General features: G+C 34.8%; 4 protein-coding genes across 7 annotated transcripts; 2 read left to right on the top strand and 2 right to left on the bottom strand.

The window, feature by feature from the left end:
* Positions 1-3,855: 3,855 nt before the first annotated feature.
* LOC142611069 (ribonuclease II, chloroplastic/mitochondrial) lies at positions 3,856-14,100 on the bottom strand. The gene is made up of 15 exons (XM_075783096.1): positions 13,780-14,100; positions 13,282-13,441; positions 13,014-13,127; positions 12,839-12,916; positions 12,637-12,768; positions 11,392-11,613; positions 10,927-11,109; positions 10,126-10,188; positions 9,940-10,046; positions 9,718-9,867; positions 7,903-8,062; positions 6,758-7,153; positions 6,441-6,665; positions 4,437-4,600; positions 3,856-4,334 (listed from the first exon to the last, which is right to left on the bottom strand). Exons 1-14 carry the CDS (start codon positions 14,052-14,054, stop codon positions 4,481-4,483), a joined length of 2,385 nt encoding a protein of 794 aa, XP_075639211.1. The 5' UTR covers positions 14,055-14,100; the 3' UTR covers positions 3,856-4,334; positions 4,437-4,480.
* Positions 14,101-16,897: 2,797 nt separating this feature from the next.
* LOC142610637 (RHOMBOID-like protein 1) lies at positions 16,898-21,366 on the bottom strand. 2 transcript variants are annotated; one of them, XM_075782503.1, is made up of 6 exons: positions 20,806-21,366; positions 20,527-20,690; positions 19,537-19,700; positions 19,204-19,451; positions 18,741-18,867; positions 16,898-17,218 (listed from the first exon to the last, which is right to left on the bottom strand). In XM_075782503.1, exons 1-6 carry the CDS (start codon positions 21,141-21,143, stop codon positions 17,096-17,098), a joined length of 1,164 nt encoding a protein of 387 aa, XP_075638618.1. In that variant the 5' UTR covers positions 21,144-21,366; the 3' UTR covers positions 16,898-17,095. The 2 variants fall into 2 exon arrangements, with proteins under 2 accessions (XP_075638618.1, XP_075638620.1); XM_075782505.1 differs by lacking the exon at positions 18,741-18,867 and having other exon boundaries at positions 20,806-21,284.
* Positions 21,367-38,804: 17,438 nt separating this feature from the next.
* LOC142610454 (oxysterol-binding protein-related protein 3A-like) lies at positions 38,805-45,289 on the top strand. The gene is made up of 10 exons (XM_075782263.1): positions 38,805-39,131; positions 39,603-39,696; positions 40,320-40,436; positions 40,529-40,601; positions 40,701-40,819; positions 41,048-41,169; positions 42,166-42,342; positions 42,844-42,988; positions 44,193-44,371; positions 44,836-45,289. Exons 1-10 carry the CDS (start codon positions 39,034-39,036, stop codon positions 45,080-45,082), a joined length of 1,371 nt encoding a protein of 456 aa, XP_075638378.1. The 5' UTR covers positions 38,805-39,033; the 3' UTR covers positions 45,083-45,289.
* A 5,548-nt stretch (positions 45,290-50,837) lies between these two features.
* On the top strand, positions 50,838-58,641 carry LOC142611355 (telomere repeat-binding protein 2-like). Of its 3 annotated transcripts, none has more exons than XM_075783465.1 (11): positions 50,838-50,944; positions 51,666-51,756; positions 52,618-52,774; positions 52,891-53,728; positions 54,004-54,144; positions 54,313-54,375; positions 54,457-54,536; positions 56,815-57,053; positions 57,247-57,558; positions 57,633-57,696; positions 58,095-58,641. In XM_075783465.1, exons 3-11 carry the CDS (start codon positions 52,694-52,696, stop codon positions 58,257-58,259), a joined length of 1,983 nt encoding a protein of 660 aa, XP_075639580.1. In that variant the 5' UTR covers positions 50,838-50,944; positions 51,666-51,756; positions 52,618-52,693; the 3' UTR covers positions 58,260-58,641. The 3 variants fall into 3 exon arrangements, with proteins under 3 accessions (XP_075639580.1, XP_075639578.1, XP_075639579.1); XM_075783463.1 differs by having other exon boundaries at positions 52,618-52,798; XM_075783464.1 differs by lacking the exon at positions 50,838-50,944 and adding an exon at positions 51,366-51,504 and having other exon boundaries at positions 52,618-52,798.
* The last annotated feature ends 13,448 nt before the right edge of the window (positions 58,642-72,089 follow it).

The raw sequence follows: 72,089 nt of genomic DNA, 5'->3' as shown, positions 1-72,089 counted from the left end.
TCTCATGAATTATTTGTCCCTATTGATTATTGGAATATCAACTTCCCTAGTCGAATTTTAAGCATATAGCAATTTGGCTCATTACAACAAGATGAGCCAACTTTGGATCGCTATCCCAAGCTACTTGATAATCAAATTGATCTATGGATTCTTATGCAGAGAGATAACTTGACTATTGCTTAAGCAAACTCGTCTTTTCCCTATTCCAATAAAGGGAGATTCCATTCTTCTACTCAGCCATCGTCCATAAACATAATGGCTAATGACTTCAGTCATGTTGTCTTCTCAATTCTCTTAAGTCTGATCTCTATTACATTGACTCGTATTTTTATGGATTTTCATATTTTGCCTCCTTGTCCTGTATCTACTTCACTCACTTTTTTATTTCCTTTGGGTTTGCCTCCAGGTCTTGGAAGATTTTTCTTGCGATCAGCTTCATTGTCTTGAAGGATTCCCTCATACTTTGGTGTAAGATTAGTTTCATATCTATATAAAATAAAATAATTTGATTTTTTTTTCTTTTCTTTCCAATATTTTATGGGCATCTAAGCGGAAATAGTGAGAAGCGAAAATCAACTTGTCCAAAAAGGAGTGTGAAGATTTTTCCCTCGAAATTTCAATCACCCATAGCAGTTTAATGAAGTTAAAATAAAGTACTACTTATTTACGGAATTTTTTGTTTTTGAAATATGAACAAACGTGATGACTGATGAGGACATGCAAAGAGTACTTTATAACCAAGTAGATCCGCAAAGTACATTTTCTTATTCTCCCACTTATACTCTTAATGATATTACATGAATTCACATTCTTATGGAAAAATCATTAATTTCTATTTGAAAATATTCCTAATGGATTTGAGGAACCTATAGAACCCAAGAGCCCATGAAAAACACATTGAATAAACCATGTTTTTGGCCATTCCTCATTTCACCAAAAGATCTCAATTGTTTCTTATTTTTGTGTCTCTTAAATTATCAAATCCGGAAGTTGTCATTTCTCTAAAAGAAACTGTTGAATATGCCTCAAATTCCTAATAAATTTTGGTTTGAGTTTTTTTGACATAGAAGGAAAGGTATAAAGGATTTCCTTGGTGTGGATGACAAGAATTCTCCTTATCATAGAAAGAAAAATATTACTTATTGAAGAAATAATGAGTGTTCCTTGTCCATCAAGGAATAAAATTAAAACTTTATAAATATGTATTGTAGCAAAAGGTTTGAAGGGCTTTTGCCCAAAGTTCCTCCTAGGTGAGGAGAGGTGAAAGACTCTTAGAAGAACATGAATGAGTTTCTTTGAAGAGTAGTTAGTAGATTATTTGGGTTGAAAGATTACCCCATGATTGTGTGTTGAGAGTTGTTTGTTTTGCGAGTGTGAGAGAGTTATAGGGTGTATTCGGGCTTTGGGTTTGTGAGTGTTGTTTGTGTGATGAGTGTTGATTAATGTTGTTGTAATCCATATCGTTAATAGTGGATATTTTAGTTGGCATGGACATAGGTATGGAGTTGGTTGAATCACATTAACATTGTTGTCTTGTGTGGATGTTTTATTTTCTTGTTTGTGTGAATGCGCTTTAGCTAGCCCCAAATCATAATAATTAGTGATAGAACAAACCAAACTAGATCAACCAGACTAACTTGTTTGGTGCAAAACCAAAATCATTGAATTTCTCAAAAACCCATTGCCCCTTGCAAATTTTACTGCCCAACACCTGGAAAAGGGGAGGGGGGGGGGGGGGGTTGGAATGCTCAACATTGAGCATTCAACAGCAAAACGAAACTAATTTTGTTTGCACAAAAATAGTTTACACCTTCCTCACTTGGAGAAATCCAAACACCCATTTCCTCTAATTCAACAGGTACTAAGGCGATTGTCTCTGGATCAGTAGCACTCTCCAAGTGCCATTTCTCCCACTCTCACGAGTCTCAACAATCTCCTGCCATCTTCTTTATTCACTTAATTTCTCATTAAAAGCAATTTTCTGTATATAATCTTTCTTGTATTGTCTTCCTCTTGTACATCACTAATCTGATAAGGGACCGATGACCCACATGTAGCTGCTACCAATAGCACTTGGGCGTTAATGAATATATTCATTTGCTAGATAAATTTGTTTATCCTAGAACAATAGCCTAACAAATTTCTTCACCTCTATTTATAGCCTAAATTACTTGAATACGAGAAAACTCTTTTTCTTATTAATTTATTATTTTCATCACTCGGTTATATTAAATTTTTGCTTAAGAGAAGAAAACACAATGGTAGCTGTCAACGAATAACCCATTGGTATGAGTATCATCTCCAAACAAACCTGTGTCTATTTACAAACTTATCAAAATACGACATGTCATGATGACAAAAAACGAAGGAGATTCCTCTCTGCACTCTCAAAAGGTAGCTAACCACTCTTATTTGAGGACCAACTAACACAAACTACCTTTCATGATTCCTAATAGGAGCCTGAAGCAGAAGCAGAAGCAGTTAGCCTGACAAAATGGGGACAGAATTACTGAACTTGGTGGCCACCCCGTGTTACTGCACTAATTGCTAAGTTAAAATTGCAAGCACACTCGCATGCATTATGCATGATGAACACAAACCCAAACCCAAGACAACATCTATTACACCTTTTGATGCAACCGCTAAATCATGTGAAGCCCAAATTTATTGTATTTACTAAATTTTTTTTTTCCCCTCGTGATAAGATCTAATTAGTCTTGTGAATATTCTGGAAATACTGAATGTGGGCCTGCAATTTCCCAATGTAAAATCTATTATACAATTTGCAGCACAGAATTCCGAGAGACTATGCAGCTGAGTTCAACTGTATCAACAGCTTTATCTGTTGCCATATGGAAATGAAGCCACCAACAATATAATATATCAAACGCTATCAGCTGCTCAGGCTTAGTTGCATTATGGTGACGAATGGTGATGTGCTACGTTATACATGAAATGTAAAGCCCATGTTCAAAAAAGTTTGGAATTCCTGTAAATCTGCAAGACACCGTTTAGTACAGAACTGAATTCCACGTATCACATGGCTTTACCTTGTATAGTATGACACATAAAAACAATAAAGCTCGTCATGCATCATAATAAGTGCCCCTACTCTCCTTGAATTGGCAGCTTTTTTTTTAATCTTCTGTGTATCTTAACTTCCATGGACCACGGCCAATTCCCAGTACCAAAGCAGCTAAGGTGTTATACATACTGACAGCCAGATAAGAGTTCCACCTTGGAAACAAACTACTGGTTCTTTTTCTTATTAATTATTTTAGCTTTATTGGATTAATAATTATGGACCAAGGACCACGAATATGGCCACTCACAATTATCTTTGTTATGGCTCTGTTGTTTGAATATGAATGTGGCCTATCGCCATGCACGCCGTCAGCTTGAGATCTCAAAACTTGCTTTTGAGATCTTCACCATTTGGATAGCTACAAATTGATGGGAATAAAAATTAAGATCTCCAATGCCAAGGAAAAAAGTAGATTGCGTTGCAACTGAAGACGAATGAGTCGATCCGATTGAGGCTACAAGAATTTGACGAACTAGCGCATTACAATGCATTAATCATTGAGGCCACAAGAAACATGACTAGATATCACGGTTCCTTTGGTTCCTACTTCTACAATTATATTCGCTTATATTGTATCATTTGTTTTGTATGGATTTCTCTGAACAGTTTTCACCATATTCCACAACTTCCACTGAAGGTCCAGCAAAACTTCGCTCGAAGTGACTGACAATTTCACATGATACAACATTTTTAACTTCTCCTAGTAAACTTATTCATTTGGCTAACTAGTACAAATCTGTTCATCTACAATGTAATTTGTATGCAATTCGTGACTTAAAAGATCTTTGCTTTCACTGCTGTTTGGTTAAAAGGGATTAGTGTGTGACTGGAAACTATACCAAATGTTACAAAATTACTTGCACAAAAATAGATCTGCTATAAAGGTATACATGACTTTAGTTTGTCATGCCTCCTCATAGGAACAACTTTGAAGAACAAAATGAACATACAGAAATGCTGGCCATGAAAAATGAATGACCAACCAATCTTACACACGTATTGACCAAAATCTCCAGAGCTCAAAATGACATTAGTCAATTTGAATTGGAGCAACGCTTTGAAGCTATTCCTGCAGAAAACAATTTGAAGCAGTGTATGTTTGTCATGCAATGCAACATGGGCAGTCACTTCTGCAGGTGGTGAATTTCATAAACATTCATCTTGAAAAGTGATGTTTGTATCTGTTTTGCATCATGAGATTCTGATCACTTTCAAAGATTGCAGAAGCTATGATGCCTTGATGATCATTCTGTCAAAACAAAGAATCTGAAGCAAGTTAATTCTCAATCTCCCAAAATCACAAGAAAGGCCAACTTTAGTATACAAACCACAGCAATATCAGAGAAAATACTTTTATGATGATAAGATCCAGTCTAAAGAATCTCTTTCTGGCCCTCAAATAACCTCCTTAAGAGAAATAAAATCATCACGTGGATGAGCTTCATCCACCCGAACTTCTACTTCATCTCCAATCTGTGCTCCAACAGACACCCATGCAGAAGCTTGAAATCCCACCTGAAAAATTTAAGCATCGACTAAGCACTTCAATCAATATAGTCACAAGGAAAGCAATCAGCAATCTGCAGTGATGGAAACCACAAGGGTTTTAGAATTTCAAATCAAAGAATATATTATTGAAAATATTATTTTTTTATTTATAAAAATAGGTGGAGGTGGGAAGGGATAAACAACAAATTATGATAGATACGCCAGAGACAAAAGCCATAAACCTCATGAATGCTACATATAGTATAATGGCCTATCCTTGTTGCATATTCTGCTTCTTTTTGGCTTACTACAAATGAAATTTTTACCTTATCTTCCCAATTTCTACCATTACATTTAAAGCTCACACCAAGGGCAGGGGCAACTGGTACATTGATAAAATGCATTATATAAGCATTTGATACTAGCGGCTTGAGATGCCATTACATTGAGAAAAAAAATGGGAATATACTTCTAAAATATGGATGGCTCATAGAGAGGAAATGTGGAACAGCAGGAGTGAAATTGAGAAGGAGAGGAAAATAGAGTTATGACGGCAATTGGAACATCAAGATTCCCGAGATATTTGCAACCAAACATGAACATGAGAATGCTCAAGAATCCTCTCAGGATTCCCAAGAAACCTAAAAGAGTACCCACAGGATTCCCCAAACATGCGAAAACTTAAGAATCCAGTGAAAATTTCTGGGAATCCTAAATGATTACCTCGAACTAAACATGCTAGTAAAGATAATTGTTGCTCTCTACAGAAATTATGTGCATGCATATAGAGCATCAAAGATGAGCACAATCAGCTGATAGGGCTGATAGGGATAGGGACAAACCAATTGGAGATCAGGTAATTGAAGGTTGCATGTTGACATGTGAAGGAAACAAAAATTTTATGAAACCAGTGAGGAGCAAGTAAAAAAAAAAAAAACTCCTACAAGTGTTAAAATTAATATCTCTCATCATTAAGTGACAAAATTTGTTTGGAAGCTACCATAACAGATTTCTATTGTTCACACTTCACATCATCACCAAATATCTTTCTCAGCTTCAACTTGTAAACTTCAGTCCTATTTCTCTAGCATGCCCATAGGAGGGCATTTATATTGTTTATATATGCCACCTTCAGATCAACTTAGCACATCTTTATTCTATCAATGGCCAAAGTGTTACCATGGCCGATACTCTTACAGTTCAATCTCTCCAACTAGGGGTGTGCAACAAACCGCCAACCCACCAAAACCAATCTAATCCAACCCAACCCGCCAAGTTGGGTTGGTTTTTAAGGGTTGGTAGGTTGGGTTGGGTTATGAAATTTTTTTAACAGTAAGTCGGGTTGGGTCCAGGTTATAAGATTTACAAATCTGCCTAACCCATTCCAACCTACCTATATTTAATATATATTTAAATTTTAAAAAATATATTTAAAAAATATATTTAAAAAATATATTTAAAAAATGTTATACAATTTTTTATTTACTTTTTTGCCCCTCTTCCTCATATAGTTTGTGTTTGTTTGGTGTTATGCTCATGATTATTTTGTTATAAATTTGTTCTTATTTGTAGTGGTGTTGTTCTAATTTTCAATTTAATAATAATGATAGTAATTAAAAAAAAATATCCAATCCATGGGTTCAAACCTGACCCAACCTGATCTGTGTGGTTTAGGTTGGACCCCTGTAATGAGTTGGGTTGGGTTGGATTTTTTAACTCACCATGGTGGGTTGGGTCAAAAAAACTCCTCAACCCATCCAATGCACACCCCTATCTCCAACAAGTCCTGGACAGTTTGCAGTACTTGACATAATTTGTGAGACAGATTGCTGCATTATAAAATTACAAATAGCTAATTACAGCATACCTCAACTAACAATAAGGCTGCAATCCGATCTTTAATGAACTTAAGGATCAATGCATGATATTTTCTTTCCTTTGGTTGACTCCTTAGGTATTCTAAGATCCAATACCGAAGACTGCTGCTGAACAGCCTCTTTGCTAATCTAGAATGCATGTTTAAAGTTGATGCCAACCCTTCTAGCTGGCCAGCTGAGAAAGGAGGAGATTCGCCTCTAAGATATGCTTTGACCTACATCACATAAAAATGTTAAAATCAAACAGGAATGTCAGTGTACATGTAAAGGGAATTCATATGCAACAACAGGAATGAAAGAAATGAACCTGATAATGAGCTAGAAGATCCATATATCTACGAATAGGAGATGTAAACTGAACATAACCAGGGAGTCCCAAAATCCCATGGCATATAGGCTTCCTGAAATCAATTTCAGCAGCACGCATTAATCTAACAATAGCAGAACTCCTAACGGGTCCTTCTGGAAGATGTTGAAATAAAGACACATCAATATTTGACTGGGGCTGTCCTCTGTAGGGTAAAGGAATGTTGTTGTGAGAACCATATGTGGCTATAACTTCCCCACAGAGTAGCATCATCTCAGTGACCAGTCGCATTGCAGGGTCTGCTTGGTTTTCAACATAAAGATTAATAACAGGCTCTGGATCCTCTGGGTTAGCCACCTTGATGCGTGCTTCTAACGTGGCTGTGTCAACTGCACCCTGAAAATGCTTAAAATGTCTTTAAAAAAATTAAATCCTTACTCCAAAAGTGGAGAGGGTTCCAGTACACAGGAAGAGTATCAAAACTACTCCTAAAGAATAACAATCTGAAATTCCCTATATCTCCATTAATTCCCTATAGCATAAGCTTTTGAACCTTACAAATTTACACGTCATTATTCTAATATATATATTTTTAATAAAATTTAAATTCTATTCTATATTTAAACCATCCATTAAAATCTTAGCACATCACATTTTCTTTAAATGACAGCATATATAGTTTCATATACAAACACAAATATAATAAATGTCCAATGCTAGAATATATAATTCTACGTAAAAACACAATCATAAAAAAATATCTATTAATGACTATCATAATTATTGAATTTCATATTTATATAATAAATAATAATTAAACAAAATCATATTATTTTAAACTTTTATGTGCATAGCACAGGTAATCGACTAGTTTATAATGATTTTAAACTTCAGGGTTTAATTTAAAACTTTTGGAAATATAGGGTTTAATTTGAAACCACCCTTAAAATATAGTGTTTATAATGTAATATACCCTTTTCTTTTGATCATTCATGAACATCTTTGGATTCTACATTAATTTAATTCATACCAACCAGAACATGCCTCCTCAAGGTCTATGGACATGGATATTTGGAACCACCAATAGATTTATTAGGACTTCAAAGAACTCTAGATTCTTTAGAGTTGATTATTCTTAGTATAACCTGTTGTTGCCGCCATTGTAACCGTAAAGTCGCTGCCTCAGATAGAATTTTCAGTTCAATCTCCTCTTCCAGGTTCAAATGAAGTAGTTCAGATGCACTCTCGTATGTCAGCATATAGGTGGGTTTGATGACTGAGTTGTCCACTGAGAATTCTGCAATGCTACAAAAGCATCTAGGGCATCAAATAGACGTCACATAAAACAACAATGAAAAAGAAAAATAAATAAATAAAGAAGCATGTAAATCCTGTGTATATGTACAGTTTCAAAAGTGTAAGTGACGCAGGACATGTCAATCTTTTTGTGCCTCCCACATCAGTAAGATACATTGATGGTCATGATAATAAGAAAATTGTGTTGGCCAAACATACTCTAAATTTGTTTAACTGCACCACATATCAGGCTAACAACCTAAAAACTCTTAACATCATATTCAGACATCCCAATAGCACTTAACTTTAGTGTTCCAAAGAGCAATTTAAACACAGGTTTCATCAAAGAAATGTAGTGACAAGGTGATCTTCTGAATTCCTAAATTGCCTTAATTTTAAACAATTGCCAGTAACTATGGAATAAATAACATCACAAACATAATTAACTCTTCTTAACTCATGGGTGTTGCCTTTGAAGAAGTACTAGGGCAGGGTGAGACAGTTTCTGTCAATATCTGGATATTGAGGTGGGGGACGCACACAAGTAAGGTTTGGGCATAATACATGGGGTGGGTGTCATTCTTTAAAATAGTTGTACCCTGACCTTTACGCTTGCTCAATTGGTAAGAATGCTTCAGTCCATTCTGTCATGGATAGCGAATTAGACGGGGAAGGGAAAATCTGGAATATGAGGTTTCATAGAGATTTCCATGATTGGGGATTAGAGTCAGTTAAGTCTCTTCCCTAGATCTTATATACTCCAATATCCCTAGGAAAAGAGGCGTGATAAATTGAGATAGAGATTGGAAGGAAGTGGAGTCTTAATGCTCGCTCCTATTATTAGGCTATCCAATGTACACCAACTACTTTCTATTGGAAGAGTGCTTGGAGTATTAAGGCCCCTAAAAGGGTCTCATTATTTGTTTGGACAGAAACCTGGGGGAAGATCATTATTTGTGATAATATGATCAAGAGATGTTTCTCCTTAGTCGGCTAGAGTTGCATGTATCAGTGTAGTGGGGAGAAGGTAGATCATCTGTAGATCCATTGTGATGTTGCTTATGTATTTAGATCTTTTGGGATATAATGGGTCTTATCAAGGAGGGTAGCTAATCTCTTGTACGGGAGGAGGAATTGGCACACAAAACACTCATATGATATTTGGAACTTTGTCTTGTTATGTTTGATATGGCTACTATGGAAGATGCAAAATAGCCATATTTTTTAAGAAACAAAAAGATCTAAGCCTGAGTTGGAATCATTGCTGATTCAAACTCTGTTTGATTGGTCTTGTGTGTGGGGTTTTACAAATAGCTACTCCCTTCTAGATTTCACAGAATCACTTAATTTTTTATAATCCTTCTATAAATCTTTAAAGGCTACAGTATGCTCATCATCATGAGCAGAAGTATTCTACAAATAGGAATCATTAATTATCAAAAAATAAAAAACTCAATCCAGATACTATGTCAAACATATGGCTTGTTCAAGTTCCAGAACACATCCCCCTTAAAAACTCAGCATAGCATATTTCTGCATGGGATTTTATGGCCTACAGATACACACAAGAGGATCCATATCTTCAAAAGTTCAATTAACATACTAATATATCATCTGATTACAATGATTTCTAAAGAAAACAAGCCAATAAACTAACAGTTTACCTGCCATCAGAACGCAGCACAACAGATGCCGTAACAGCATTGCAGCTCTCTCCTTGTTTCAAACTCATTCCTTCCATAGCAAGGTTCTCCGGAAACATAGGATAAGTGGCAGTTGGCAAGAATATAGAAGTTCCTCTTCTCATTGCCTCCCTACAAATCTATTATCAAATACAAGTATAGCACAATAATAACTAATATCTCTAATAATATCTCAAAACCTACCTGTCTACCATGCTCCCAGGTTGTACAAATCTAGCTGCATCTGCAACATGTATCCAAACTTTAATCCGGCCATCTTGCAACCTGGTTGCACTCAAGGCATCATCAAGCTACATAAAACTGTTTGGTTAGCATTTAGACACTGTATTTTGACGCTACTTAACAGAAAGCAGTCAAAATGTGAATTACCTCGTCAGCCTCATCAACATCAATGGCGTAAACCTTCAAATGAGTGAGATCTTTTCTGTAAATCTAAAGACAGGGAACATCAAATAAGCATAGCAACAAGAGACCCTGAAGGACTAATAAAAGAATTCATGTTTCACCCAATCCTTGAGCTTTTTCCCATAAGGTTTAGTTTGGAAAAAGCAAGCAGAAAAGTCTCTTCACTGCATAGAAGGATTGATTAACTACAGTCATAACAATTTGGGGAGTATGAAAATGGATTCTGAAAGTTTTTTCTCATGGTTTTCCTAGAATGATTGTACTACAGGTAGACATTCCAAAAATGATTTTAAACCCTAAAGTTTAATGGGGGTCAAATTAAACCTTGAACTTTTAAACCTGTTTCAATTCAAACCCTGAGCCCTGCACTCAGCGATAGAGAGAGACAAGAGGTTTTGAATTGAAACAAATTGAAAAGTTTAGGGTTTAAGTTGTAACTTATGAAACTATAAGGTCTAATTTGAAACTCCCTAAACTATAGGGTTTAATCTGTAACATGTGAAACTATAAGTTTTCTTCTGAAACCCTTCCTAATTTATTATTATTTTTGGATAAGTAAACATTAAATTTATTGAAAAAGCTCAAATCAAGTACACGGGAATCCAAGAAAAGAGAGCTACAGAAAATAAAACAATTAGCTAAAGAAACCTCCCCCCCCTCCCCCTCTAAATTATAAGGTTTATAATGAAAGTTTCTCTAATATTTAATGATCTAACCCCTGCATAAATATTTTAAAATTATTCCCAGTCCAGTATGCAGGCCTACCTCATCTGGATCAGATGACTCAGACAGAAGACTTTCAGCGGCTGTTATTATCTCATCTGAATGATCAGTAGGAATATTTAACTTTAAGAGCTCAAGATTGACATGTACGGGAAAATAACCGATATCTATGAGGAGATTTACAGCTGATGATGCGGTTTTCACCAGTCCCATTGCCTTAAGGATCTGAAATGAAAAAAAAAAAAAAAACAAGTTGGACCAAAAAAAATTAACAAATTGGGTATGCAGTGGATATACATGGGTCACAAACATTTTATATATATTTTAAGCAAAAAAAGGATAAAAATAATCAACACTTAAGAAACACCATCAAAAGATCATTGCTTCCAACTAAAACCTTCTAGATCAACAGAAAACTCATCTTGATCAGCCATATATTTTAGGATAGAAGAAATGTAAATTTACATGTCAAACTAAAACAAACTCTAGCAAACTTAGAAAAGTTACCATCCCGGCTGTCTTCTTTTGGTCATCATTTTTGCAGGCATCAATGGCATAAGATTCAAGAGATTCAATTTTGTGTCTAATTTTCTCTTCAGCCAACCAAGAAGATTTGGGGGGTTTAGCTTTTGAAGGCATATTCTTAGCAGATTTCAGTAATTGTACAAACTCCTGAAGTTCTTGCTCAGCCGCCTCCTTTGCAAGCTTCCAGCGTAAAAGTTCTTGTACCTAGTTTTTCAAACAAATGTGGTTCCATTTTATTAGAACTATTGAATTAAAAGGAGGCAACCAAGCATTGTATAATGTATTACTCTGATACATGTCAAAATATCATTACAGAATTTATAAAACAAAAGATATTACACAGAGTGAAGCATCACTAATTAAATATAGACTTGGTTTCGGTACAATGTATGGTAGTAAAGACCACGATGAAAAGCAGAAGACAGAGAGAAGAACATCAGCTAAACAGGATAAGGGAGAAATATTTTCAACTTGAAAGTTGGCAAGTGTTAAGTGTTGTAGTGTAGGCTGGCTAATTCCATGACAAAATTGTTTGTATTTTTGGGTTCCAAATTTCATCGTTTCTATGTAATTTTGTGGTTTGAAATGGTACAAGTGCAAAGAGAAAGTTGGCTTAAGTGTTTTTCATCCCTACGAACTATCAGTGAGTTCGTACCCAGCTCACCTCCTATTCATTCTACAAACTCTTCAGTCACACACTATTGTAACCAATTTATTTCACTTTTGCAAGATGACATCGACCACGACAACAATTACCAAAAAATATGTAGAGCATGACCACCATCAATATGCACGAGATACAGCCCTGTTACGCACTCACAATTAAGATCCTTGATTGGTGGCTTTTCAAAACTGGCCTGATGGTTTATCAATCATCCCTCCTTACACCTATTGAAAAATTAACACTTATGAATTGTGATAACCTCCAGTGAAGTTTCTTGCTTTGATCTATTCCATTCTTCAAAGCAATTAAAATTACCAAACCAAAATACAGCAAGTCCTAAACACTCTTAAAACATCGAACAGAAAGATCATTCAAAATAAAGGGTAGTTGTTAATGTCACACACAAACTACACTGATTTTCAAAAATACCTGTGCATTAGCAAATATATTAAATAAAATTTCCAAACTATGGCCATGAGAATTATTCTGACAGTTCAGCCAAATAATCCAATTAAGAAAGTCCACAGATAGAGAACACCGTCAAAACCAAATATAATGTGTACCTGCACAGTAGGTCGAGGCCCATATATAGAACGTGAACCTTTTGTCTCCAGCACGCTGAAATATGTTTCATCTTTTGATAACAAAAGGTGGGCACAATAGCTTTCAAGGGGCTCTGCACTACCAAAAATCATCTGCAGTATAATCAATGGTCATTGTAGAGCAATGGTTTAGAAATTGGATCCCTATACAAAAATTTAATACCTCTGCTAATTCTTCAGCTGTCACTGACTTATTGTTTTCAAGAAGTTCAACCCAAGCGAACTCCAGAAGTGCTGGATCCTGCATCAAATTAGTAAATACTGACTTTTATCTTTTACAAAAACCACCAAATAGAAAATGACAAATTTGATAGAATTATCCACAAGCAATAACCAACCAAGTTATCCTGTGCTTTCTGAATAAAATCTGAAATCCCAGTATGATCAAAATTCTCAATGCCCGGAACAATATATGTAATTTGTTGAGGTTTAATGGAGGATGTGACACCATTCTGCCAATGGGAAAACCCCCACCAAAAAAAAAAAAAATTGTTAGACTAATAAAAAGCTTACTTATTCTGATGCATTTGATTGATTGAATAAACAATGAGTTACAACACCTAGCAACCTATTCAACATGCCGCATTTAGTTGTTTCTACAAGAACCTGATCGGACACCATCCAGTTCTTTTTGCCGTCCGGTTTCTGAGCAACTGCCAACAAGACCCTATCAGAATCCTTCTTGAACTCCAACAGCAACCCTTTCTCTAGCACCCGGTTCGCAAGCTTATCTTCAAGAAGCTCTCCACTGCTTGTTAATCCCATTCTGGATAATCATATGTAACGCAACACAATCAAAATCCAAATTAGTTTCTAATTGTTTTCTAATTTTTCTACTCGGAGCTTCACCTCAGTCACATAAGACAACTCATCACCACTATTGTTGAATGTTTCAGTGCGTAACCTAGTAACTAAATAATTATAAATAGCAAAGATAAAATTCCTTCTATATGATTTTCAAGTAAATGCTCTGAAAATAAAGCAATTAGAAACATTTTCCTCTTAATTTCCTACAATTTCTCAGAAACCAAACAGTTCGTAATCAAAATTCCATATAAAACGTAATTACAATTAAGCAAGAGGATTTAGTTATAAAAAACCTACTTGGAGGCAGCGTAAACTCTCTTCCTTTTGCGCATGAATTCGAGCTCTTCCATGACGCTATCGACGAGACTGTGAACCGAACAGCTCCGAACACCGCCATGGCCGAAAAGCTTCCGCTCGGACCGGAATGCATGGAACCGAAACCCTAACTTGGAGTATCGGCGAAACTGTAAGTTCCTGTAATGGTAGAATCGGCACCGAACCGCCGCGGAGAAAGGAGGAGGCGAAGCGGAGCGAAAGATGGAGCAGCTGTTAACGGCTCTGACTGCCATCATTGAGTAATGGAAGCTAAGCTTTTAGTCCTTTTGGTTCATAGAAGATTGAGAACGCGAGCAAAGAAGTTTTCTGTTCTTACAGTTTGAGAGAGAAATGAGAGGAAGTGTTTTTCGCTGCTTGTTGACGATAAAGCTGTTATAGTGTTGGAGATTTTTGTAGATGAGGTTCCAGTGGGCTTTGATTATGGGCTTCAGTACTGCATTATACTGCATTATTTAATTGGGCCCTGCACTATGTGTATAAATGTTGAACGATTTAGATTCAAAGTAAAAAAAATTAGGCTATGTTTGGTGTACTCATTTCCATCACTCAATTTCCAAATTTTGTGGGCCTAGCCTCAAGTTTACTTGTTTGGTTTAGTCTTTGTTCCCAGTTCTTATAACTTTTTACTAAAAAAAAACTGAGTTAAACACATTTTGTGAGTTTTAAGGTTGTAATAACTAAGTTACAATGACAGTTTAGTTAAAAAACAAAATCAAACTGTTAGGACCCACTCTCATGACTCTATCAAGTCAAACCATATTTAACAACTTTTTGTGAGTTGCGAAAACTCATTTAAGTCTCATTATTCTACACACGCACTAATCACCTTAGAAGACTTTTGCCTTGCTCATCCCACACATAAAATCAAAAATCTCATCCCTATCTCTAGGTCTAGCATTCAAAGAAGGGCTCCTCCCTTAGATTTCTCAACTTCATCTAAAGGACTCCTCCCTTCAATCTCTCAACGAATTTCTCTGATCTCTTTGTCCTCCCTATCAAGCTCTCTTTGATCTCTTGATCCCTCGTCTCTCTCTGCTACAATGTTTAGTCTGCTCATAAATCATAAAAGTTTAAAAAGTTTTAAAGAATTTGATCCAAGGGTTAAAGAGAAAACACTAATTTTTTGACCATGAATCTTAGACCTTAGATGGTATCATATTGCACCGAATCTCAATCGGTATAAATTAAAAAGAATTTTGGTTTCTTTTTTATTTTTAATCTAGGACTCCTAATGGCTAAACTCTTTCGAATTTATAGGCGTATTATGAAAAGGTGCTTCAAGATATTAAGATTCTCTCCATTTGAAATCGATTAGTTTCATAATTTAAATTCAATATTATAAATTTAAAAGTGTATTCAATGTCACGTCATTGTAAATTTAAAATGACATGGCACTCTATACACATCAAATTTAGAAAATAATTCAAATCTAGAAAATAAAATTTTAATAGTGAAATGAAATCTTTTTCATTTTAAGTGAAATAGAAAAGTCAATGTTCCATTTCATGTATGAACAGTAACCAGTTGGTCCAGTGACACCTCTCCTTGCGTCTCAAACTACAATAAATGGGGAGGCATTTACTTAGAAAAAGAGGAGGATCATTCTTCACGATTAGGTAGCCTAATGAAAAAGAAAAAAAAATGTTTCTAGAAGAAGAAGAAAAGAGTAGTGTGGACAAAGGGCTACTGTTTAGACAAAAAAAAAAAAAGGTAAGGAGCGAACCTACTTCACAACTTTTTACTTTTTTAATCAATAAAGTCTTTCCGAGTTAGGCCTTTCAATTCATACTACTCTCCAAACGGGAATGCTCTCCGATTTTTCAATTTAGCCTTTGGATTAAATAACAAATATATATATATATATATATATATATATATATATATAAAGGAGTTCGCCAACAAACATCGCATGGCATATCAAAAGGTGGGAAATTCCTATTTTGTTACACACTCAAGGTCTTGCTTGCCAGTTGCCATGAAGCTTAGTCAAACATTTGATTCTCCCAAAAAAAGAGAAAAAAGAAAACATATGGAACTTACTTCTTCGTGCGTACCTGTTATTTACTAAGGCCGTAAATAAGTCGAGTTTTGTTAAGCAGTGTATGTTCAAGCTTGGCTCGTCAAGAAAAATTGAAAGCTCAAACTTGGCTTGAGCTTGTGACAAGCCTAAAAATAGTATTTAAACTTGAGCTCATGAGAAAACCAAAAACTTAAACTTGGCTTGGCTTAACTTGATTAATTAGTCAAGCCACTCAAGCTTAATATCAAGCTCAAACTCGAACTCAAGTCTAGTTTTTGAACTTGAGATCTAAAAAAATTACATTATTAAATGTTTAAATCTCTAAAATTAAGAAAAAAGAAAAAGAAAATAGTATACTCATTTTATTATGCATCTAATTTTGCTTATGATTAGCTATTATTCAAATTAATAATTTACATAATTAAATTTATTCATTTATCATTCCTTATCTACAGTTTCAGCAATTGTTCAAAATACAATTTTTACTTTCACGCTAGATGGTGAAGGACTAGAAAAATACTTGTTTGTAACTATTATGAATGAAAAAAAATACTAACATGTTTCATAACTTTATTTTAGATAATTGATAGAGAAGGATTATATATGACCTACTTAATTATTTATTTATTTTTAAATGTAACTATAGTCTAAAGTCGTTTTTGATCAATTTAAAGGGAAAGAAAAAATCAAGGTAATATAGGTAGTGTTCTCATGTTAGGCATGTCATTATTAGGATATGTGTAATGAATATATTTAACTAACACATATAAACTTATAAATGAGTTTATATTTAAATTGTTGTCTATCAAGTCTAATAGCTCACGAGTTTGTTCATGAACAGATTTTTTTGCTTTGGCTAGGCTTGTTTATTAAACGAGTTTAAAACTAAGGCTTAAGTTTGGCATATTTATAAACAAATAAACATGAACAAGCTTTTTATCCAACCAAGCCCGAGTTGTTCATGATCGGTTTGGTTCATTTACCGCCACCAACCTTTTTTCTTTAATTTTTTTTTTTAACATTGTCCAAATGGGAGCAAATTCAATCTCTAATCTTCACTTACCAAAAATTAAATTAAATTAAATTAAAACAATAACTCAACTATAATATTCTTTTATCCATAGTAATGGCAATGTACAGAACAATTTAATAGAAGGAGATAAACACACGTAACAACTGAGAGGTATTAACAGAATATCAATTCAAAATGCCTGCAATAAGAAGTTTATACATCTGAGTGCTCTTGACAACTTTAAATCAACTGCAAAGCTGAAGGCATAGCCCTTGGATCTGTGAATCGGTTGCGTTTGGCAATATATATGTACCGGATTTACCATTGGTTGAGCAAGTGATGCTGTACTGGTTGCCTGTCTGGGTTGTCTGCATATAATAAGATATTACAGTAACATCATGCACAGTAGATGATATAAATAGACGCAATCAAACTAACAGAGAAACTGTTGGAAGAAATCAACACACGCAAAAACAATAAAAGTCAATCAACACATGACGCAAAATTTAATGTGGTCCAACACTAACAAAAAAAAAAAAAAATCAATGACGAGGATTACAAGACACTCACAAATTCTTACATAAACTAATCTAAAGTAAATTCCCAATATACCCAAAGCTTTAAGTGCCCTAACACTAACACACTACATAGAAGGCAAACTAGAAAAAGTTTGGTCTTCAAAACTATCTTATTAGACAAATTTTTTCTTTAAACTCTTTCTTCTAACCATCCAAATCCCCAATACACCCACAAACCACCATTGCTCTCACACAAACACAAGACAAACTAGGCAAAGTTTAGCCTTCTGACTATCTTACTAGCTGAAACATTTGACTTCTAACTATGCAAATCCCCAAAACACCCACAGGCCATAGGTACTCCCATACTAACACACAAGACAAACTAAACAAAGATTATCCTCTAACTATCTTAATAGACAAAACATTGTCTTCAAACTCTCACACGCATCAAAGCTATACTCCAAAGTCCAAACCCATTTTAGTGCTACATACATATAAGATTTCAATATCTATTCCTTGGTGGACAAGGAATACGTTTCTTGACGGAAAATGAAGACAACATTACTCTCTTTTTATGACGAATGAACCTTTTTTTATAATGAATGAACTTTTTTTTTTCTCACCAAGAAACTCATATTAGTAACCAAGACAGGCAGGGAAACCTCCAAACCCTTCCCCTATTAGAGTGGACTTAACAGAGACTCTTCTTATTCTTAGTCCTAAGTTCTGTACATGGCAAAATATGCATTGGCTTAAACCATGTTGCACAAAATTTAAGAAATAGAGATTATTTTGAACTTGTGTTTCAGCAATTCCTATTTTTTATTTTTCTCTAATTTTTCACTAGGAAGCATAGTTAAATCAAGTTTGGATAAATCAAATGGTTGTATAAAATACACTTCCACTAGTGTGAAATCAAACCCAAAAGGTAGTAACCATTTTCCACCTCTGCCACACTATGGGTAAGTACAATGCAAGCTTTATTTTATTATATATATAAAATAAGTATGTTCAATGCAAGCATCTTAAAGAACTACCACATTGTTCACCATCAGACAGGACCACCTCAAGCTAAAACCCCACTTAGTTTGAAGCCATCAAAACATTTACAATAGTGCCTATATATTATCCTCCAATTTTAACTCGTTTAAAGACAAGAAATACTAAAGTTCTTATTTAATAATAATAATAACACTTCAACACCCAAGAAACTCAATTAGGTAACCAAGAAAAATTGGAATTTGACAACAAAGTGTTCTAAAAAAGAATATGGTTGGTACATGTCATGTACATTTCCCATTTTTCCATCCCAGTTTAAATATTTAGACATATACACAAAGAAAAACAAAATCGGTGTTAGCATAGTTACCGAGCAGTATACAGGCTGCGTGTTGCAGCTCCATTTTGAAGTGGGGACACAAGACAAATAATGACACCAAGAACAATGATCATTTGCATCAACTCCCCGGAGGAGCAAAACCATGCCAACAGTAAACCTGTCAAAAATAGTAACTAAGAATAGACTCTAAAGTTATACAGAATTTAAATTTCCCATGGCATGAAGATCAAAAGTCACCAGAAATAATTCATAATGGTAAGAAGAAGACCCACAAGTATTTTTACAGAAGTATCATCAGCAGAGCTTTCAGCATTTTTCTACTTTTCAACAGAACTATTATCTGTTTCTACTTTTATATCTATACCCTCCCTCAAACCCCCCCCCCCTTCTGGTGTGGGGGTTTGTTTCCTTGTATTCTTCTCATATATTTTTCCATGTGCAATTTAGTAAAACAAGAACTGCTGAAAAAGGAGAAATTGACTTCAGGGCTTACCCAACAATTAAAAGGACTAGAGAAATAACCCACAATATGCACTGGTACATCTTGAATTTAGGTTTATTTGAAGCAGTAGGAGCATATCTTTGGCTAACCCATCCAAATTGCGGGCGTATCAGAAACACAAACCCAAGAAGAAAACCAGAAAAAAATCCTCCAATATGAGCAAAATTGTCCACGTGTGGGAGGATTCCCACTGCCAAGTTTACCACAACGATGATCACGAGGGTCAATAATGCTGCAAACTGGAAATTTGCACAAAATTACTAACAAGAATGTCACAATTACTCCAGAAGTCCATAACTGAAATAAAAGAATTTTGATAAATACCTTATTAGCATACAATGTCCAATTAGTTATGAGTTCAGAAAGCATTCCTCCTAATAAGCCAAAAACTGCACCAGAAGCACCAACAGATATATTTGTCTGGATGAAAAGTGCAGATAAAATGCTCCCCCCCAATCCAGAGATTGCATATAGCAACCCAATTCGTACTGTAATATAATCATACAAGCGTTAGGCAAGTAATGTGAGCTAAACTCTCTGAATATAAACCTGCAATAACACATAATTGGCACATGGCTTATGCAATGCATGCGAAATTATGAAGCTTAATTATGATTTGAAGATCAATCAGAACTGAGAAAGACTGTAACCCTTGATTATTCACCAACCAAGTTAGAACTGATGAAAAATTTATAGACATTACCAGCCTTGAGCTACACACATCAATCAGATGACCAACAATCAAAGATGTGATCACATAATACCCGAACCTATACTTCACTAGTTATATTTATATTTGTTATTCTTCTTAGTTTTTGAAGGAAATCGACTTTATTTTTCTAACAAAAACAATAATCAAGAGAGAGAGAGAGAAAAAAAAAATCCAATCCATGTTTCTTGTGCATTATAGTTTGTTAATATGCTGCTGCAAGGATTTATGGTTGTGATAGATTATATAGTTGCTTATTCAGTGAATCTCAGTGATTTGGATACACTTTTCAATCAATTATGAACCTTTGGAGCTGGTTGACTGGAAATTACACTAGACATATTTAGGCCCTCTCTCAAATTGATGAAGTCAAATGTCTTTTTCTGTGTTTGATTATCTGGAAGCAAACCTAAAGGCTTCAATTTAGAGAGTAATTAGCAACAAGGTAAATGTTCAGCTTATAAGCACCAAGAGTATTGAACTGAATCCAAAAAGTGATGCTGATGTTTCAGATCATTTAGCACATATTCAGAATAATGAGGACTGAATTATTCTATAATACACAAACAAATAGAAATGAAAATTTGATTTTTAAAGATACATACCAAAGCCAAATTCACGCTCAAGCCGAATTCCAATAACTAAAAGACTCAACATGTTTGCCAAAATATGGAAAAGCCCAGCATGTAACCAATTGCAAGTGATGAGGCGCCACCCCTGGTGGCCGTGTACCACTTTACCCACATCCAAAGCCCCCATCTTTTCTAGCCTAAACCCACAAACAAGCAAAAGTTACTTAGTAATTATACAATAACTTAGCAGCAAAAAAAGTGCTAGAAGTCACAGTCAGATTGGTTGTGCAAAGAAACAAGAAAAGAGCTTACGTAGCAGAGGAAGGACCAAGAAGAGGGTTCTCCTTGAATGGTTGGAAGGAGAGGCGACCCAAGAAGGTAGCAATGCAAGAGACAGAGTTCTTGGGGCAGTTGTTGACGTACATGGTGATGAAGAACATGATTGTATTGGCAATCACAAAAGCAGGGATCATCCAAGGCACCCATTTCTTGAAATGCTTGACTTCTTGGTAAACAACAGGGCTTGCTGTTGCTGATGCTGATGATGGAGGAAGTGGAGGTGGGTCTATCTCAACTGGGTGTATCATCCTTCTGCTGTGACGCTTGGAATTGATCCTTATGTGGACCTCTGATGGCTGAACACCCGCCATTGAAGAACAATGAAGCTAGGAAGTGTTTTTTATTACTGTTTTAGAGGATCAGCTATAAAAGAAGGAGGCTTAGAATGAAATTGATGAAATGGTGAATGTGGGAAAGGGACTGATTAGAAAAGGTAAATGGATTAGAACTTAGAGACAGAGTAAAGGTCAGAGAAATGTGGCTGTTTATTTAGTCAGCCACCAACTTTCAGATGGGAAGCTACTCTACCTTACCGACAGATTCCGCTGCTCATTTTTTTTATAAAGTAAGAGAGCCCGGAACTTGTTCCACATGGCTGATTATGATTGTTGTACTGTGCATAAACATATAAGCTGGTTTCAGTTGGACTCATCCGTTAAATGTTTCGAAGTTCGTACAAGAAACTTTGAGTTTAACTTAATCTCAATACTAAAAATTAATTGACGTCTGATAGTGTAAATTCATAGAGCTAGTCAATATTATAGATTAATAAATATTTTTTTATGATGTAGCAGAACTTCATTAGTTGTACATTACAGAATATATAATGCAATAATTCACCCACTAACACCAATTACGGGATAATTTACAGACTTTTCACCTCTAACGTGACGGTTAAGTAGTTTATCCTCGAACTCACAAGGCATTATAGATTCAAATATAATTGTGATTATAAAATATAAAATGTTGTCAATAATTAACCCAATTGAGAATGATGTTATATTATTCATAATTTCTTAACAATTAAATATGAAACTTTTTAATGTATTACTCAAACAAAAAATACAACAAAGATAAAAAATAAAAAAAAGTAATGTTTTTATGTACTGTACCTTACCGACAGATTCCGCTGCTAATTTTTTTATAAAGTAAGAGAGCCCGGAATTTGTTCCAGATGGCCTATTATGATTGTTGTACTGTGCATAAACATAAAAACTGGCTTCAGTTGGACTCATCTGTTAAATGTTTCGAAGTTCGGACAAGAAACTTTGAGATTACTTTAAACTTAATAATAAAAATTAATTGATGTCTTGGAGTTGATGATAGTAATTTACAAAGCTAGCCAATATTATTAATTAAAAAATATTTTCTTATGACGAAGCAGAACTTGTATTAGTTGTACATTGTAGGGTATATTATATAATAATTCACCCACTAAAACCAATTACAGAATAATTTACAGACTTTTCACTTCTACCATGACGCTTAAACAGTTTATCCTCGTGCTCACAAGGCATTATAGATTCAAATATAATTGTAATTATAAAATATGAAATGGTGTTAGTAGTTAACCCAATTGAGAATGATGTTATATCATTCATAATTTCTTAACAATTAAATATGAAACCTTTTAATGTATTACTCAAACAAAAAATACAACAAAGATGAAAAAGTAATGTTTTTATGCACTGTTTTGGCGAAAAAAAACAGGAAAATTTTGTTTTTCTTTTTGTCTATGAAAGAAGAGAAAAAATCTCTTCTTTGCCTTGACTATGATATTTATTATTCCCATTTGGAATGATGTGAATTATTTTCCTCTGAAATCCAATTAGTATAAAGTTGCAAATCTTATCCACCTTTTACTATTGTCAGTCTTTTTTTGGGTCCATATGAATTTGGCTTCAGAGTCGTTGAGCTGATGTGGTTGTGGTTGTTCACAACAGCCCACCTGTCGATGAGAAACTAAAAAAAAGTACTAAATTTCAGGATGCGTTTCTTAGAAGTTAATTAAACCCACAATGATAGGTGCTTTTTAATAAATTTGGCCACCTATCTTGTAAATATAAAAATATTTTTAAGACAAACCATTGCAGTATGTGTAGAATTTTTTTTAAAAACGTATTAAGTCTACAATATTTTTATAATATTTTCATAACAAATTATAAATGTAAATTGTTATTAGTTTTAATTTAAATTTACCGCTAAAATGATTTTTTTTACCAATAACAATCTGCAATAATTTGCTACTTAAAATTTATTGTGAAATCCTAAACTATGAAAATGCCTAGACTTTCCTTTGTTCATGATCCATGCGCCAAGTCAAAGGAAATAATATAATTATATAAATATTATTCTTGTGGTTTCAAATCATGGACCAACTAGATGACAATTTGGTGATTTGGTCCAATAACATCCGGAATTGAAATGATCAAAATTGAGATGTAAAATAGTTAATTGCAACTTGTATCAATTAGTCAGGCCTTTTTTTCCCCCCTAAATTAATCATTCACTCCATTTGTCACTGAGATTTGGATGAAATATTGTTTTTAACTTTTTATAAAGGACCCCCCCCCCCCCCCACCCGGGCCACCCAAAAAAAAAAAAAAACCTTTTTATAAAGATATATGGAGCTTCTCAAAAAAAAAAAAAGATATTTGGAGGAATTTAACAGGAAAAAAAATATAACAATAATTTCTTTGTCCGGGCTCAAAACTATAAAACTAGGTAGTTGGTAGCTATGACGTTGATAATCAAACCAGCCAGCCTAACATGATAAAAAGGTCAACGTAGGCACCAATAAACTGGAATGAACATCCATTTAGAAACCTCGTAGTTATTTGCACAGAATTATACAAAAATATATAATTTGTGATCATTTTTACGCTAAATATATGACCCAAAAAAAACTAAAATACGTTACAAAAAAATTAAAAGCTAACTTCTTCTTCTTCTTCCTCTTTTTAAACTAATTTTGGTAAATTAGAAGGAGAAAAATGAGACAAAAAGCAAAAACTTTTAGTTAAAAGCACGTAAAAGTTTTTGCCAAAACAGACATGTGTGATGACACTTTTTTTATTTATTTATGAGAAATGACAAATTGTTTTTTTTTTTTTTTATAAGATAGAATTCTATTTTAACCTAATCTAAGTGTATATGTGTGTAAAACTCCCTCCTAGAAACTTAAACTTCGGTCCTTATCCCCCGCACCCCACAAACACTTATACTTATGAAGTGACCATCGCATAAAAAATGTGCGGTGGTAGAAATGACAAATTGTTAACGGTAGATAAGTGATGTTAGTAATAAATTCATATGAAAACTAATAAAACCCTCCAACACAATTAATGTGAAAATTATTGTATATGTAGCTTTATTCTTCTTCTTCTTTTTACTATCATTGAGTTCAAGTTTTCTAATGACTTGAAAGTTGAAAGTTACCTTAAGGGGCATTTAGTTCCTTGTGATGTGCTCTTAATAATGCACATTACAATGACGTGACATTAAGGTTTTTAGTTTATTTTATTTTTCTATTACCATAATTTAAAATTACAAAAAAATCATATCATCTTAGGCTCCATTTGGTGGGCCGTTTTCTAAATGAAAACTCAAGTTTTTTTTTTATCAAAAACACTGGAAGTTATGCGTTTGGCAATATATTTTTAAAAAAATTACATTTTTGGAAATTCTGATATTCGCGTTTGCGAAACACTGTAGTGAATGGCTTTTTAAAAAACGCAACTATTGTGGTAGGTTGAAGTTTGAAATTCCTAAAATATCCTCACAAATACTAATGTCTTGCCTGCTACCTTACTATCATCTATCTCCTCTACGCCTTGCGGCTATCTAATTCTACTCGGCTTTGATGAAATTTCTTCTCTGTAGCTTTTTTCATTAATTGAATATTCTAGGCATGCAAAAATTGGAGCGCAAGCAAAAATTACTTTGGTATGGGATGAGGAGTGGGTGACGCAAAGAAGAAAAATCTGGAGAAACTTGGATGCAATTGAATGAATTTTTAGAAATTACTAAGGTTAGATGCGGGCCATGTGATTGGCGGTAGAGGCTTTTTGTCCAGCTACTCAGCAAGTGAAGGAGAAGCTTGTGGTAGTAGGAGATAGACATTAGGAAAGATAAAAATTAAGTGTCCTTCTTGTGTAATTTTTTATTATTATAATAACATAAATAAATTACACTATTAAATAGAACCATTTATTATTATTGTGAGGTGCCGAAGACCCAAAGACTCAAGGATCCGAAGAGCCGTAGACCCGGAGATATACTGAAAGCAGAGGAGAGTAAAGAAATAAGGAAATATACCCGAGGATGAAGTAGCATGGGCGGATAAAGAGATTGATGATGTAGGGGACATATTATAAATATCTGAATGTGGCTGGATAACTTTGAGGGTTGCACTAAATATCATGTACCAACCATTCTGGCCGTATTAATTAGGAAGCATCGACTTTGTCCGGTGCATTAATGTGGACGTGACCTGAACAGTATAGAACACTAAGTTAGAGCTTTTCTCCATTACCGACGGACAGATGTCGGGGGAAGAAACTGAGTAGATGGACAGATGTAGGGCTGAGATGATAAGGGCAAAGGATATAAATAGGAAAGGAAAGACATAGAGAATGGACTTTTGTTGTTGGACCCTCTCTACAAATATATTGTACTCGGATCTTTAATCAAGGGACAGATTGTGATACTCTAGTCTGGTTTGCGATTCCTGGGCCTATCGTACTACGCCCCGAAGATCGACAGGCGAGACACCCTTTTCGATGACATATGAAATGGAAGCTGTAATACCATTAGAATCGGGTTTTCCCACCCTGAAATCCGACCAGTATGACGATATAAGTAATCGTGACAAAATGCATGATTGTTTGAATACCATTGAAGAAAGAAGAGAGGTAGCCAATGTGAAGATGGGAAGCTATCAATAGAAACTCAAACAAACATATGATAAGGGAGTTAGGTCCAGACCCTTGGTACCAGGTGATTTGGTGCTAAGAAAAGTGGTGGGAACAGCAAGAAATCCTGCCTGGGGTAAGTTGGGACCTAACTGGGAAGGGCCGTATAAAATTACATCAGTAGCAGGTATAGGGGCTTATCGTTTGGAAGATCTGGATGGGAGGGTGATTCATCGCCCTTGGAATGTAAACAACTTACGACGTTATTATTATTAAGAAAAGAACTTCCTTTTGTACTAGAAGTGTTGCCTTATTTTTACTTTGTTTCCATTTGTATCTTTTCAAATCTCTAACTTATAAAAATACAAGTGTTAAACTGACCTTAGTTCTTGTTCGGCTCCTCGGGCCACAAGTCTAAGAGAAATTAACAACTTATAATTGTACAAGTGTTAAACTGACCTTAGTTCTTGTTCGGCTCCTTGGGCCACAAGTCTAAGAGAAATTAACAACTTATAAAAATACAAGTGTTAAACTGACCTTAGTTCTTGTTCGGCTCATCGGGCCACAAGTCTAAGAGAAATTAACAACTTATAAGAATACAAGTGTTAAACTGACCTTAGTTCTTGTTCGGCTCCTCGGGCCACAAGTCTAAGAGAAATTAACAACTTATAAGAATACAAGTGTTAAACTGACCTTAGTTCTTGTTCAACTCCTCGGGCCACAAGTCTAAGAGAAATTAACAACTTATAAGAGTACAAGTGTTAAACTGACCTTAGTTCTTGTTCGGCTCCTCGGGCCACAAGTCTAAGAGAAATTAACAACTTATAAGAATACAAGTGTTAAACTGACCTTAGTTCTTGTTCGGCTCCTCGGGCGACAAGTCTAAGAGAAATTAACAACTTATAATTGTACAAGTGTTAAACTAACCTTAGTCCTTGTTCGGTTCTCGGGCCACAAGTCTAAGAGAAATTAACAACTTATAAATGTACAAGTATTAAACTGACCTTAATTCTTGTTCGGCTCCTCGGGCCACAAGTCTAGGAAAAGCTGACAACTTAATGAACGAGTCAGGTACAACTCTTGGAGTCATAAGTCTAAAGATTAACAACCTCTCAAGAGCAAAGGTAAGTGCTAGCTTGATATAATCTAGATCTCAAACAATTAAGTGTTAGTTTAAGCAATCTTTAGATGCGTTAAGATAGCTTTGCTTCATGCTTCGTTTCTCGAAGTTGCAAAAAGTTAAGCGTTGATTCCATGAATATTTAGGTGTGGTAAATTAATCTTGCTTTCTACTATGGTTCTCAAATCACAAGTGTAACAATGAACAACCTTTAAATTATATCGCGATTCTTGGTTGATATAAGCCAATGTATAGATGCATGAAAGTTAATAGTTAAACGGCAAAACATGGCGTTGACAAATGCATAACAGTAAAGCTGATATTGGTTTCTCGTAAAATGTTCACTACAAAAATGATGGCAGTCATGCTGTCCCTTACATCCATTCATTAAAAAAGAAAAAGAAAACAACAAAAACAATAAAAAGTTAAGTTAAAAAAATAGTAATAACGAGACTAAGCAATGGGTTGCTTGTCTTTCTTCTTTTCTGGTTCTTTATCTTTTTTCTTCTTTTTCGCCGGCTTTCCTTCAGCCAAGTCACCTTCAATCACTTCATCCACGGGCTGGGCTGTAGGAGAGGGGTTTTTAGTTGTTGGCACACCAGACGAATCAAGAGCAAGAAGGGGCGCAGCTGAATCACTTGTTGGCTTGGGAGGAGTAGGAACTAAATGCAAGGCCGGAGGGTAGTAAACGCTGTCCAAAACTCGGAGTTCAGAGTCGGTGGCTACCCCTGCAGCATCTAAAGCCCGACCCCACACCTCCAAACAAAATGCTCTCGCAACCCCTTTGAGTTGGGCGGTTAAGCTATCAGCTGCCTTCTTCATCCCAGTGTCATAGCTGCTTGCTCAGCATCGACCTTCTCCTGCTCCTTAGCAGCTAGCTCTGCTTTCGCTTGTTTAAGCTCAACAACAGTAAGAGCAAGCCTGTTTTAACAACAGTAAGAGCAAGCCTGTTTTGAGCTTGCTTCTGGGCCTCAAGAGCAAGAGTCGCCTGCGATTCGTAACTCTGCAAGGCAGATTCAGCATTTTTGTGAGCTTTTTCTACTTCAGTTAAGCTAGTGAGGGTCTCTTTTAAGTTTTGCTCGGCTTCTTTTTGGGCCCTCACAGCCACCTCGGCGTTATGCTCAGCTTTCCTGGCTAGGTCCAGTGAATAGTCCACCCATTCCTCAGCCATAAAGGAAGCCTGGACTGCCTACGAAGCATTTGAATTAAGAAAGTTAGGATTAAGAAAGTTAGAGAAATTAGGCTTTTCATCAAGATAAATATGGAATGTTAAAGATTTAGGAAAATACCTTAGCTAAATCATGTTTCAAGGACAGGAAGACTTCCCTCTTGCGGAAGGACCGTAATTCGGCCATATCTTCGGGGAGACATAGAGCCTTCTCCAAACATTCGGCCACCAAACTTGAGCTTCCTTTCTTCGGGTCCCTCAGGTTGGCGTTATCCAAAACGGGACTGCCCGAACTAAGGGTGAAGTTGGGTCGCCAAATGGATGCCTTCTTTGTAGGCTCACTACTGGGGTCATTGGAAGGTCCAGTGTGAGTAGGTTTTTTGGAAAGGGCTTTCCCAGCCCTGATATCTTTAGAAGAAGGGTCGAGGTTCTCCCCTTCTTCGATTTCTATGACATTTTTACTACTTTGGCCCCGTTTTCTTTTTTTTTCCACAACCTCCGAGGAAGATGTATGGGTCACGGCCGGGGTAACTGGACGAGGAGGGACAGGCACAGCAGGGGAAGAATCGGTACAGTGTTATAGCAGTGTTATTGATACCATACCGTACCGGCTGGTGCATCGGTACAGGTACACTCCTATTTCGTACTGAAAAAAATACCAGTCGTACTAGCGAATTCCGGCCGTACCGGCCGGTAAATGAATACCGGACCGAAACAAAAAATGCTGTTTTTTTTGTGTGGTAATTGCGGCAGTTTTTGTCTCTAAAATAATCAATAATGAAAGTATTTTGTAGATAATTTTTTTATTTCATCTAACCTTTGATTTCTCAAATTCTTTTACTTAATTTGGATTTGATGTTTGAATTAAGAGTATCATTCTCTTCTTTTTTAACTATTTTACCTGCATTAATTCTAATCTCCAGTTGATCTTTAAGTTGTTATATCAATATGTATACAATAGTTGAAATAAAAGGTATTTATGAGAGTAAAAGTTGGAGAGTCTGTGTGTGTATGTGTGTGTAAATAGAGATTTTGTGTGCATGTGTGTGTGTGTGCGCACTTGTGTGCGTGTATATATTAAATATATAAAATAGCGGTAAACCCAAAACGGTACACCAGTATTGACCGGTATCAGAAATATATCGTACCGGTGGCCAAACCGGTACAGCCTCCGGTACGGTATTGACTTTCTTAATTTATAGAAACCTTAAGCAAGCAAGAGAGTGTCGTTTATACAAATGTTTATAGGAGTTACTAAATCTCAATTGAAGTCCTTTTTTGTTTAGAAGAGTTTTAAGTGAAGTCAATGTAATTTACCATAAAGAATATATATATATATATATATATATATATATATATATATATATATAAAAGTTAATTAAAATTGTATTTTTTTCTCTCGGAATTAAATTGCTAATTTTGGTATTGCAAGCATTAAATTTATTAAATCAGACACTACTCGTGCATATTTTTGTTTGGATTTTTATCGATATGATATGTCAGTATCCCCTTAAAATAGTATGATATAGTAACTAAATAAAAGTTCATTACAAAATAAGCAAAAAAATATTTCTAAGTAACTCTTTAACATAGGGATTCCAATTGTGCTGCAGTAATAACATTGTAACAAAAATTTGAGAAAAGTATCATAGACCATTTCCCTTTACAATTTTTGCCAAATATCTGCACATCCATTCGCCTCCTGACAGATGTGTTTAATGGTAAGTTGGTAACCTGCTATGGTTTTTCTAGCCCGTTCTTGCTCATACACAATATTTGATATTAGAGTTCAGAGGTAGAGGATGCTTGTTAATAGAGTTGCTTTTTTTTTTTTGGTTAGTAATTAGCCATGTTGAAAGAAGTAATTAATCAATTTCTAACTTTTATTTCTTTATTTTTTTTATATACAAAATAGAAATTTTACTTTAATCTAATCTAATTGTATATGTGTGTAAAATTTCCTCTTGGAAACATGAACTCTAGTTCTTGCCCCTCTCACACCCCAAAAGTATTTATACTTGTGAAATGACCATCGCATTAAGGATGTGCAATTGTTCTAACATTTATTTCTTAAATCCCCTATACCAGGCTAAAATTAAACCAAATCTAATGGCCCCAAATTCCACTATTATAAATATTTTTTTTTAAATCCACAATTATACTACTTGACCAACTTTTTTTTTTTTTTTGAAAAGGACTTGACCAACTTATTTGAAGAGAAAAGTCTATAATCCATATTGTCTATTTTCATTCCCAATGGCGTATCATCTTTTGTTGCTATATGTTTTATTTTGTCTCTCAGGTGCATGCAAGTAAAAAATTGAAAACTCAAACGATACTTACTTACTTTCATTTATCTTTACTTTCTAAAAAAAACTTTCATTTATCTTGAAAGGCTATAGTACAATTTCTTAAAAATGCAAAACTTTAAAACCCTTCAACAATCCACGTTAGGGGTGTTTCGGTCGGTTTTTTTTTTAACTGGCCAACCGAAACCGAAATTTTCGGTTTCTAAAGTTGTCAACCAAAACCGACCTAAATAGTTGAAACACCGTCAGTTTCGGTTTGTTTCGGTTTCTGTCGGTTTTTCGGTCGGTGTTCGGTTTCAGTCAACATCACAGATTCACAGTCACAAAAAGAAAAAAAACAACTCAACATCACATGTGGTTATCGATTTTTCAATAAGAAAATAACAACTCAAAATCACAATCACAGATTCACAAAAAATAGCATTGATTCAGTATTAAACAAAACCCAAAATACAAAAAAGAGAGAGGGTTCAAAGCATATAAAATTACACTCAGAATCGATAAAAACCACAAGCTCAAAACTTTTCACACAGATCACTCTAAAGCAAAATCACCGTTCACTTGAAAAAAAAAATCACAGTATAAACGAAACAAAACAAACACAGCCTAAAGTGTAAAAAAAAAATTCACCGATTATATGAGAATCTCAGATATTCGAAAGATATTCCTCAATTCACCAATATCATAATTCAATAATTCATAACCAAAAAAATCTCATAAAAAAAAAAAATTCTCTTACAGGGTTACACCAATTTATATGACTTTTTTAATTGATTTATAAACTATGGGAAAGTGAATTACAATATTTATATTTTTTTTCAAAAGATAAAATGCCAAAATTCTTTTAGAAGCCAATATTGACGACGTAGCATTGCCAACTCTTAATATTGATATCCCAATTTTTTAAAATCTTCAAACAAAGTTTTGAAAAACTTCATTAGTGTGATTTTCAGTTGCATCCAAAAGTATGAGATTATCATATTGGTGAGTTGGTCAACATGATAAAATCAACATATTAATTCCAATTACCCAAAATCTGGAGATCTGAAGTCCTCTTCTTCTTCTTCGAAAAAGGTTAGAATATTATGTTGTAACTTTCAACTTTTTTGGTTCATATTATATCCTTCTTGACTTAAATATTTAAGTAATAAAGTGCAATTTTTTTGTTTACCATGATTTTTTTTAATAAACCATGTCACATGAAATTTTTTTGGTTCATGCTTTGGCCCCCCCCAAGTTCAAATCTTGGTTCCGTCCCTGTCTTCATTGATCTGAAGCGAAGAGATGAAACTCGGAGAAAGAGAGAGAGAGTCAGAGAGATTGAAGAATTTGAGTGAAGAAAGCTTGAGAAAGCTTCTTCTTCCATTTTGCTCTGTGTGTGTGTGTGTCAATTGAAGCGAGAACGAGAGAGAAAGGTAGAAAGAGACAGAAAAAATTGAGAGATAAAGTTGGAGAAGGGGGCGGCTAAAGAAAAGAAAAGGGAAGAAAATAAGAGGGGGTATTTCTGTCTTTACATGCTCTAGGGTTTTAAAGAATTAAATAGCTAAAAAAAGCCCACGTCCCACGCGAAGGCTCAAACCTGGGATCAGGTAGGCAAACCACAAGAAGCATACCACTAAGTCACTGATCTGTTATGTTTTAAAATTACATAAATATATATATTTTTATTTATTTCGGTCGGTTCGGTTTGGTTTCGGGGTAAAAAATCCAACACCGAGACCGAAACCGAAAATTTTGGTTTTTTAAAAATGAAACCGAAACCAAACCACACCGAAATTGAATCGAAATTTTGGCATCGATTTGGCCAGTTTTTTAGGTTCGTCAGTTTTTTGCACACCCCTAATCCACGTACTTGAGTGATAGCTTGGTGATACCAACATCCTCCGAGGTGCCTAGTATTTTGGATTCATATCCCCTAATCCACGTACTTGAGTGATAGCTTGGTGGGAGGACAGAGCTCGTCACCAAAACTCACCATTTGTATATTTCTTACAGTATATAAATTTATTAGCTCTAGCACTAGCACTAGGACTCTAGCAGTCATCAAATGTGGACAAACTAAATTTATGTATTCTCAATTTATAAATTTATTTTTTTCTCAATTTATAATTTCATTATTTTTTAATTTATTTGTTCTTACTTTCTTAATTCTAGCACTATAGTGTGTGTGATGTTTTTAATTGTTGAGCTTGTGTGACATTTTTATTTCATTATGCAATTGTTTTTGTCTCTTTGCTTTTCTTTGATAAAAAATTCTAGAGAAATGCTAACGGATACCCTTAGAACAATAGTTAATGATCTATTTAAAAAAAGTTTTATGGGAAAAAAAATTAATATTTTGAAAGTTTTTTTCATTTCCCATAAAAGTGGTATCAAAACTTTTTAAAAATGGATTGTAAACAATTGCCCTAAAAACACCCGTTAGCATGACTCAAAATTTTAAACTAAAAATCAAATATCACATAACTTTATTAATTATTTTAACCATATGGTCCACACCTACAGCCATTTCTCGGCTACACTGCTATCCATTTATTTTTATTTTTTTTTTATAGAAAAAAAAAAACTTTATTACAAAAGTTGTTTAAAATTAATTTTGATGGGCAGTTTTTAAGGCAGAAAACAGAGCTGGGGTTGATGTGGTTAAAAGTAATCATCAAGGCTTAGTTATCACCTCCTTATCCATGATTACGAAGGCTTTCCCAAAGAAATATACTTCTTTATTGGCTTCCTACGGTTCTCTTATTCATGATGCAAAGCTTTTCTCTAGTTAGTTACATTACTCTCGTATTAAGTGAGAAGGTAACAAAGTTACTCATAGTTTGGCTCGACATGTAATTAGTGTCCCAAATTTACTAATGTGGAAGGAGAATGTTCAACCTCATTTCCTTCTTGTAATCCAGGCTAATATCGCCGGCTTTTCTTAATAAAAGATCTTGTCTTTTCCTAAAAAAAAAAATTGGAATACAACTTCCAAATCGAATGGTAGCTCTTCTACCACAGTTCTTTCTTGTAATCCAGGCTAATATAGTCGGCTTTTCTTAATAAAAGATCTTGTCTTTTCCTAAAAAAAAAAAAATTGGAATACAACTTCCAAATCGGATGGTAGCCCTTCTACCTAAACATCTAGACCTACAAATCAACTGCCATTCTTGCAAGGGCGTGTGCTAAACAATTACCCACCCTTTTAACATGCTTAAAATTAAACCATTGTAAAGAACATGCTAAGAGTTTTGTCTCTTCAATAATGTTTCCATGCAAAGCAAGGAGTGAGGGAAGATTTGCTATCTCTCAAAATCGAGTTGACCAAAGGAGAATCACCTTCAAATTCGAGCCTTTGAAAACTAAGATCCTTGGCAAACTTAATTGCTGTACAAGCTGCAAGAGCTTTAAAAAATACAACAGAATTGGGAAGGGAAAACTTTTGACTCATAGCAGCAATGATTAAGCCATTAGAGTCCCAAATAACAATCCCAATACTTACCATAGAGCTCTTAGAGCAGATAACCCCATCGAAGTTGCCAATCAAATGCACAAAAATTTACCTTACTACTTCTCCTATTAAGTTTAAGTTTAGAAGGGGGAAAAATTCAGCAGTTTTTGGGAAGTTATTTAATCCAAAATCTTGCATTTCTTGAAATCTCAATGTTAGGACATATGTGATTGATGTTAGGAACATATGTCAATATTTTATGTATTCGCTAATCCTTTGACAAAACGCATTTTACTTGTAATTTGATAGATCTAGGATGTGTTTAATACTTCAAGGAACAAGGTTTCAAGTTCAAGTGTTAAAGTCATGCAAGTCTGTCTAAGAATCAAGTAAGGAAGTGTTGTTCATTAAATCTCGACGGCTAGTATTTATCGAGGTTTAAAAACTGCTGAAGCCTGTGGCTTGACAGCTATCTCGATGGATGACTGTCTATCAAGGTTTATGAAACTCAGTTTTTCAGAGTTGTTATTCATTCAATTTGTGAGTATGTGTTTAGGTTTCTTTTCACAATCCTAAACATATATAAGAATTATTTTAAGAGCCGTCTAGGGTTGTGCGAGTATTGAGCAAAGTCTTGTTCATGCAAATTGTGACTGGGGGTGATATTTGCCCTAGTTCTTCTTTCTCTTGAAAAAACTATTGTGTTTGTACACCGTAGGGTTTTGTGACCAAGCAACTTCGTGATCTTCATCGATTGATGAACTGAAGAACTTTGCAGCCAACATCCTTCTCAAGTTGATGATCAAGTCGTGTATTGGGATCCGCACATCTATTGGTTAATCACGTACTAGGAGCTGTGCAATACAAGGAGAGATTGTCACTATAGAACAAGTCCAATTGGGGATTAGGGTAAGGGTTCAACAGGTTGGTATAAGGTACTAGGATTCCTTTACTTGTAACCGCTTGATTTGATAATAGTAGATTCTTGGGAATGGTGATCTTAAAATCACCCGGTAGGGTTTTTACCGTGTAGGTTTTCCCCATTCGTAAACAAATCACCATGTCATTTAATTTTCGCTGCATATTTAGTTATTTGGTGATTTGTTTGTGTTGCCACGTACATTGCATGTTAATTTGATTAATTAATAAACTTGGATAATTAATCAATTAATTCATCACAAGGTGTCAACACATTTTTTGCCTATCACTGAGTATTCAAGAAACTAAGAGGGTGTTATTCTCCCAAAAAAAAAAAAAATACTCAAGATAATCCTAATCATGATAAATCATATAACGCTAACATTGAAGAGGAGTGAATCCTTTTGCATAATCATAATCATGATTGTCTCTCTACAAGATGGAGAGATCCTTTTCCTTATAGGAATAGGACAATCCTTATAGTCTTATACAAAAAATATTCCCTACGATAAGCAAAATCACTCTCTCGGGATTGGTAATTCACAAAGAAATTGATTAAGAGTTTTTCTGATAAGTCATATATTGCTAACATTGAAGAGAAGGGAAAGAAGAGTTACAATGCTACACAAGGATCACAAAACAGTAAAACTCAATAGAGTCCCGGAATATTGTGAGAATGGTACAAATAAAAAGATGCCGCAAAACCCTAAATTCCTGTTCGACTAGGGTGTAGACATCAGCTGCTGTGGTGGTTAACTGTGACTGTGAAGATCTCTTAATATAGATTTTTATGCATCTTTCTGTGAAGCCTCTTGTCAAATTCAAATCAGTATGCAAGCAATGAAGTTCTATTATATCTGATCCACAATTTATAGTCAATCATGCTGGTAAAAACACTAGGCCTAATGGGTTATTGTTAAAAACTCTGAACTCCCCATCACTTTCTTTGGTACCTCTTGAGAAGTATCATCCTTCTAGGGTCTTCCCAAGCCAATTTCTCAACGACCCAGATATTGTAATCTTATATTCTTGCAAGGGCTTGTTGTGTTATTCAGTGTCCAAAAATCTTGACTAGCACATAATCTTGATGATTATATATGCACTCCTTATTTCGTTTGTCATCTTATGTCGGGGGCATTCCACGAGAATCTATGTGTTTGATAAGCCATCAGTAGCAAAATTGAGAGCTTTGAATATTGCTTTTGATCCTTAAAAGTCTATTCATTGTAAGGTTATCGTTGTTTGTCAAATATATTCATCAAAAACCAGATCTTGGAAGTAGTCTATCTTACCATGCCATATGATGTAGAATTCAACAATAAAGGGGTTTATTGGAATGGTGCAATTTTCTGGTATGATAGCGATAAGGTTGTGATTTTGTACTTTGATTTAGATAAGAAATGACTAAATAGAATGCCAAAACCTCATGTTTCGGAGGGTTCACCAAAGAAAAATTTTGGGTATTTTGGATAGTCAAGTAGTTGTTTACATCACATTACAGCGCGCATGCTCGTAAGTACAATTTACTATCTATGAGAATGAGATGCAAAGAGACAAATTAGATTGGTTTGTGAAATACAATGGTGATCTTAATTTTGTGACACTCAAATTCCCAAAGATGGAACGTGGTCGCTTTGTTAAAGATTATGTGTACTGTCTCTTGTGCTTAGTTGAAGGAGAAAAATCTTTTGCTAGCAATACTTGAGAAAGTGATTTCCTATAATCTTAAGAATAAGCGTTGAAGGAGATTGTGATTTGTGATTTGCGGCGGGCTAGAAGTTTCAATGCTCCAACAATAATGTTAAAGAGGTTCAGAACTTATGAATACATAGAGACCCTTACTTGCATTTAAGCGTGGTAATTTTTTGAGCTTTGTGATTTGTTCTTGGACAATTATTTTTTTGAGGTAAAAGATAGAAATTGTATTGATTTAAAGTAATGGAAAAGGATTACAACATGTCATTGAGCATGGCTGGGATTTCATTGTGTCATGTCCTATTTGTTGAACTACATAAAGAAAATTGTACCAATCTCTTAACAGCTTTTAGCATATTGGATCTAGATGGTGCAACCCAATAAATGGATTTGAAGGCCTCCTTATCAGCACTTGCTTCTTCAAGAATTTTCAGCTATATATGGACCCTTTACTTTAAAGTACAAAAATTAAAGTGTCAATTAGGATTTTAATTTGGTTGAGTTATTGGTCTAATATTTTGGAAACTTTGGTATATGTGGAAAAAATAGTGTATAACTAATTTAAAAAACCCAATTTTTGTCATAGAATTTGGGTCTTTTAATAATGAAGGGTAAGAGGATTTACATTAGTCCATCTAAAATAAGCATAAATCCCACAATTTGCCCAACTAACTCCAAAAAATACTCCCATCAACTCGTACATTGTTGGGCAAAATAAGATTCTAGTTATAGTAACCTTACAAATATACACAATTACTATTTATAACTTTATATACAAATTTATTTTTTAATATTTTTATTCTAAGAGAGAGAAAAAAAAACTTGATAATAAATAATATTTTTGAATTATAATGTAAAATAAATATATAATATGTGTATTTTTTTTTTGAAAAGTAGTATATAAAAAAAAAAAAACACCAAGTTTTTCGTTTTTGCGTTAAAATAGACAAAATTTCTTTTCCAATCCCAATACACTAGTACGTTTGTACAAGATGGAGGGAGCATTTTGTAATGGGCCTTGGGCCGGCCCTGGTAGTATTATGGCAATGAGATTTATGTATTGGATAATTTGTATTTGGATGGCTTTGTACGAAATCATGAAGCATGAGATCACATGTTTGTAGTTATCTCTTTTTTCCTTTTCTTTTTTTGAGAAAGTGTTTGTAGCATAATTTATACCAAATCCTAGTGCCATCGTTAATTCGTTATGACGGTTATGTAGTAAGTCTATTATTCAAGATTAATACAAAGATGGTACGCGAATATGAATATGAATAAGAATATTATTATTGCTATTGTGAATTGTGATCCATCCATGTACGTGGCCCCATGTGATAATTAATATTACATTAACAACCCCACCCACGTACTGTATCACGTTAACGCTTTTGAGTTGTCGACGCTGTAGGCAAAAAGAGAAATTCTCAAATGATTCAAATCTCTCGCCGGCTAACGCAAAGCAGCCTAATACATTTGCAAGTTGGCAAGCATGTGAGGATGAGAGCATTTTGGGCTGGCCAGGCCGCCTTTTTGGATTCTTCTTAATTTCATACAACAGCTAAACCAAGAGTGTAATAAGATATTCTTTGTGGGAAAAATCTTGCATGCCACAGGCCCACCACGTGGAACACACATGTCAGTGAGAGGGGAGTTTCACGAGGTCCGCTTGAAAGATACTTTTTATTTTTATTTGGTGTACTTTAAATAATGTTATATCATCTAATAATTTGTTATTTACTATTTGATTTATAAACTCCTCTTTTATGTATTATTTTAAACTACAAAATTTTAAATTTAAATAATTAATTAATAATATAACTATTTATTTTTTATCACCTTGAAATTTTACAAGTATAAAGAATATATAAAAATAATGTAATACAATAGCTAGCGGATTTATCAAAATTCACATCTAGTTAAAAGTATAATATTATTTAAAGTTACTCTAGCGCTCCGTTTGTTTTATGGAAAACTTTATGTAAATATATTTTTTCGTATTTTTAGTATTTTGTAGTATTAAAAAAAGATAAGTAAAAAGAAAACTATTTTTGGTCAACTAAAAAATATGACTTATTTTTAGAAATTATATTTCACTAAATCTTTTTGGAAACAACTCTATCTCACACTAAACTAAATAAGAAAAGTTAAGAGATTATTTTATAACTCATTTAAGTTACCCTCAAATATAAAAAAATAAAATAGTTTAATAAATTTTTTTTAAAAAAATAATTAATTATCTAGAAAATATTATCACCAAAGACAAATTAAGCTAAAAGCCAAAAGTAATATGAATCCACAAACTATACATAATTTGAGCAAAAAAACTAGTAGCTATTAATCAGTTGCCCAATGCACACGAAAAATCTCACGCTCCTGAATAAAACGCGTGTGCCTTAGAATTTTCATCTTCCCTTTTGTTTATTTTATTTTTTTTTAATTTTCCATTCCATCCGCATGGGCCAGAGAAAGTTCCTTCCTTCAACTTTATTTTTTTGACTTCAAACAAACGAACCGCCAACGAGATTCGTTAAAAGTTGCTCTTCCTCGCTTTTCGCATTATAAAGCTAATCCCAAAATTCTAGTCCCTTTTTTTTCAAAGATCGAACTCTCTCTTTCTGCTGAGAATTTCGCTAGGGTTTTGAGAAATGGATTCCACGGATCCGAAGAAAGGCGGTGGGTTTTTCTCCTCCATCGCTGCGAGTATATCGAATTTTGGGAGCGCTATGAGCAAATCAGTCAACGGGTATACTATATATAACCTTCGCTTTTTTAACGTGATCTTAAATTTTGTTTCAATTTTTTGGATTTTTTGTACACGATGATTTGTACTGTTAATTGTTCTTTGTTTCTGGATCTTAATGATGCTAAAATAGAATAAATATATATAGTTTGATATTGAGCTGCTCAGTAATCAGCCTTGAATTATTTGCGCTACTCCTTTAATCCTTTTATATTTAATTCAATATTCTTTGAATTCAGGCTTTTTAGAAGTTTGTGCTGATTGAGGTGCTAATGTTAAGGGCTTGTTATGCATAGTGAATATATGGTCCGTTTGGTTAGGCGTTTTGGGAGATTAAAAGACCGTTTTTAAAACCCATAACACTGTTGTTTTGCAACCACAACAAAACGCTCATTTTACAAATGCAGCCATAATATAGTTCCATGTGTTGAAGAATCTAATCTACGACAATTTGTGATACTTGTAAATATCCAGTTTAATTGGTTACGAAGGACTTGAAGTCGTTAATCCCGAAGGAGGAACTGAAGATGCTGAAGCTGAAGCAAGTAAAGGAAGATGGAAACAGGAGGTACACTACTTTATCAATTATGTTTATCTCGTTTTGCGGTACCCAAGTGAGTTGGTTATGAAAACGTGTACTCAGATTGCAGCTCTGGAATATCATGTTGAGCTTATGTAGTAATTACCTAAGTAGTAACTTTTAACCTAGGAAGCACGGGGCACTTCATTTGCGTTGTTGTACTCGTGTCCTATCTGTCGTGTCATGTTATAGTTTTTCAGAATTTCTTGTGTTTCCGTATCGTACCTGTACCCGTGTCCGTGCTTCCTAGCCTTTAGCATCCACATCTTAAGGAATGGTGAAAACTCGATCTTGGTGCATCTGAGGCCTATTTTGCTATGCCAAAAAGTGTTGTATGACTTTTGATAATTATCATACAATGTGTTTCAATACACAAATGAGATCATACGTCAGGATTTTGCAATGCTTAAGAATGTAAATATGTAATTATAAAAGCTTAGATTTTGTTGGTAGTTGCACAGTTGCTCAGCTCAAATTTAAATAAGAGAAAGGTGCTTTTTCTTATGTAACAAAAAACTAAAATAGATTTATTATTTTAAAGTTGTCTTCTTCTATATTATTTATGAATACATGCATTCTCAGTTCTCAAGTTTGTTCTTGGCTTTTTTTAGGATCGGGATAGTTACTGGAAAATAATGCAAAAGTATATAGGCTCTGATGTCACATCAATGGTGACACTTCCAGTACTTATTTTTGAGCCAATGTCAATGCTGCAGAAAATGGCCGAGGTTTGTGTTTATTTTTAACTGCATTGTAGGGAAGCTCTTACTTTATTTTGGGCTGTTGAGGAAACTCATAAATTTTATGCTGTTTGTAACAGCTGATGGAATACTCCTACCTACTAGATCTGGCAGATGAATGTGAAGATCCCTACATGCGATTGATGTATGCTAGTAAGTATTCTTTCATGTCTTACTCTGTCTGTCTGTGTTTGTGCTTGTGTCTCTGTTTCTGTGTGTGTGTGATCTGAGACTTATGCTTTCTGGTTGCAGCAACATGGTTTATATCTGTCTACTATGCGCTCCAAAGAACCTGGAAACCATTTAATCCAATTCTTGGTGAGACTTATGAAATGGTTAATCATGGTGGCATTACATTCATATCAGAACAGGTAAGTTTTAAAGTGTCTATTTGTTTATTTATTTATTGTCGTGACATTTATAAAAAATTTGTCATGATGCTTTTGATGGAAGTAGAAGCAATTCATTTTCAAACTCTTTTTACATCATTTCTAGATTAGTGGGTATTAACTGAAGTTTTCACAATTATCATTCAGTTAGTGCTGCATTGTTGATGCTACCTACTTTTAATATCCCATAGGAATTATTTTTCCTTTCAGGTAAGTCATCACCCTCCAATAAGTGCTGGACATGCTGAGAATGAACATTTCATTTATGACATAACTTCAAAGGTGAAAACCAAATTTTTAGGGAACTCAGTTGACGTCTATCCTATTGGAAGGTAAAAATCTTTTGCTCTATTTATCTATATTGCTACTTGGACCCATTTTAACCCATTTGAGTTGGAGGCAAAATCTACATTGAAATAATATCTGTGAATTGGGAATGCATTTCAAAAAAATTGGATTTTCCATTAAATTTTTTTGAATTTAACAGAAAATCATAATGGTGGGGGCCAATTTTATATTGCCAATCAATGGGGGTTGATTGCTCGATTTTATAGTTTAAGGGATATTGCAACTGATCTTATGGTTTGGGGAGGATTTGTTTTCAGATTGGTGGTTTGGAGGGGAAAATTGCAATTAATGGCTGACTTTGCTCTTTAATGTAGCTACCTCAATTTTTTTTTTTGATAAATAATGAAATATCATTAATCAAAAGACCCAGGTACACCGGGAGTGTACATGGGAAGGAATACATCAAGATCGTAAATTACAGTTTTTTTATGTTGGATTGTTTTTAGGTCTTATTAGCTAGCATGGTTATTAGTATATCATTCAATTTCCTAGAGTCGATGTTATTTTCGTAATTTAAGAATTGAGTTTTGACCTAAGTCAATTAGGATTAAGGTTTAATCTTAGTAGTCTATATAAATGTGCTATTGTACTCCAATGGAGACAAGTTTTAATTTTTGAACAAAATTTTAGTTAGACTTTTTTCCAATGGCTTAGGCTCCATTTGGTACGTGAGTTTAAACACATGTTTTCAGTTTTTAAACAACATTACACGTATTTCTACACTTTTTCACTCACTCGTATTTCCAAAAAAACTGAAAATTGTTATGTAAACATACGTACCAAACTGGCCCTTAGTGTTGACTCTAGCCAACCCTAGGTGTTGATTCCAAAGTTTATTATATTTTTCTGTCAAATATGGTATCAGAGTTTTTGTTGTTCTACATAATAAGCCTTGCATAGTGTTGATTTTGTCTGCTATGCATCTTAGTGGCAAGTGTTATTTTACAAGAGGTTGCTGACATTTGCATGTTTGGATGCAGGTCTCGAGTAACCCTCAAAAGAGATGGTGTAGTCCTTGATTTGGTGCCCCCTCCAACAAAAGTAAACAACTTAATCTTTGGACGAACTTGGGTTGACTCACCAGGGGAGATGGTCTTGACAAATTTGACCACTGGAGACAAAGTTGTGCTTTATTTTCAACCATGTGGCTGGTTTGGGTATAGTCTATATCCTTTCAAGTTGTGTTAATTTCTCCTGCTGGCAAAAATATGGTCCAAATATTTGTTAATTCTGAAAGATAGTATCCTCTGTCAGACATTTTGGACATATAGGCAAGGTTGCAGATCTAGTATGCCAACTTAATATGGTTGTCTAAGATACCTACTGGCCCTGTATGAACATTTTTCCATTAAAGAGGCAGGAATTATTTCTTGGTTCTGTACTCCAGAATCCAGATTGTATACTTGTCGATTCATTCTATTGTAGGCTGCAGCATTCTCTCAACAATATTATTTGGACTTGCTTGCAATACTTATTGCATGTGTATATGCTTATAGTCTCATTGAATCAAACATTTAGAATGGATCGACTGTTATGGAAGCTTGTTTATATTTATTTTAAAATTTTTTATTAAGAATATTTAGCTGTATTTCATCAGTCTATGTATTGCCTTTTAGGATTTCACACCTATGCTGACATATAGGGAATTGTGTCTACAGAGCTGGTCGCTACGAAGTGGATGGGTATGTATATAATGCTGCTGAGGAACCCAAGATATTGATGACTGGCAAATGGAATGAATCAATGAGTTATCAACCCTGTGACTCAGAAGGGGAACCACTTCCTGGCACTGAACTGAAAGAGGTAGCTTTTTTAACTATTCTTGGCTGTTTGTACTCTTTGACGAGTGACATGGACACATAAATTTTGTTCGTTGTATGCATCATTCACTACATAGATTCTAAGAAACATGAACATAGAATTGACATGGACACAACATGGCATTGGATATGGTAACATGGCAATTCTTGAAAAATTAATACATGACACACTGGGAATACAAAAATTAATTAATTAATATATAGTGCTACATTGGCCATTCTGTTGTGCTGTGGCCTCATCATGTTCAAAATTGTTGGTGGCTGAGATGTTATGACCATCTTATTTCTTATAGAGTGGTTGAAGTTGTATATATGCTAAGACTTTGATTTACAATTACATGCTGCTAAAAGGTCAAATTCTGTTCTGAATTTGAGAATTTGTTAATTGTGATGCTGCTAAACCATATAGGTCCTAGCTGGGTGATAAGCTTAATTCTGTTGGCAGTTGATCTGGTTCATTCTCATTTATGAGGAAAGACAATTGAATCTCCAAAAGGGAATCAAAATGCCTCTCACTGGATATCTTTGTACCTTTTTTAAAAAATGAGAATCACCATATATATGCTTTTAGAGAACATCATATTTAAGAATAACTCAGCAAGAAATAGCTATTTTTGCTTATTTAGATTTACAATCTATTCATTTCTTTTTTTGTGCTTTCTTCTGTACACAGCCTGTGTATTGGGATTGCCTTCTTTTATTAATGAATTTATTTACGAGTAAATTTTTATTTTTATTTTTTTTTTTTTTTAAGTAAGAAAAGGTTTACAGTCTATTGGAGGACCTGGAGGCTGTCTTTGTTTTCATCACGTATAGTTTTGGAAACAATTATTAAGATAATCATATTTGTATAATAATAATAATAACAAATAACAAAATTATTAAAATGATCATGTAGTAAAATCATGTAATAAACTTATATTGCAAGATTTGAAAGCTCCCCACTTCCCCCCCAAATTTTAATTATTGGTCAAGAAATTCCTTACCATGTAACATGCAATATAAAATCACTGCCTTGGTGGTGAGGTGATGATGTTTATGATGCTTGCTAAATGCCTATGAGATGATTTTTGATCTATAGCTCTCCCTAAATCTTTGGCAGTTGTAATTTTTAGGCTCTTCGGGTTGAACTAGCATGCAAATTATTCTGTGAATAAATCTCATTGGAAGTATTCTTCGCTTTGCAGGCTTGGAGAGTTGCTAAAGCACCGGAAAATGACAGATTCCAGTATACACATTTTGCACACAAGCTGAACAGCTTTGACACTGCTCCCAAGAAGTTATTGGAATCAGATTCTCGTTTGCGTCCTGATAGATCTGCACTTGAGAGCGGTGACCTATCCCAAGCTGGTTTTGAGAAGAGCAGGTCTTTCTCTTTAACATGCATGTGCTTGCGCACGCGCGCGCGCACATACACACACATGCACATGAAACAAATGGATAAAATTTCATAAGATTACTCATGATAATTGTGAACTCCATGATAGTTATAAGCCCAAATCAGGGTGGTACCATGCTAATGTGTAGGGCCATGGCAGTTGGGCACTGTAGCTAGCATTTCTCTTTGCAAACATAATAATGAATACGAAATATTAAACTTAGAAACACAACTGTACCCATTGTACCACTAGAAACACGAATTTCTTGTGGATAAAATGTTTTTTTCCCCTGTTCATTGAAATAATCAGGTCTCAAGTGTAGCATTTTCATTTAGATGGATAGATTAGGGAGGTTCGTTGCTTCTTGGTTGAAATTTTGATTGGTGAATTGAGTTCTATTCAAGTTGGGATAGAACAAGAAGCCTTAATATGTCTGGTTAATCTTTTGCAGACTAGAGGAGAGGCAGAGAGCTGAAAAGAGAAGCCGAGAGTCTGCGGGCCATCAGTTCACTCCGAAATGGTTTGATCCTACCAGTGAAGTTACTCCTACACCTTGGGGTGACTTGGAAATATACTGCTACAATGGCAAATATACTGAACACCGGGCTGCTATTGATAGCTCAGATGGCGTCATAGAGACTGATGTTTCATCAAAAGAGTTCAATCCCTGGCAATATGAAATATCGAGTCCTGAATGATCTATGCCATATATATGTTACATCAACAGAGTTCAACCCCTGGCAATATGAAATATTGGGCCCTGAAGATGTATGCTACATATATGTATGCGTAAATTTATTTATTTATTTTTTCCATTAGGTCATATTGTGTTTTAGCTAGTTCTAATATTAATATATTATTGCAAAACGTTGTAAGTTTGATATGCAGTTTTGGTTTTTCAAGCATTTGATTTCTTAATTATGATCACTCTGGTCCTATGGTCCACATGGTCTGGGGAGATCATTTTGTATTTACACGAGGGGATTAATTGGAACACATGTTTGGTACATGTGTTTAAACATATGTTTTCAGTTTTTAAACAACATTATACGTATTTTCACATATTTTTTTACCTATACATATTTTCAAAAAATACAAACAACGTTACTAGAACAACGTTACTACTAACGCCCCTTGATGTTTGAAATTTTGAATATGCAAGGTCAATTAAATTACTTATATACTATACATGAGAAGAATAGCATATATAATTGGGCCACTGATGGGTGGATAATTATATTTTTTTAAGAAGAAGGTGGAAAATTATAAGCCAAATTGGGAGTAATGTTAGGACCACAAATTTTGCCATAACTTGCTCATGTAGCATGTCCTAAGTAGTAGAGTTGCACCACTTTTACTCTAATACTCACGACTTACTACGTGAGCAAGTTGTGGTAAAAGTTGTGATCTTAGCATTTTCTGTCGGACTAATCCAACTCACTAGGTTTTAGCGCAAAGTAGGTATAATTTGTGATGAGAAAGTTTATGTATATTGTGTACATAATTTTGCTTGACTTTTTATTTTTTGTTTATAATTTATTGATGAGGTAAGTTCTAATTGATGCTGAAGATAAGTTGTGTAAGTGATTTATCCATGTGAAATTGATTTTGGATCTACCAAATTTGCCACTATTAACGAGTTATAATAATGTGTGAAATTTTTTTGTATATGTTGTAAAACCAATTTGTCTTTTGGCAAGAACGCAAGATTGGAAGCTGTACATTGGGACTAGATATATCATGCATTGAATGCATAATATATTTTTCGGTCCTTTGGAAGCATAATGGTTCTGTTAAGATTACACTATTGTTACAACTTGATGACCGTGTGATTAGTAAAATATCACTTTCAAATTAACATTTTTTTTTTTTTAACAAAACACGAGTTTTAGAGACTTGAGTTTTAAATAATGCAATATAACTAATATGTTTTGTTTCCCACCACATAACGAATATATTTGCAAAAATAGCAAAACGAGTAAAAAATATCTCAAAAAATGTGGCACAAAGCTGTGTGCATGGATCTTCTCTAAGAATAGGTAATAAGAAAATAGTGGACACAACTTTTATTATAACTTTGATACAGTCGAGTTATGAAAAAAGAAAAAAGTGATGAATTATTTGTCAAAGTCAAAATTGTGGCATAAAACTTGTGGCCATAAAAGAACGGGATATGCCATTGATGTTCCATTCGTGCATGGACAAGTGTAATGAGGATGTGGACCTCACGTGTAAGGTGGCAACAAGCTAAACCCACGTTATTGGGGCGAGAGAGTCGAGAGAGGGTGGCCTGGGCAGACTGGGCAGTTTCAAGTGTCAACCAAGGCCACAAAGTACGTACGAATGAGCATAGCCATTGACGAGTACGTATCTTTGTGGTGAGTACGTATCAGTCTCTCCGATTTATACTCAGTCTCAGACACATGTTTCCCCTCACTGCTAAGTGCTAACCCTCTTTTCACACCACAAAAATAAAACCACCCTTATCTCGAAGTTCCCGTAATTTTCGTCACTCTACGACAAATCATTGTGTCTTTTGTGCAACTTCTGGCTATTTGTGAATCAGGCAGTTTCAGACATCATGGCTTTAATTCAAAACTTCGAAATGAGGAGGGACATGCGCATGCTTTTGAGTTTTGAATAAGAATATTGTTCAAGTATATAGTTCTTTTGAGACATTCTAAGTTTTAAACCCATTGATGCTAGAACGTGGTCTTAACCCTTTCATTAGTTAAAATACAGTGATTATGACCATATTTATCTTTGAATTTAGAAAAAAAAATGATAATAAATTAATAATAAGAACATGATGATGAATAATACGTTGTTGAACTTTATATTTGTATTTACAAAGTTAGGTGTTGTTTGCATGAGTATGGTGTATGGTAGATTAAAAGGATAGGTTTCTATGTCCCTTTTATGATTTTATCTGTTGCTTAGAAAAGTTATAAGGTTTGCAAATTCATTGATCTTTTAGCAAGTCCATGAACATGCAAAGTCAAATAGATTCTCGTGGAGGTTTCACAACTTTAACAAAATTATGAGGTGGCTATCAGGCTTTTTTTTTTTTTTTGGGATACATAGCCATCAGGCTTTGTGAAATGAAATAATTCCCCCCTTCCCAAAAAAAAGAATCGTTTTAAGCCAGCGTAAAACTTCATATATTAAATTATTAATAATGTGCATCTAATTCGACAATTTTTTAAACAATTGAAGTTGACTTATTTCCAAAAAAAAAGAAGAAAAAAATTGACTTATAAGAGTGAGCACGTTTTTAGATTTTAATGGGCTGTTTGATAACGTTGTTCTAGTAATGTTATTTATATTTTTTGAAAATACATATGGGTAAAAAAATATATGAAAATACGTATAATATTTTTTAAAAACTAAAAAGTGTTGCTCAAATAATCATAGCAAACAGCCCCTAAACATTCCAAACACTTCACCTATCTATTTCCAAGTGAAAAGTATTATTAATAAATGAACAACATTTTCTTTTCTATTTCCTACTATTGACTTGTTATTAATTTTTGTTTTGTTAATTTGGGTTGTACATTTTTCATCCAAATTCAATTAGATTCCGTTGGGGGTTACTTAAATTTAATAAATAATTAAATAAAAAGGTACAGGTGAATATGTGAAACGGAATTATTTGACCATCTTTTCCTTTAAAAAAAAAACAATTTTAAGGTAATATTAATATATCAATACTGCGCAATTAATTCCACAAAAATCATAAACAAATGAAGTGGACTTCTACAAATTAAAAAGTGAGCAACATATAAAGATTTGAATTATGCGAAATCCCCCTACGGTTCCTGATGACAGGTGAGAAGAGAATAGGAATATAAAAAGTGGGGGACATAGATATTCATTATCATTTGTTCCTAGCATATTTATTGCATGTGAATGGGATGGTGATAGTGCTTGAGTTGGTCCAGTTGGATAAGGAAATCTAGCCAAAAAAATAAATGGAAAGTTGGACACAAACAATAAAATAGGACCCATGTTTCCTGTTTTCCTTTTATACCTGTAGATTGGAAGAATCTTTTCCTGTTCTCTCTCTCTCTCTCTCTCTCTCTCTCCCTTTTCTTTTTAACAATTCTAATAAAAAAAACAAAGTCTTATACTTTTCATTTTAGGATTGTGTGTCAAATAATATGTTATTTTTTTAAATTAGGATTTTAGTCTTGCTTTTACTCTTCTTCTTTTTTTTGGGGAAAAGTCTTGCTTTTACTTTAAGTAAATAAATTTCTTATAAAAAAATCGTAAATAACAAATATTTTAGAATAGAGAAAGTTTTCTTTTAAATTGAATGTCAGTAATACTTTAATTAGATAATTTAAAAGATCACAACTCTTACGTAGTGTTGGTTCCAAAAACCTAGAATGTAATTATGCCTATGCTTTGGTTGACTAGAATCAAATAAAATTATAAAAAATATGAGATCGTAATATTTGGTTTATTCATAACAATTCTATACAAATTTATTTTTCAAAAATATTCTTAGTAGGGGTATATAGGTCTAGTTGAGTCTAGTTGAAGCTCAACTTGTCACTCAACCCAACCATGTCAAATGGGAGAGAAAAAAAACCTGCTATCAACTAAGTAGAAATAGAGTCTTGATCGTTTGGAAATCAACTGATCACAATCAAAATGATGGAATGGATTTGGGCCATCTAGCGATGGGAGGAGTGAAAGATCACAAGATATTCACCAAATTTGGGTGGAGATTGGTCTAGATGAATATATCCTTGAAAATAGAGGTAAGCAAACAATGGGTAAGGCGGGTTAGGTGTGTTGGATTCCCATGTGGGAAACTCAACAATCAACCCATAAAAGGCAAGTTTCGAATCATTTAACTCATCGTTGATTGTCAATCTTCATTGAATTTGGCCAAATCCTAACAGGTTTACTTAGGTTCAGTGATTGAGTCGGTTTATTCAAGTATCCAGATAGTTCTAATACTTAGATTTATAAATTCAATGCCAAGTGTATTATTGCATGATTAGCAATATCATAACGAAAATATAACAATACAAGCAATATGCAACATCTTCTATAATGCTACATTCGACCAACTACTGGTGCAATATTTTGCTAAATTATATGGTGGAAAATTATGGTTAATTGGTTGGCAAAGTCCATTTTGTAGATTTGCGCTTTGAATTTGATCCCTATCAGTAGAACAAAAAAAAAAAAGTATCTTCTTGTACAAAGATCAACAAGAAGATTTGCAAAATTTACCTTGATATGAGTCTATTTACAATTTGATTAGGACTCATTACTATGATCAAGTTTCTCCATAATCTTAATTTCTGTAAGCATACATTTCATATTATTAAAATCGATAAACATATCAATTAATAGCTAATAACATTCAACTCAAGATATTAATTTAAATACATAAAGTTTAAACATACAATTTGATAACCTAAGAATTGAGAAAATAAATTAGTATAAATGTTTTAAAAGTCTTGTAGCTCAATTAGATGTTTTCAATGGTATACAAGATTCAAATCTTCTCCCCCCAACTGTCAAGTATCAAAAAAAGAAGGAAAAAAGAGAGCATAATAATGTATCTCAAACCTTTTAAAAATTTGTAAAATCCAACATTTCCTTTTCTATTCTTCTACTCATATCATTGTAATTAAGTGATTCTACGTCAATAAATTGATAAGTCGTAACACACATATAGTGACATAATATGAATTTGTAGTGACATCTATAATCTCAAATGATAATTATTAAATATTAATTTTAAAAAAATCTTAAAAAATTACAAGTTAAAATATAGACAAATGAAAATAAAATCTTTTTTATAATACAATATTGATAAAAAAAAATATTACACGTTATTAAACACACAAGATAGGCTAAATAGAGATATCATTGTGAGGAAACCACACAAACAAATTAGCAAATCTTTTTAATATATATATTTTTAGCTTAAGAATAATATGTAGGCAGTGAAATATCAACTGGCCTTGGTCCCCTCCCTCCATTGAGTTAGAGGAAAATTCAGTACTTAAAAAAAAATGATATATATTTAAAAAAATTCATTTTACATCTTTATTAGAGTGAGATTTATCATATATAAATACCAATAAAATTTAGAAAAGAAAAAAAAGGGAATAATTGTTTGTCTTTGGTTTGGAGCAAAAAATAGCGAAAAAGTTTTATTATTATTATTATTTTTAAATTTGAAAGTTGAAAGTGAGTGAATTTTACTTATGTGAAGGAGATAAGATGAAGCCAAATGAATGGAGAGCCTCCCACGTGGCGAGCATAGAACTCATACGGAGAGGAGTGGATCATCCAAAACGAAGGAACTGGTCCAAGTAGTTTTTGTCAACCTGCTGTAGCCAGTAAACTTTACACCAAGTTACCGGTTAACCCTGGTACAGTTACTTGGGAAAGGTCAAAGTTTATAAAGCTTGCTTGGGGTTGTACTTGTAGTTGTGGTTGTGGGGGTTTAAGATTTTATTATGTGAAACACAAAAAGTTTGAGGTGGTTTTTCTGGGGGTTTTTGGTGATCAGACACAACCCAGTTTCATAGGTGAGAATTATATATATATATATATATATATATATATATATATATATATATATATATATATTATATCCTTTTTACCAAACTCTGTTTTCAGACAGATAAAAAATTTAATATGATAATTTAACAGACAAAGATTTTACTTCTAATGATAATAACTTTGATGAATTTGACTCTTGTTCTTTCCATTATTTGTCCTAAAATTTCACCAGTTTCAGTTTCTTTCATTTTTTTTTTTTGGAGGGAGACTCATTTTTTTATTTGGTTTCTTGTGGTTTTGTTTTTCATAAAATTTTTGGAACCCTTTTTCTTTTGTTGCATTTTTTAATGGACTTATGTTTTAAAAGCCTCACTCATTCTCTCTCTCTCTTTGATATACAAAGGACAGAAAAGTGTGATCTTTAAGTATAAGTGTATAATATTCAGCAAAAAAGAAGAAGTATAAGCGTATAACCTTAAATGGTATTAAAATAATTGGTTTTGGCAGTACTTGTTATCCATGAGGGTTTAAGGATCCCAAAACCCATTTGGACAAAAAAGAAAAATCATAAACTATTCTATCATTGGTAATGTTTTTTTGGCATCTTTGTGTTTTTATAAAATTTCCCCCCTTTTCATGCGCTGTAGGCTTTGTCACGGTTTAAAGTTATAGTTTTTTTTTTTTTTTTTCTTGGCATTCTTTATAAAAAGATAAGATTTTTATTGTCATTTCTGTTTGGATTTGCAGTGACTGAAGGGTGTATGTATTAGGCTCAAGTGTGCATAAATTGTCGTCAAGGATGGGGTGAAATGGAGGTTCCTCAAATACCCATGTAAATGTAAGTTTTTTTTTTTTTTTTTTGGTCTGCTATAAACAGACAGTTACCACATTTTTGCTTCAAATGTGTTTGATTTTTAAGTGCAAGATTGGATTTTTGTTTAGTCCTTCCTTGTATTTTTTTCTCTGGTTTGTTTCAAGTTTCAAGTTTCAAGTCCTACTCGGATTATAATCCATAGATTGGATAGTATGAAAGTGTATTAATGGTACTCTTTTTTTTTTTTTTTTTTTTTTTCATGAATAAAGCAGCATTAGGCTGCAAAATTTTTTGTGAAATCTTTTTTGTTTTTATTTTAATTGTATTGTTATATTTGTCTGGTGATTTGGTAAAGTTAAATTTAAAAGGTTTTATTAATCCATTGGTGAACAAGGAACTTAAACAAAAATTGGAACTGGTAGACAGACTCCAACACCAGTAATATTATAATTGGGTCATGTATTTTTTCTAAGATCATTTGTAAATTTTAATGTAATTTTATTAAATTATTGCATTTTTGTCGTTTCCTTTTCTTCATGGAATCAGAGTCCATAGATTGGGTCTGTTTTTATTTCTAAATTATTAAGTTTCAAGTGATCAAGTGTCTTTTTTTTAAAATGGTTGGACTTTTTTCCCCCCAATATCTATTCGTTTTTGTTGACTCTCATGGCCTTGCTGAAGTAGAGTATGCATTCACAGGCTGTAGTGCTCTTTGCCATTTTGGAATTATGACATTTTTTATATAGAAATTGCTATATGTATCAATTATTGCTACCTATTTAATACAGTTGAAGAATCTATGTAATTGTTTTCATCTTAATGTTGGTTTGCCTAGTATTTATATTGTCTAAAAGCCCCTGATGATTACTAATTTTGGTTTGGCAGGTGTTCTGGTGTCTGCAAACTCAAGGAAGCTGGTTATCATCTAATGATTTTTCTTTTTGTAATGAATGTCTAAAATATGGTCTTGCAAAGGAGGTTAGAGTACGGTTTTGATGGCTTCCAGGTTCCTGTTGTTCCTCGAGCTTCAAGATCCGTTAGGGTAAACAAATGCTTCCATTCCAAGGTTGCTTATTGACCTTTTTTGTATGGAAATGATCAGTGTCCTGATTCTGTAATTTTTTTTTAAAATTTTTTTTTTTTAATTCCTGGTTCTAGGGGAGGGGACCAATCAGGAAGAAGTGTGATGACAATCAAATACGTGCATTTGAAATTTTAGCTAGTGTAGCTGGCAATATATTGCAGGAGAGTGAAAGTTCTGTTCAAAGCAATGCTGCTGGTGTTAAGGATCAGAACCACATTTTCTACACTAACTCTAAAGGAGAGAGAGAGGATGAAGGACGATCAATCAAGAAAGATCCTTGTGAGTGGGGAAATTTTGATGAGAAATCCTTTGCCTGTGTGCCAGGTTTCCAAGGGCACCATAAAAGCTATAAATTAAATGAATTTTGCCAGGCTCATGACAATATTAGTCATAAGGTTGGTTCTGCATCAAATGCTTATGATCATTCAGAGGTGACATGTTCTGCTGAGAAGTTGGCTACAATCAGTAGGAAAAATAATTGTGGATATTCCTCAAGCAGAGTAGTGGGTGGCCCCCCTTACTTTGGGGACGTTTATGAAGGCAAAGTAGGAGCTATTCTTGAGAGTAAATTAGCAGATGGACCATATAGAAGTAGAAGAGGGATAGACCAAAGTCTAACTGTTGCAGGCTGTTCAGAGGATCAAATGGAACTGGAAAGGGAACCTCTTGCCCTGGTCAATTCAGAAAGTGATGTAAAGGTGACATTGTCAAGGGACTGTGTAAATTTTGTTCCTTTTCCCAGGCATTTTGATAATATCAAAGTAGTTAATAGAGATGATGACGAAAATTCTGTTGGGTGCACTCAAACCAGCACCATAACGAAAGCCTATAGGTCACCACCAGATATTCAACAGAGAAGAATGAAGAAACTCTTTCCCTCCAGACACTGGAGGAAATCTCAAAAATTGAAGGGTAGGGGTTTTTTGGAACTGGAAATATGCTTTATGTTTTCGTTACTAGTGGGTCACTCACTGTCACTGAAATTAAATTACGTAATATTATACAGTCCATTGAACTTCATATATATACTATTCAAGTCATAATAGGCTCTTGTTGATGTTTTTGGTTGAGGATTATGAGGAACAACACACTATTTTTTGTGCAAGTCCTTTTAGTATTACCAATCAACCTTTTTGTAATTTATGATCTATAATTACTCGTAGTTTCAACTTGGGTTAACGTTTCAGATGGAAAAAAGAATCCAATTTACTGCAATGGGAGAAATTTTCATATAGATGAAAGATCACAGAATATCTATCCTTTCAAAAAGAGGAAGTTTTTCAATCAAAGTCCAATATCTGCATCTGATGGAGGATTACACCATGAAGGTATAATTAATTTTCCTAACAAGAGAATAAATGGTGACAACCACTCTGCAGGTTCACAACACATGGATGCCTGTTTTCCTTTTTTGTTATATTTTCTGTTTGTGTTCAAGGTTTAGGCTTTAGGAATATATTCAGTTTTGGCTGAGTATTCCTAACTCTTACTTGCAGCATTTGGAGCATCATCCTCAGTAGCAAGTCAACAAGTACCTCATGAGTCCAAGAGTTGTGATGGTAGGAAATCCTGTAATGTACTGAGCTTTAGGATCTGGTTTCACTTTGATAGGTTCTTATGCATTTTTCTTTGTTATTCAGTGAAGTTTAGCATAAAATCTTTCAAGGTTCCGGAGCTCTTAATAGAGATTCCTGCAACTGCAACTGTTGGTTCTCTCAAGGTATGCATTTCCTTTTGTTTTGAATATGTCATACTATTTTTTGAAGAATTATTTGGTACCCCAAAGTACAGCCACGTTGTACTCCATATTAATAAAAGCAAACTACCTAATACAAAATTTAACTTTTTGACATGATTTTTGGAGGTTTTGTCATATTTTTTTTATTCGGTAGTTTATCATGTGGAGTACCATCTTATTAGCTGAACTCCGAGAGTATTTTGGTATAAAATACTTTGCTGAAATATTTTCTTTATTTTCTTGTATTTGGTGCAATAGAAAATTGTAAATCCTTAGAATTTTTTTTTTATGATCAACAGAGAATTATACTTTAAACAGGTGGAAACGGGCTTATGCTTTGGTGAAGTGCAAGCCATTTTTCAGAAAAACTTATACCCCTTCCCTAGCTCGCCTCAATTCTCTATGCCTGCTATAGCCATCTCCCTCCCTCCCCACCCTCCTACATTGCCTTTGACCACCTTTTGTCCCCTACTCTTCCATGTTGCCATTACCACCTCTCCTCCATTCCACCGCACTACCACCATCAACTCCCTCCTCCGCACCCATCTTTTTGGGGGTTATAATCGTGTTGAGTATTAAAAGGTAGTGTTGGTTTAATTTATTTTCTTTTGAGCGCAGGTTAATCATTAAACTTGATAACTTATTATTTTCTCATATAAAGTAACACTATGACTAGAATTTTTTACACCTTCACAAATTTATTGTAATGATTAATAACTAAATTGTAGTTAAGATTATATTAATAGATAGATCTATTTTTTTCTATTAATTTGTAAAAGTTATATTCACCAACCTTTCATTCTTATAATTCCTATATAAATTCTACTACGAAATGGATTATTTATATTATCAATAAATTGAAAATAATTGTTTGATATCTTATGAACTTAGAAATCTAATCTTAAGATTATGTAAGTATGTTTTATAGGGTAAGATTTAGGTATAGTTCTATCTTATAAAAAAAAAATCTAGGTATGATCCCTTAGGTGTAGTACATTAGGTTCCTCAATCAAATTTAACTAAATTGATATATTGAATATAACTGTCCCTGGAAAAGATAATATTGTTTGTGCTTCATTGCTCAATGCAATCATGTGTTCAAATTTAATTGGAGAACCTAATGTACAATGTTTAAGGAACTGTACCTAAGTTTGACATATTATATATATATGCAGACGTAGACACACTCATATGAAGCCTCATAGTAGCCCTGCCACCACCATCTCTCCTTATTCTCCTTCGTTACTGTGACCACTTCCTACACTCCTGTTCTCCACTTATCTGTGTTGAGACCTCCACCACCCCCTCCATCCCTCATTCCCTCCCTACCCCTACACTGCCACCATACTCATTAGTGCCACTGTATGATTATTTTTTAGGTTTTTGTGGGATTTATAGGAAAGATTATTGGGGCAACAAAGTACTCTAATTTTTTTTTTCAATGCCTGAACCAAACAACAGAAAGAAAATAATTTTTCCTTTGAGATTTATTTCAAAACAGTGTTTATAAATTTAATTCCAGTAAAATAAGAAAGACATTATGGCTTTTAGAAATTACAAAGAATATAGTTGAATAAAATGTTTGTTTCAAAGCCACAAATGGTTGCACATACACAAGTGTCTCTGTCACTCATGATTGTAATTTCAATGAAGTTTTGTTAGTTAGATGGATTGCTTAGGTTGATGCATGGTTTGTAGATTTAGCAGTGTCTATGATTTTTTTTCTTGATAGTTAATAACTGTAAAATTTCACAAATCAGGGATTTATTATAATATACAGATTTATGCACTCTCTCTCTCTCTCTCTCTCTCTCTCTCTCATATTGCGTTACAACTTCTCTGTCTCATTCTATGTCTTCTTTGTTGGGGAAAATTAGGTCCAGGATATTAGTTATTATACAATTTATTCTCAGCACTGGAGGATTAGTAACTTTGGAGTTGTCGTGGTGCCTATTCCTTCTGATGCCTGATTAAGAGAAATAAGCTGGCTGTGGATGTTTCATTCATTTCATCAGGGTACAAATATATTAACAATGTCACATAACAGGTTTAAGATCATATAATACTTGTGTCCTCTGGAAAAATAAGGAACTTATTGTTGTTGAATGGTACGTTGGTTTTTTTGGTATAAAATTTAGCACTAACTTATTGCAAAGTGCATTTTGTGTAACACTTTGGAAGGAGGCAAAAAGTTTTTCTGTGCAAGCTTCATGGGTGTATTTGATTGTATCAGTGGTGTCTGATATTTAAATTTCTGCAGAGGACAGTTATGGAGGCAGTGACTGCTGTGCTTGGAGATGGATTGCATGTTGGCATCCTGCTTCAGGGAAAGGAGATCAGAGATGACAACAAAAGTCTACTTCAGACTGGGATTTCTCAAGTTCAGAAGCGTCATAGTTTGGGTTTTATATTGGAGCCTGGACATACACAAATTACACCACCTGCATGCACAGAACACCCTTCTATGGAATCTGGGGGCAAACCTCGCAGGTTATCTAGGTAACAATATTGTATGTCAATTTTATGGCTGGTATCATCTTTTAGTTGCTCCTTTTTTCTTCGCACTCATTCTTCACATCTCACTGGCCTGGGATTTATGATTTTATCTTGTCACCTTCTAATTGTGTTACTATGTTCTATATTATCAGGCATTAATTGTGTTACTAATGAGTTTATTGTGCTCTATTATCAGACATTTGTCACCTTTGATGTTACAACCAGGAGCATCATATGCATCCCCAGATCGCCAATTGTTGAGTTCAGGTGGTTCAGTTGAAAGAGACCTCAATATTGTTCCCTCTCTTGCTGATAGTTCAACTGGCAATGCTATGCCAGAGGCCCAGACATTGGTTGCAGTTCCAGCTACCAGCATGGAGCCATTGGCTGTGGTTCCATTTGATCAGAAATCACATCCTGAGTTTGTACGGCGCCGAATCAGGAGACCATTCTCTGTTTCAGAAGTAGAAGCATTGGTTCAGGCGGTTGAGAAACTTGGAACTGGAAGGTTTATTTTCTTTTTATGCTTACTTTTATTGCTTAGATTGTGTCTGGTTTATGAGCTTTTTTCTTGGGTTTTAGGTGGCGTGATGTTAAATTGCGTGCTTTTGACAGTGCAAAGCATCGAACTTATGTTGATTTAAAGGTGAGTGATTCATTTAATATTTAACTTGTAGCTGAATGGTTCATTTGATAGTTGCACCACACTTGGACCCCCCTGGACTTCTTTGTGCTTATTTCCTTTTTCTTTGGTTATTGTTTTTATTTATTTATTTATGCAATTTCTTGACTAGATGGGAGGAGAAAATAACTCCGCTGTTGGTGTTTATGTTTTTGCCATGTTTTATTTAATTCTTGTGAAATGCTCTGTAGTTGGAGTCGATGCTTTGTTGAGTTTAGTAGTTGTGATTATCAAAAAAAAAAAAAAAAAGTTACTAGTAGTTGTTGAGGTTTCAATTGCATCACTCTGGCCGCTAGAAGTAGAAAGATATTGGTTGGTTTAGATTGTCCATATGTAATGTATGGGTTATGGGGATTGTGCAGGATAAATGGAAGACCTTGGTGCACACGGCAAGAATCTCCCCTCATCAAAGGAGGGGAGAGCCTGTTCCTCAAGAGCTTTTGGACAGGGTCCTAGCTGCCCATGCCTACTGGTCGCAGCATCAGGCTAGACAACAGCTCAAAACAGCTGAGGCATTGTGCTCTTGAGAAGTACAAAGGAGCATGTAGAAAGAGGTTTAGAGTTAGATCTATGGTTGTTATTATTAAGTGAAAGATTGACACAACAGAAATTTTATGTAAATGAAAGTTTATGCAATATGTTCACATTCACTTGATCCACAAACCAACACTCCTTTCCTTATGAAGGGTTGGTTGGTCTGTACATGATTTATTGAAGAAATGGCATTATGCTTAGAAGTCACCAAATTCACTGTAAAGGTTCAAGAATTCTCTTTTTCTGATTCCTTAATTTGCTGACTTGTTGCAATTTAGATTTTTCAATGTAATTTATTCTCTGTTGTATATAAATTCTTTAATCACCAGGTGTATATTTTTCAGTGCATTTTTTTTTTTTTTTACAAAGTACAAACCAATATTTCCTGATAATTTGGCTTTGCCTGATTTTCTTATAACCAGTGTTTTAACTTTGAATTCAAGGAAGTGACCTTTAACCTCAGTAAATTTTCCAAGCCTGACAGATAATTACAGGTAAAGATCTTCTTGCTGAAAGCGACATGAAAGTCCACTTAGGCCCCGTTTAGTGGCCTTAGTGGAGGATTGGTTAATTATTAACCTTATGTTTTGTACTCTACTGGACATAGGATGAAGATACAGTGATACCCGTGACTAATGGAAATTTAACTTAAAAGTTAAGACATATTAATATTGAACATTGTTTTTTCTCTAAAATAAATAGATTTCAGGCAAAAATATATGTTTAACTCTTGCATCCTGGGTAAAATTCTCTTTTAATTTGTCCTTGAATTTTATAAGTTAAAAAAAAAAAAAAAAAACGTAGTACTTCCAATTATTTCCTGCAGTAATTCTTGTTTATATCAGTTTGTTTCAGTAAAATTGCGTGTAGTACAGTAGCTTCTGCAGAACTAATCTTCAACACAGCAGCATCTACAGGATTTCGGCTTCAACATAATAAATTACTTCACATTAGATGCGATTGAAAGTTGTTGGGAGAAATTAATGCAAAGATGACCTTCTGCACGACTGACGCTTCTTTCTAAGCAAGAAAATCCACAAATGCGGTGAGACGTCCAACCTGTTTAGTCATGTTTGATACAAATGATGGTTAGCTTGCTGTTGAAAATGTTTCCCTTCTCCATGACGTTGAAGTTTGGTTTGAGTCCCCACAAATGTTGATCCTAAATACAACCTTGACTTTATTAATGAAGAAAAATGAAGACTGTTACTGAGAAAAAGGAAACGAAGTAGCCGAAATAGAAACAGAAAGAGAAGAAGAAAGAGGCACAAATGAATGAGAAACATCACTCGTATTCAATCTTTCATTACACGATTCTCTGTACAATGATTTGTATTTAAACACGTACCTAAGCCTAACTAACCGGACAACCGTACAATCCTAGTTGTGACCATTATACATAAAAAATAACAAAGGTATAACTTACTTTAATTAATTTAAACTACCATAACTGAAACCACTATAAGTATCGACGTGAATTAATTAATTTGTCACTTTGCCAGTTAGCCCTTTGTCTCTTCTATTTGCTATATAAAAAGCGTCAAAGCCCCCTACAGTACGCATTTGGTTTATTGAGTCTTTATCTTCTTCTTTCTTTCTTTTTTTTCCAAGTTTTGAATAGTTGCTACAGCGCCACTTGAACAAACCAAAGTAGCACTGTAGCTACAGCGTTTTAAATATATATATATTTTTTTAAGTCTTCGGTTTGTACTTTTTTTTTCTTTTAAATATTTATAATAATTCACATGTATATTGTTATACTGACACAACAAATTTCACAATATTTTTACAATTATTGAGGTGTCAATTTATTATAAGTCAAAATAAAATAATAAAATATGAAACTTTGACTAACCACAACTAAAAATAAATATTTTGTAAAAATATTGTGACACTTATTAGGTGAATGTATAAAAACTGCAGTACTTTTAATTTGTTCAATATATACTATTCATTGTCTTTTTTAGTTATCGATTTGTTCTCTTTTTTCTATATATAAAAAGAGCAAATAGACTTATGAATAGTGTTATAAACAATATTTTTGGTTTAGTGAGTTGCCTCTTTCCCTTTTTTTTTTTTTTTTTTTTTAATTTCTTCAAGTTCACCAACTTGGTTTGAGCTTTTATTTATTTATTTTAAAGGATCTTTATATGTTTACTTTGTACTTGTAATGTAAGCTTACATTGTATACACACAAAAAGTAGCAAACATTATATACATTTAATAAACTCATGAATAGTGTTATGAACAATATTTTTGGTTTAGTGAGTTGCCTTTTTCCTTCTTCTTTTTTTATTTCTTCAAGTTCATTAACTTGGTTTGAGCTTGTTTTTTTATTTTAAAGGATCTTTATATGTTTACTTTCTACTTGTAATGTAAGCTTTCATTGTATACACACAAAAAGTAGCAAATATTATATACATTTAATAAACTCATGAGCAGTGTTATGAACAATATTTTTGGTTTAGTGAGTTGCCTCTTTCCCTTTTTTTATTTTTATTTTTTATTTCTTCAAGTTCACCAACTTGGTTTGAGCTTGTTTTTTTATTTTAAAGGATCTTTATATGTTTACTCTGTACTTGTAATGTAAGCTTCCATTGTATATACACAAAAAGTAGCAAATATTATAAACATTTAATAAACTCATGAACAGTGTTATGAACAATATTTTTGGTTTAGTGAGTTGCCTCTTTCCCTTTTTTTTATTTTTTTATTTCTTCAAGTTCACCAACTTGGTTTGAGCTTACTTTTTTATTTTAAAGGATCTTTATATGTTTACTTTCTACTTGTAATGTAAGCTTACATTGTATACACACAAAAAGTAGCAAATATTATATACATTTGCAAAAACAAAATTGTACAAATTTTGCAAATGTGTGTAACATTTGCCAATTTTTATGTGTTTACAATATAAATTTACATTGTAAGTGCAATGTATATTTCTATATATAAAAAGAGTGAATGAGAAAAGTTATAGTAATTTTGCTACAGTAGTTTTGGTTTGTTCAACTTTCAATGTTTTGCTAGCTGCTTTTTTTTTTTTTTTTTTTTTTTGTGAATGCATAAAGTTGTAGTATATTTGCTATATTATTTTTGGTTTGTTCAATTCACAATGTTTCACATTATAATAAAATATTAATATAACGAATTGGCACAATATTTTCACAATTGTTGAGGTGTTAATTCATTATAGGTCAAAATAAAATAATAAACTATCATACTAGAACCGGTTACAACTAAAAATAAAAGTATTGTGAAAAAGAAGTGCTATATCCACAATAATGTTTACAACACTTTCATAACAAATCAAATATGGTAAATTGTTATTGGTTTTAATTTAAACTTACCAATGAAATTACTTTTTTGCCCACCAATAACAACTTGTAGTAACCTACTACTTATGATTTGTTGTGAAAATGTTATGGACATAACATCTTTTTGTGTGAAAAATGTTAAGACACCTTGGTGCGGTGATTACTCTACAAGTATAAATGCTTGTGGAGTGTGGAGGAGTAAGGGCCGAGGTTCAAGTCTCTAGGAGGGAGCTTTACACACATATACACTTAGATTAGGCTAGAGTAGAAATTCTATCTTGTATAAAAATAAAAATAAAAATGTTGTCACAATATTTTCAAAACTACTGAGTTGTCAGTTCTTTAAAAGTTAAAATAAAATATAACAAAATTATAAAGGTATTATGAAAATGTTGTGTCATTCTATTGTGTTTTTAGAAATTTTTTGTTGGTTTAATCAACTTTGTTGAGCCAAAATTTACTATTCCGCGTACAATTTTTCTTGGGTTAACTTTTTGTATATTTTTTTACAAACTATTTTAAGTAAAAACACATAGTTTTACGCACAAAGCAAAAACAAAAACTTAGGAAAAAAACATTTTTCATCCTTTATGTTTGGGGTAGTTTATAATTCTTCTTTAAACTTTAAAATCAAGCAATTTTTCTATTAATATTTTGAAAAAGAGCAAATATGTCATATTGTTATTATCTCAGTTAAACTCTAATGAAAACTGTAGGGATAAAGGCTCAAAAGCGCATATTAGGTCATGGGCTTTGTCTAAGGGTGTTCTTTTGTCCGAGGACAGATGAGGAGGGGTGTCTCCTCGGCTAAACGAAGCAACGGCTAGATGTTACTACCTTTTGTGCAAAACGATTTTCCAGAAGGTCCCATTGATGAAGATACGTTTCATGGAAGCACAGAGTAAATGAACAATTATAAAATATCTAAGGGAAACTGCTGTCACCGCATTGAATACTTTGCATCCAAAACTTTGGCTGCATTAATGAGAAAGTGATGTCTGAACAGTGATTTTCAGCTTTATAGTTACTACCCAAAGACTTCCGAAAGGTGTTGATGGGACAAATATCAGCACTAGCAATCTAGACCTACACGTGGAGGAAGGGAATGACAATAAGAAAAAAGTATAAAATAGAGAGAGGTCCCTAAGAAAAGGGATCGAGAAAGAGGGAGATAAAATACTGTAGATCAAATATCTGTAATCAGTCTTTAAGAAAGAAGAAATATAAGAATCAGCTCCTTGGCTTGAGTCCGATGACAATTTTCATCATACAAATTAATCCATCATTGTCAGTTTGTGATCTTGGGCTACTGTTGTTGTTATCTAAGTTCATTAGCAATTATATTTCTAACCCACTCTCTACAAATTTATTGTATTGAGCTCTTTGGGCCTATACCCTTCCTATAATTGGGCTTCGGTACAAATTGCGAACTTACAAAAACTTATGATTCTTAAAATATTTTATTGTGTAATGTCTAAATTACTCCCGTTAAATTTTAACATTCTAAAAATTTTCTTTACGTATTTTGAGTTTTAAATGATAGAAATTCTTAGAAAGTTAGAATGATGACATTAGGTGTTTTATTTGTTATCTAAAGAACATTAATTTTCTAGGTTTAAATTTTCAAAACTTATAATTTATCTAATGAAAAATTCGATGACACATGTTTTTTGTTATTTGTTTATTTTTTTTAAATTTCTTGGCAAAACTCAGTTGTTTATTGTTGGAAGACGTTGATATTCGTTATCATTCTTAGAAGTTTTTAGAGAGTAGATATATTGTCTTTCGCAAGTAGGTACTAAAAATCTATTATAGTTAAATAAATATTTATATGTTAAATATTTACTCTAACTTTGTGGTTGATCAAAATTCTTATGCAAATGGGATTAACTTTTTATGACATAATTATCAAAATTCTTAAAATTAATGTCTCTTTTAATTAATGTAAATCTCTATATACTTTAAAAATCAAATGATTTATATCTTTGTTTTGTGATACAAATAAAATCTAGAATGGACGTATAGATCCTCCTTTCCCTCCCTCCCCCTATGTCCGGTTTATTCAATATATATATATATATATATATATATATATATATATTTATTAATGACTATATAGCTCAGTCAATTCCTTTCTTCTTAAAAAAAAAAAAAAACTCAGTCAATTCCTTGGTGAGGAATGACTCATAGCCTGGGATTGGACTGGATATCATTTGTTGCATTATGAAGATCAGCTTTCATCTTGTGCTACGTCTCATCTACTCTCAACAAGTAATATTGTCTATAACTCGCATAACGTATAGCATTTTGCATAATGCTAGACTGCTGGTTGGTTGCTAAATGGAGTTTGTTGTATAGTATGTACGGTTCTTATGACTTTGGCAATATCCCTTCCTGTTTTGTTAAGGTTATCAGGAAGGAGGCTGGGTCCCCTGTTGGTTTGTAGTTCTTTTTCTTTGAATAAAATTATTCATTCATAAAAAAAAAAGACTGCTGGTTGGTTGGGCTCGAGAAAAAGACAGTTGCTAATTACTACGAATAAACAAGTTTTAGATTTGATGCCCTACAACCAACAAAATTAGAAGTTGGTATACTGTCACTTCAATTGTACAAAGACTGAGGTTACCAAGATAATGCCCAGAAGAGCATTAGCAATTGCAGGGCCGGCCCTACACACTTTAGGGCTTAAGGTAAAAACTAAAAATAAGGCATTTTTTATACTTATATGTTAATGAAATTAATGTTTATTTAATATTTTCATATTATAATATATTTCATTAAAAATCTATTTTTCTTAACTTTTGAGATGCAAATTGACTAATTAAATTTTTGCATTCAAGTTCTTCTAACATCTCATTTTCAATCGATAATATAGTTAATCCACTTAATCTTTCTTGGGACATTATCAATTTTCGATATAATTTTATTAATTTTAATTTTGAAAAACTTTTTTTTGCAGAAGCTACTGTAACAGATATTGTTAGTAAAATCCTATAAGTAATGCATGTATTTGGAAATGAATCTAATCTTTTTGAGACTTAATTAATTTTTCTTTTTTTTTTCTCTTTTTTAAGTTTTTCATATCTAGATGCATATTTTCTAGTAGACATTTCAAATCAAACAATATATTTATAAAGACAAAAATAAAAAATAACTTTCAAGTGTAGAGCAAATGAAAAATAGAACCTGATTTATATAAAAAGTATTGTTGTAGTTCACTGAGTAATAACAAGTTTTTAGCAATCTCAACCTGCATAAATAAAGACTTATTTACTATATTACCACTAACTAATATATATATATAACACAAGATTAAAAAAAAAAAATTAAGCACAAGCATAACAAAAATTTAAGCACAATTATAACACAAGGCTTATTAATAAAACCCACCCACAAAAAAAACACAAAACAAATCTGTAAGGACCAAAAACTCAAGATAGAACCAGCTTAAAAACGCTCCTACTTCTTTATACTTCTTTATTCACTTAAAGGTCCTCTTACAATACATTTGGTAGAGAGGGTTCAACAACAAAAGTCCTCATTCGTAGTCTCTTAATTCCTACTTATACTATTTTCTGCTTTCATCGTAGCCTTACACCTTGTGAATCTGCGGTCCTTTTCCCATGACACTTGTCCGTCGGCAATGGAACAAGATTCCACTTTGCATTCCGCACTGTTCAGGTCATGTCCACATTAATGCGACGGATAGAGGTGATGCTTGCTAATTAATGCGGCCAGAATGGTTGTTGCCAAGTATTTAATGCAACCTTCCAAATCAGCCTATTACATCCAGATATTTGTAACATGTCCCTTATATAGTTATCGTCCACGCCACCTCATCTTCGGGCACACCCGGAGAGACCTCATCTTTCATTCTAAATGTTGGCCTTCCTTTCTTCGGGTCCTCGGGTTCTTAGGTCCTCGGGTCCTCACAACAGCCCCTTTAATACTTGAGTTATTAATCATGAATTAATAACCAAGTTTTAACTTCTCATACACGTTTCTTACCCTTTTTATGTTTTCACACGTATAGACGTCTCTTCACTGCCCCATGATCCGCATCTGGCGCCTCGTATCCCACGATGAGGCATTTATGGCGCCTGACGCTTCTCTTCCCGCGCACGTTCTACGGTTGGATGAGAAATGTACGGCTCAGATTTTGCTCTTAATTATGAGCGGGAAAGTTACCGCTCTTATTCTTTTACCTCATTACTTCCACTTCCCCCACCCCTATAAAAGCAACTTCTTACGCTGGATAAAGTTCATTTTGTCATTTCGAAGGATTGAAAGAAAAGTGAGCTCCCGAGGACCATCCTTAAGCGATCTTCAGAGGTGTGTTCATTTTCCTTTTGTTTTTTCTCTTCTTGCTTGCTTCTCTCCTCTTGCAGTGGGGGTTAATGGGTAGATACGCTAAGTTAGTGAATACAGATGAGGCGAAAGCCGCTTTTAAGGACCGATATCGGATCCCCAATGACGTAGATATTACGTATTGTGAGGAAGAAGATATTCCACTGGTGTCTCGGCCACCTGAATCCATTTTGATTCCGATGATTGCATTTATTGAGGGGGGTATGGAGATTCCTATGGGTAGAGTAACTAGGGATTTTTTAATAAATTATAGGCTTACCCCTTCGCAATGCTCCCCAAATGTCCTTAGAATCTTAGGATGCACGGATGCCCTTAATCGAAAACTGGGAACCAACTTGACCTGGCAGGATGTAAATTGGGTATATAACTGCCAAAAAGGGGACAGGACTAAATACTATATGAAGTGTAGAATCCCTTCCGTTAGGCTGATTTCCTGTTTACCCGATTCAAGCAAAGGGATGGATGAAGATTATCTCGTCATCTCGGGCAATTGGCATGACGGATTGCATTGCCCTACCCGAGAAGGGGTACCAGGTAGGGTTCCCGAGGACTAACCTAGCACTTAGGACTAACCATACTCTTTTCTGTGCTTTACACCACACTTCGTATTTGTTTTAATGCCTTCATTTATTATTGCAGACGATTACCATACTGCCCCGAATCTGTCTGCCGTGAACCGTGCTGATTTGAACAGGATTCTTCGATCGGAGATATTCGTACATAGGGACGAACAGCTCCGAGCAGCCCACATCATCCTCGGATACACACCCTCTACTAAACGTTTCCAAAGCCCGAAGAACGTAATAAGAGCAAGAGATCTAAGGCTAGCTCAAATTGACGTTGCAGCCCCGGGATTCTTATTAGCCGCACCTCCCCCTGCAGGAATTCAGGACGCCCAACTCCCGGCCCCACTTGCCGCCCAATTGATCTATCCTCCTTTGGAGCAAGCTGCTAATCCTGTTGTTGAGGAAAGAGCTGCCACGCCCGAGCTCCCTTCTCCCGAGGTGACAGAGAGAGACTTTGAGGTGTTCTACCGCCCAGACGCTCCCTCCAGTTCCCAACCGTCCAGCAGTCAAATGGGTTTCCAAGAAAAAGAACCCGACCTGCTGGCCCTACTACAGGCACATGCAGGCGGCTCTTCGCCAGCAGTGTCGGTTCCTCCTCGTCCCGTTACTCCAGCTGTTACTCAGGCACCCCCCTCGGAGGCGACAGATAAAAAACGCAAAAGGGGTCAGAGTAGCAAACATGTTATAGACATCGAAGAAGGGGAAAACCTCGACCCCTCTGCTAAAGATACCAGGGCTGCAAAGGCCCTTTCCAAGAAAGTTGCTCCCACTGGTTCTTCGAAAGACCCCAGTGGTGAATCAACAAGGAAAGCATCAACCTGGCGCCCCAACTTCACTCTCAGCTCGGGCAACCCTGTTTTGGATGACGCCAATCTGCGGGATCCGAAGAAGGGAAGCTCGAGCTTGGTGGCCGAGTGTCTAGAGAAGGCTCTATGCCTTCCCGAAGACATGGCAGAGTTGCGGTCCTTCCGTAAGAGGGAAGTTTTCTTGTCTTTGAAGCAGGACTTAGCCAAGGTACTTTCAAAGTTTTTGTGCGTTCTATGTATGAGTTTAATTATTTATTATGACTAACCTTATTAACTCAAATATATCATAGGCGGTCCAGGCTTCATTCATGGTTGAGGAGTGGGTAGATCATTCACTAGATCTTGCCCGAAAAGCTGATCAAAATGCCGAGGCGGCAACGAAGGCACAAAAAGAAGCTGAGCTGAACTTAAAAGAGACCCTCACTCGCCTGTCTGAGGTAGAAAAAGCTCACAAGAATGCTGAGTCGGCCCTGAAAAGCTATGAGTCGCAAGCAAATCTTGCTCTTGAGGCCCAGAAACAGGCTCAAAGCAGGCTCGCCCTCACTGTTGTCGAGCTCAAACAAACGAAAATGGCCGGCCAAGAAGGAGCAAGAAGCGGCCGTTGCGGCGGCGGCATATGATGCTGGGATGAAAAAAGCTTCTGACAGCTTAACTGCCCAACTTAGAGGAGTTGCCAGAGCGTTCTGTTCGGAGGTGTGGGGCCGCGCTTTGGACGCTGCGGGAGTAGATGCTGACGCAATACTCCGTATTCCCGACAACATTTATTATCCCCCTGCGTTACGCTTAGCCCCTACTCCTCAAACGCCGACAAATGATCCTGTAATGCCCACCCCTGCTTCTGCTCCTTCTGATGCCCCAGTCACACAGGACCCTTCTCCCCCAGCTCAGCCCGTGGACGAAGTAACTGAGGGTGAATTGGCTGAAGAGCCAAAAAAGAAGAAAAAAGAAAAAGACCCAGAGAAAAGAAAAGACAAGCAACCTGTTGCTTAGTCCTTTCGTAGCTTTTTGCTTTAGTTTTTACTTTATTGTTTTTTTTTCTTTTTACGGATGTAAGGGGCCATATGATTGCCCCGGTTTTGTAACATACATTTGCTAAGAAATGAATACTTAGTTCTTTTCTTCTGTTTCATATACAAGTTTTATTACAATATGCTACCATTTTTTTTGTCATTTTGTTCGTATCCAGATAAAAGCTTACTTGAACTAACAATTATAATTTCACTACGAAGTGGTTCATTATACTTGTGATTTTAAGAAACACAAAAAGTTTGACCTGGGCACCATCATTTCACCACTTGGCCTTTTTTGACGTTTGAAACGGAAAGTTTGAGATTCAATATGCTATTGAACGTCAAGGCTTAATGATTTGTTTTATGTTAGTGCATTACATATTTGAGATTTCTTAGCCATGGTCTTGTTGGATTTACAATTCTTGAGTTATGATCCGAGGAACCAAAGAAGAACGAAAATCAGCCTAGCACTTACGTTTTTCCAATGGTTAACCTCTCTTAGAATTGTGGCCCAAGGAGCCCAGTAATAACTAAGGTTAGTCTAACGATTGTGCTTTTGCCAATGATTAGTTGCTTTTAGACTTGTGGCCCGAGGTGCCGAACAAGAACTAAGGTCGGTTTAACACTTGAGTTTTTGCATGTGATTAATTTCTCTTAGACTTGTGGCCCGAGGAGCCGAACAAGAACTAAGGTCAGTTTAACACTTGAATGTTTGCAAGTGATTAATTTCTCTTAGACTTGTGGCCCGAGGAGCCGAACAAGAACTAAGGTCAGTTTAACACTTGAATGTTTGCAAGTGATTAATTTCTCTTAGACTTGTGGCCCGAGGAGCCGAACAAGAACTAAGGTCAGTTTAACACTTGAATGTTTGCAACTGATGCTGAATTGATACGAACGGAAGCCACGCACAAAAAGGAAAAACACTTTTCTTAATAATAATAACGTCGTAAGTTATTTACATTCCAAGGGCGAGGAATCACCCTTCCATCCAGATCTTCTAGACGATAAGCCCCTATTCCTGCTAATGAGGTAATTTTATACGGCCCCTCCCAATTAGGGCCCAATTTTCCCCAAGCAGGATTTCTTGCTGCCCCCACTACCTTTCTTAACACCAAGTCACCTGGTACCAGTGGTCTGGACCTAACTCCCTTGTCATATGTCTGCTTGAGTTTTTGCTGATAACTACCCATTTTCACATTGGCTACTTCTCTCCTTTCCTCAATAGTATTCAAACAATCATACATCCTCTCATGATTGCTCGCTTCATCATATTGGTCGGACTTCAGGGTGGGAAAACCCGATTCTAATGGTATTATGGCTTCCATTCCATACGTCATTGAAAAGGGAGTCTCTCCTGTCGATCTTCGGGGTGTAGTGCGATAAGCCCATAATACATGAGGCAATTCTTCTACCCAGCTTCCTTTAGCATCATCCAATCGTTTCTTCAACCCTGCCAAAATGACTTTATTTGTGGCTTCGGCCTGACCATTTCCTCGAGGATAGGACGGTGTTGAATATCCATTTCTTATTCCCATTTCTGCGCAGTATCCCCGAAAAGCCTTGCTATCAAATTGAAGCCCATTATCAGAAATCAAAGTATGAGGGACTCCGAAGCGGATTATAATATTTTTCCAGATAAACCTCTTCGCATCCACATCCCTAATATTGGCTAAGGGCTCGGCCTCCACCCATTTCGTGAAGTAGTCTGTGCCGACAATGAGCCATCTCCTATTACCTGGTGCCCGAGGAAAAGGTCCGACGATATCTAAACCCCACTTAGCGAAGGGCCATGGACTGGACAACGGATTTAAGTTACCTCCTGGTTGATGTATGTTTGGCGCAAACCTTTGACATTAATCACCTTTCTTGGCATAATCTTGAGAGGTTCTCTGCATGCTTGGCCACCAATACCCTTGGGTCATGGCTCTATGAGCTAATGATCTTCCTCCAGTGTGGCTCCCACACACACCTTCATGCAATTCTTCCAGCAAAGGTTCCACGGCTTCAGGATGTACGCAAAGGAGGTACGGCCCTGCATAGGAACGTCTATAGAGTTTCTGCTCCTCCGATAGCCAGTAACGGGGTGCACTTCTTCGTACCTTCTCGGCAATTTTTCCATCTTCGGGTAGTATTCCGTGCTGCAAGAAAGCTATAATTGGGTCCATCCAGCTTGGGCCTACATGAACGCTGTGAACCCGTACTGCCGAGATGCCGGTCAAGCTAGAGGATAATAAATCCTCCACCATAACCACACGCGGTAACTTCGAACCCAGTGAAGTGGCTAACATTGCTAATGAATCAGCATGAGAATTATGTCCCCTTGGGACTTGTTGTACCTTGAAACTGTCAAACAAAACCAAAACCCCTTGGACTCGTTTCAGGTAACTTTTCATCCGCTCATCTTTTACCTCAAACTCTCCATTAACTTGCCCTACCACCAATCGGGAATCACAGAACACCCTCACTACCTTTCCTCCCAAATGCCTAACCATCTGGGAGCCCACTAAGAGAGCCTCGTACTCGGCCTCATTATTAGTGGTTGGGAATCCCAATCTTAATGACTTTTCAATGACTAGTTTCTCAGGAGAAATTAACACGACTCCAACCCCGGCTCCTCTTCGATTTGATGCCCCATCTGTGTAGACTTCCCATGGAATGATATTTTCCATCCCAATGGACATTATTGTCATCTCGGCATCATCGGGATTAACCTGTCCGTCCGTGAACTCGGCCACGAAGTCGGCAAGGATTTGCCCTTTGATAGCTGTCCGGGGCATATACTTGATATCATAGGCTCCCAGCTTGGTTCCCCACTTTGCTACCCGACCCGTATAATCCGACTTCCGCATGATAGCTTGTAAAGGCAATTGAGTGAGTATTACCACGGTGTGAGCTTGGAAGTAATGAGGCAATTTCCTTGTTGCGTGCACCACGGCTAGAAGTGCTTTTTCCAGCAGTAGGTATCGCTGTTCTACTTCTTGCAAAGACTTGCTGATATAGTATATTGGTTTCTGGACCCCACCATCATTCCGTATTAAGACAAGACTTACGGAGTGACTTGTGACGGCTAGATAAGCATATAACACTTCTTCCTTCTCGGGCGTCGATAATATCGGTGGTCTGGATAAGTATTGCTTTAAATCCTCAAAAGCCAAGTTGCATTCATTAGTCCACTGGAAATCTTTCCACTTGTGCAAAAGGCGATAAAATGGGCGGCACCTGTCTGCGGACCGTGAAATGAACCTGTTCAAGGCTGCAATCATACCAGCTAACTTCTGCACTTCTTTCGGGTTCTGAGGGGGATGCAATCCTAAGACAGCCTTGATTTGGTCAGGATTAACCTCAATTCCCCGATGAGTAATCATGTACCCTAAAAACTTTCCCGAGCCCACTCCGAAAGAACACTTTGATGCATTCAAGCGTAACTTATACCTTCTTAACACCGAGAAGGTCTCCTGCAAATCTGTCAAATGGTCTTCTGTCTTCTTACTTTTGATTACCATGTCATCGATATAAGCTTCCATATTACGCCCCAACTGCGCATCAAACATTCTGGTCACCATTCGTTGATAAGTGGACCCTGCATTCTTTAGACCAAAGGGCATTACTCGGTAATGGTAGTTACCATTAGGGGCACGAAAAGCCGTCTTCTCCTGATCATTGAGTGACAACGGGATTTGATGATACCCTTGGAACGCATCCAAGAAGCTCATTCGGGGGTGCCCCACAGTTGCATCCACCAATTGATCAATTCTAGGA

Source organism: Castanea sativa, chromosome 9 (genome assembly GCF_040712315.1).
Source record: "Castanea sativa cultivar Marrone di Chiusa Pesio chromosome 9, ASM4071231v1".
NCBI lineage: Eukaryota > Viridiplantae > Streptophyta > Magnoliopsida > Fagales > Fagaceae > Castanea > Castanea sativa.
This window is presented reverse-complemented; position numbering and strand designations above follow the sequence as displayed.

Excerpts from the sequence above, each read along its gene's own strand:
- LOC142611069 (XM_075783096.1), bottom strand. The coding sequence starts at position 14,054 with ATGATGGCAGTCAGAGCCGTTAACAGCTGCTCCATCTTTCGCTCCGCT. Across the intron at positions 13,128-13,281 it reads ACTGGATGGTGTCCGATCAG|AATGGTGTCACATCCTCCAT; the intron begins GTTCTTGTAGAA and ends TCCCATTGGCAG. Across the intron at positions 7,154-7,902 it reads TACAATGGCGGCAACAACAG|GGTGCAGTTGACACAGCCAC; the intron begins GTTATACTAAGA and ends AAGCATTTTCAG.
- LOC142610454 (XM_075782263.1), top strand. The coding sequence starts at position 39,034 with ATGGATTCCACGGATCCGAAGAAAGGCGGTGGGTTTTTCTCCTCCATC. Across the intron at positions 39,697-40,319 it reads AAGGAAGATGGAAACAGGAG|GATCGGGATAGTTACTGGAA; the intron begins GTACACTACTTT and ends GGCTTTTTTTAG. Across the intron at positions 41,170-42,165 it reads GACGTCTATCCTATTGGAAG|GTCTCGAGTAACCCTCAAAA; the intron begins GTAAAAATCTTT and ends GTTTGGATGCAG.
- LOC142611355 (XM_075783463.1), top strand. The coding sequence starts at position 52,694 with ATGGTCTTGCAAAGGAGGTTAGAGTACGGTTTTGATGGCTTCCAGGTT. Across the intron at positions 52,799-52,890 it reads ACAAATGCTTCCATTCCAAG|GGGAGGGGACCAATCAGGAA; the intron begins GTTGCTTATTGA and ends TCCTGGTTCTAG. Across the intron at positions 54,376-54,456 it reads TGAGTCCAAGAGTTGTGATG|TGAAGTTTAGCATAAAATCT; the intron begins GTAGGAAATCCT and ends TTTGTTATTCAG.
- LOC142610637 (XM_075782503.1), bottom strand. The coding sequence starts at position 21,143 with ATGGCGGGTGTTCAGCCATCAGAGGTCCACATAAGGATCAATTCCAAG. Across the intron at positions 19,452-19,536 it reads GGACATTGTATGCTAATAAG|TTTGCAGCATTATTGACCCT; the intron begins GTATTTATCAAA and ends GCAAATTTCCAG. Across the intron at positions 18,868-19,203 it reads CTAGTCCTTTTAATTGTTGG|GTTTACTGTTGGCATGGTTT; the intron begins GTAAGCCCTGAA and ends TATTTTTGACAG.